Raw genomic sequence first — 72,089 nt, 5'->3', positions numbered from 1 at the left:
ACGCTGAAGAGCTCTGGAGGCAGTTGATAGACATAGGGTATAAGGAAAGTTAGTAACAGTTTAGCTTCATGAGCAGGCATAGACTTGATGGGCCAAGTGGCCTATATTGCAAGAAAAAAATCATTGTTCCCACTCCACCCCCCCCATTCCCCCCCCCCCCCCTCCCCCCCCCCCCCCCCCTCCCCCCTCCCCCCCTCACACCCCGCCCCCCCCTCCCCCTCCACCCCCCCCCCCCCCCCCCCTCCTCCCCCCACCCCTCCCTCTCCCCCAACCCTCACTCCCCCCCCCTCCCCCCCCCCCACCCTCACCCCCCCCCCCCTTGTGGAATTTTCTGTCCCAGAGGGCGGTGGGAGGCCAGTTCTCTGGATGCTTTCAAGAGAGAGCTAGATAGGGCTCTTAAAAATAGCAGTCAGGGGAAGGTTACACAAAAAAGCTGGAGAAACTCAGCGGGTGCAGCAGCATCTATGGAGCGAAGGAAATGGGCAACGTTTCGTGCCAAAACCCTGAAGGAAATAGGCAACGTTTCGGGTCGAAACCCTTCCGGGTTTCGGCCCGAAACGTTGCCTATTTCCTTCGCTCCATAGATGCTGCTGCACCCGCTGAGTTTCTCCAGCTTTATTGTGTACCTACGATTTTCCAGCATCTGCACAGTTCCTTCTTAAACGCAGAGTCAGGGGATATGGGGAGAAGGCAGGAACGGGGTACTGATTGGGGATGATCATCCATGTTCACATTGAATGGCGGTGCTGGCTCGAAGGGCCGAATGGCCTACACCTGCACCTATTGTCTATTGTCTCGGAGAAAACCCATGTTTTCTCGCATACAGACTCCGTACAGACAGCACCCCTAGTCAGGATCGAACCCAGGTCTCTGGCGCTGTAAGGCAGCAACTCTACCGCTGCACCACCAAGCCGTCATCTCTCCATTCCCTCCACGGATGCTGTTGACCAGCCGAGTACCTCCAGCAGTTTGTTTCTCACTCGATGTGGTTGCTTCAGTCGAATTGACAGCCTTAATTATGTGCCTATGTCCTATGTTGCATTCATTAATCAGGAAATCCGTCTGATTTAAATGGATCATAATACACCTATTTTGCAATAAAACATATGAATCACAATAATGTGACAAGTTCCTGGTAGCAATTAGTTTGAAGTAATGCTGAGACTGAACTCTGATAATATCACTTAAGTAAAAGACATCAGTAGATAGGTTTTGTAACATATCCAACAGTGAGATGCCAGTCTTTATCCAATGGTAGGCTTCTTGGCATATTCTGTTTGATATAAAGAACAAAATATATAAAATAAAATAAAAAATATCATGGATTAGGAGGGGACATTTCCGATGGGTCTCCTCCGCTCTCAGTCTTCCCAAAGACTCAAATGGGACAAGAGGACATGACTTCAGAATTAAGGGACAGAAGTTTAGGGGTAATATGAGGGGGAACTTCTTTACTCAGAGAGTGGTAGCGGTGTGGAATGAGCTTCCAGTGGAAGTGGTGGAGGCAGGTTCATTGGTATCATTTAAAAATAAATTGGATAGGCATATGGATGAGAAGGGAATGGAGGGTTATGGTATGAGTGCAGGCAGGTGGGACTAAGGGGAAAAAAAAGTTGTTCGGCACGGACCTGTCGGGCCGAGATGGCCTGTTTCCGTGCTGTAATTGTTATATGGTTATATGGATAACGGCGGCTGACTTTCCAACAAAGCATCGTGAGGCTGCACGGGTGTATGGTGACAGTGTGCTGGCTTACAGCGGTGGAGACACGGGTTCGATCCTGACTACGGGTGCTGTCTGTATGGAGTTTGTACATCCTCCCTGTGAACCAGGTGGGTTTTCTCCGGGTGCTCCGGTTTCCTTCCACATGCCAAAGACGTACAGTACAGGTTTGTAGGTTAATTGGCTTCTGTAAATTGTAAATTTTCCTTAGTGTGTAGTAGGATAGTGCTAGTGTACGGGATTGGTTGCTGGTCGGCGCGGACTAGATGGGCAGAAGGGCCTGTTTCCTCGCTGTACCTCTGAAGACTTATACCCCCGTCCCACTTAGGAAACCTGAACGGAAACCCCTGGAGACTTTGCGCCCCACCCAAGGTTTCTGTGCGGTTCCCGGAGGTTGCAGGTGGTTGGTGGAGGTTGCAGGTAGTGGAAGCAGGTAGGGAGACTGACAAAAACCTCCGGGAACCGCACGGAAACCTTGGGTGGGGCGCAAAGTCTCCAGAGGTTTCCGTTCAGGTTTCCAAAGTGGGACAGGGGCATAAAAATCGAAATAGTTGGGAATGTCAAGTCAAGTCAAGTTTATTTGTCACATACACATACGAGATGTGCAGTGAAATGAAAGTGGCAATGCTCGCGGACGTTTGTGCAAAAGACAAACAACAAAACAACCAAACAAATTATAAACACAATCATAACACACATATTCTTTTACATAATAAATAATGGAAGGAAAAACGTTCAGTAGAGTTAGTCCCTGGTGAGATAGGCGTTTACAGTGCGAATTGCCGCTGGGAAGAAACTCCTTCTCAACCTCTCCGTTCTCACCGCATGGCAACGGAGGCGTTTGCCTGATCGTAGCAGCTGGAAGAGTCCGTTGCAGGGGTGGAAGGGGTCTCCCATGCTGTTCTGCTGCTGTTCTGACCAACATCTGACCAAATGCTGTTCTGACCAACATCTATGGGGCGAAAAACAATAATGAAAGTTCAACATTCATCGTTTAGTCCAAATGACCGATCATAGTTAACGACGATGATGAAACTCCCAGTGAGGACTGGGTGGACTTGCCTCTGATCAATCACCATCTCCTGCCATGATATTGTCGGTAAGCGATCTCATTAAGGAAGAAGAGAGGGAATACCAGGCTGGAAGAGTCTTCGATGTTTCATAGCTGCTTTCAAGCTGTGCCCATTGTGTACAAGAACATGTGAAGCAGGCAAGGTATCTGAAACGTTACCTATTCCTTCTCTCCAGAGATTCTCCCTGACCCGCTGAGTTACCCCAGCCTTTTGTTCCTCTCTTCTATGAAGAAGATGAACAGCAGGGGGCAGTGTTACCGCTCCACCCGTCTCTCCGCGTACTAAATGGCACCATTCTTTGTAAGGTATGTCTTATTTCACATCCTCTACCCTCCGTGTGAATCTGTGACCGTTTAAAAAGAATTAAATCTAGTAGAAAGGACTGAGACACTTGTCACATTTAACACTGTCACCTGTTCACTGTTTTGAAATCATTGCCTTGGGCTGAGTTTGCTGACCTATCTTGCCAGTAATCTTCAAGTGAAGAATCTCAGCTTCATGGTGTATGCTTACAGAGAAGAATGACTTCTTTATTCAGGCACAGGTATGTCTAGTAATCAACACTAGTAAGGGAAAGTAGGTAAATATAGCACAAAGAGGCAAGCTGAGGCTTTGCGTAATCAGTGTTGATTTTTCCGTTTGTCAGATTGAGTGGGGACGAACTGTTTGTCATATTTCCTTGTTATATCGTTGCTAATTCTCCAGTCACCGGCCAAGCATCCCAACCAGTGAATGCATCCGTCAGAGTGTGAAATACCAGGAAACCAGGAAAATATATGTTCAGCAAAAATTCCAGGACTGGGAGTATTTGTTAATGTCTCACCTCTTATTTAATGCAAGTTACATGATACTGCAAAGAGTGATACAGCGTGGAAACAGGCCCTTCGGCTCAACATGTCCCAACTACACTAGTCCCACCTGCCCGCATTTGGTCCATATCCCTCCAAACCTGTTCTATCCATGTACCTGTCTAAAGCCCCCGTCCCACTTTCCTGAGTTACTTACGAATTCTCCCGAGTTTTTCCCTTGAATCATACTCGGGGAATGTCCATAGCGAGGCTGTAGCAAGTACGTAGATATTTCGTAACGGCTCGTAATGCCAGCCGTAGGTACTCGGGGCATCAGGTAAGTTGGGACGTTTTTTCAGCATGTTGCAAAAATGTCCACGAGTTTAAAAAAAATAGCCCCGAGTACCGACGGCTGGCGATTACTGTAATTCTCCGAGTTTGAATCAAGGGGAAAACTCGTGAATAACTCGGGAAAGTGGGACAGGGGCCTAACTGTTACTTAAATGTTGGGATAGTCCCTGCCTCAACTACCTCCTCTGGCAGCTCGTTCCATACACAAAGTTACCACTCAGATTCCTGTTGAATCTTAACCCCCTTCACCGTAAACCTATGTCCCCTAGTCCTCGATTCACCTACTCCGGGCAAGAGACTGTGTACCTTGTGACCATTGCGCTGAGTTAGAGGACAAAACTGGTGCATGCCAACCATTTGTCAACAGTGTGTTAATATATCTACCAAAAATCACAAGAACGAGTTCATTTGGAGTGGTATTGTGTGTAGCTTTGACCTCAGAAACTGGGGTTGCTTCGAGACCATGCAGTGTAAATTCACCAGAAAGAAACGTGGAATAACTAAGTTGGCCTGTGAAAAGCAACATTTTAGATTAACAAATACGCAGTGAAGTTTGGAGGAATATTTAATTCCTTTATAGGATGTTATCATTGCTGGCAAGGCCATTATTTATCCACCACTGGATGCGGTTGGATTGCAAAGCTTTAGACAATAGACAATAGGTGCAGGAGTAGAGGCCATCCGGCCCTTCGAACCAGCACCGCCATTCAATGTGATCATGGCTGATCATCCCCAATCAGTACCCCGTTCCTGCCTTCTCCCCATATCCTCTGACTCCGCTATCTTTAAGAGGCCTATCTAGCTCTCTCTTGAAAGTATCCAGAGAACCGGCCTCCACCGAGGCAGAGAATTACATAGACTCACAACTCTCTGTGAGAAAAAGTGTTCCCTCGTCTCCGTTTTAAATGGCTTACCCCTTACTCTTAAACTGTGGCCCCTGGTTCCGGACTCCCCCAACATCGGGAACATGTTTCCTGCCTCTAGCGTGTCCAAAACCTTAATAATCTGATATGTTTCAATAAGATCCCCTCTCATCTTTCTAAACTCCCGAGTGTCCAAGCCCAGCCGCTCCATTCTCTCAGCATATGCTGTGAGAAAGATAATGAGAGGTGCTCACATCGAGGCATGAACGATTTTATGAGGGATAGACAGAGTTGACGTGGAAAAGCTTTTCCCACTGAGAGTAGGGAAGATTCAAACAAGGGGACATGACATGAGAATTAAGGGACTGAAGTTTAGGGGTAACATGAGGGGGAACTTCTTTACTCAGAGAGTGGTAGCTGTGTGGAATGAGCTTCCAGTGAAGGTGGTGGAGGCAGATTCGTTTTTATCATTTAAAAATAAATTGGATAGTTATATGGATGGGAAGGGAATGGAGGGTTATGGTCTGAGCGCAGGTAGATGGGACTGGGGGAGATTATGTGTTTGGCACGGACTAGAAGGGTTGAGATGGCCTGTGTCCGTGCTGTAATTGTTATATGGTTATATGGTTATATGGTTTAAAAGGGTAGATGACAAGCCGTTGCTTCCTCTGGCTGAAGAAACTAAAGGACGGGCAGAGAGGAAAAGGGTTGGACATTTGATTAAGAGCAACTGAGGAGAAAACATTGAGAAGTTACTGGGCTAGGGAGAAATTACAGGAACTAGCATAAGGGCAAGGAAGCCTCTGTGTTTTAGTTTGTTGTGACTTATCTGCTCAGCTTTATCCCATCAGATGGGGAAGAATATGCTAATCCCTTGCCCTGAAGTCCCCATCAGTTTCCATATTGTAACGGGTCACTCCATGCTCTTGAGTCGGTTTTTCCACCAAGTAGTCCATTTATCTAAAGCGTTCATTAAGAGAGGAATAGATTGGGTGACACACAGAGTCTCTTGTCCAGAGTAGGGGAATGGAGGACCAGAAGACATGGGCGAAAGGGAAAAGATTTCATAGGAATCTGAGGGGTAACTTTTTCACAAGAAGGGTGGTGGGTGTATGGAACAAGATGTCAGATGAGGCAGGGACTATCCCAAAATTTAAGAAACAGTTAGACAGGTACACGGACAGGTCTGAAGAAGGGTTTCGGCCCGAAACGTTGCCTATTTCCTTCGCTCCATAGATGCTGCTGCACCCGCTGAATTTCTCCAGCTTTTTTGTGTACCTAAGGTACATGGATAAGACAGGGTTTGGAAGGATATGGATCAAGTGCAGGCAGGTGGGACATGTGGGCAAGTTGGGCCAAAGGGCCTGTTTCCACACTGCTGACTCTATGAAGCAGTGTTAACAAAAAAATTCTCAGAATTTCCATTGTGCAGGATGGTAAATATTTACACCTGACAGAAAAAATAGATTTCAACATCGAAAATAAATAGCCTTTCCAAAAAGGTCTCAGCAAACAGTAAAAATTCCAGGCAATGCACGGAGCTAAGCCGTCTTACTGCCAATAGATCGGATCAGAGCTTCCTCGGATCAGTCCAACTCCATCCAGTCGCAAATAGTGGAGGACATACTCAGCATAAACCATCTTCAATGATGGTGGGGCCAGCATGTGTGGTCAAGCCAAAACTGGAGCATTGCCATGTCTGGCCTTTGCTGAGCCATCCCAAGAGATCTCCCTACAGAGATCTCATCGCCACAGAAGCCGGTCTCCAGCCAGTTTGATTTACGTCGGGTGATGCAAGTTTAATTCCTGGCGGGACTGTCATATGCTGAGAGAATGGAGCAGCTGGGCTTGTACACTCTGGAGTTTAGAAGGCTGAGAGGGGATCTCATTGAAACATATAAGATTGTTAAGGGCTTGGACAAACTAGAGGCAGGAAACATGTTCCCGATGTTGGTGGAGTCCAGAACCAGGGGCCACACAGTTTAAGAATAAGGAGTAAGCCATTTAGGACGGAGACGAGGCAACACTTTTTCTCACAGAGAGTGGCGAGTCTGTGGAATTCTCTGCCTCAGAGGGCGGTGGAGGCAGGTTGTCTGGATGCTTTCAAGAGAGAGCTAGATAGCTCGTAAAAATAGCGGAGTCAGGGGATATGGGGAGAAGGCAGGAACGGGGTACTGATTGGGGATGATCAGCCATGATCACATTGAATGGCGGTGCTGGTTCGAAGGGCCAAATGGCCTACTCCTGCACCTATTTTCTATGCCCTCTAGTGTGGTTCAGTTCCCTACTCCGGGGAGAATGCAAGGATATCTGCAATCTCCCTGGGACTGACATCTACAGCTCACTCACCAATGCACAGGACATTGTAGCAAGTAGCCTCTGCAGATTCTCCAATGCGATCACATCCTTCCTGTAGCATTGATACAGTTGCATGATGGCTAACCTATTGGGTTAGTATTCTACCCCCTGGCCCACTGAATTAGAAGTACATTTAGAAACATAGAAACATAGAAAATAGGTGCAGGAGTAGGCCATTCGGCCCTGCACCGCCATTCGATATGATCATGGCCGATCATCCAACTCAGTATCCCATCCCTGCCTTCTCTCCATACCCCCTGATCCCTTTAGCCACAAGGGCCACATTCTTAACTCCCTCTTAAATATAGCCAATGAACTGTGGCCTCAACTACCTTCTGTGGCAGAGAATTCCACAGATTCACCATTCTCTGTGTAAAAAATTATTTTCTCATCTCGGTCCTAAAAGACTTCCCTCTTATCCTTAAACTGTGTGACCCCTAGTTCTGGACTTCCCCAACATCGGGAACAATCTTCCTGCATCTAGCCTGTCCAACCCCTTAAGAATTTTGTAAATTTCTTTAAGATCCCCCATAAATCTTCTAAATTCTAGCGTGTTCCAACCCTTCCATTTTGCTTCTGAGGCTGGGATAGAGTGGATGCGGAGAGGATGATTCCACTAGTGGGAGAGTCTCGGACTGGAGGTCATAGCCTCAGAATTAAAGGATGTCCATTTCAAAAGAGATGAGAAGGAATTTCTTCAGTCAGAGGGTGGGAATTTGTTGCTAGAGACGGCTGTGGAGGCCAAATCCATGGATATTTTTAAGGCAGAGATGGATAGATTCTTGATTAGTACGGGTGTCAGAGGTTATGGGGAGAAAGCAGGAGAATGGGGTTAGGAGGGAGAGATAGATCAGCCGTGATTGAATGCTGGAGTAGACTTGATGGGCCGAATGGCCTAATTCTACTCCTATAACATATGACCTTCTGACCCTGGCTAGAATTTGCAGCATTATTGCCGTCACTGGTGTGAGACTTCCGCAGTTACAGCTCTTGAAGTGTACACAGTGCTGGATGGGTGTACTTTATTGACTAGGACCAGTTCCATGGCCTCTTGTGCCAGGGATATCCCAGTTCCCACGCAGTGAACTGCAAGGGAACACCATGTTCTACTTCAAGTTGCTTTAGTAGTAGAGTGCTGTTGTATATTTAACCAGCAAAAGTACATAGGTCCGTTTTGAAATCGGAAACAAAAAGCCCAAAATGCTGGAAATACTCAATAGGTCAATAAGTACTCAATAAATACTCCCCTGAGCTTCAGTTACCAGTTGCCAGGACTGGATGAAGGGACTTTATCCTGCGATAGACACAAATAGCTGGAGTAACTCAGCGGGACAGGCAGCGTCTCTGGAGAGAAGGAATGGGTGACGTTTCGGGTCGAGACCCTTCTCAACCTGCAATGTTGGCTATGTCGCTGGTAGCCAATGCCATCTTCTTCGCTGCCATGTGCTGGGGCAGCAGGGCGAAGGCAGCGGACGCCAATAGGATCAACAAACTCATCAGGAAGGCTGCCTCACAGTGCTGGCAGCACCAGAGACCCGGGTTCGATCCCGACTGGGGGTGCTGTCTGTACGGAGTTTGTACGTTCTCCCCTGGGTTTCCTCCCACACTCCAAAGACGTGCAGGTTTGTAGGTGAATCAGCTTGCTATAAGTGCAAATTGTCCCTAGTGTGTGTAGGATAGCGGGGATCGCTGGGCGGTGAGGATTCAGTGGGGCCTGCTTCCGTGCTGTACCTCTAAACTACGAGATACATGGAACAGAGTGATTGGGATGAGTGCTCACATCATTCCTTCTAACCTGCTGGAAAAATCGAAGGTAGACAAAAATGCTGGAGAAACTCAGCGGGTGAGTTTCTCCAGCATGTTTGTCTACTGCCATTCCTTGTAACCTGATGTTTGCAGGGAGTGAATGAAGTTGGCTCGTCTCTCTACGTTGTCCTGTGGTGGAGAACATATAGTTTTCCAATTTAACCAAACAATCAATTACGCTGAATGAAGCTTGGCTTGGAGAAATGTTAATATAATATCAGATTACAAACTTTGAGGCAGCATTACATAACTTGTTTTTGAGGTTTGGGTGTGTGTGTGTGTGTGATGTTGACTCACATTACCCAACGCTGATAGCTGGCCCCTTATCTGACTGATTGGAGGCTGCAGGGGCAGTGATGTTATCCGAGTTGTGAAATCCCAGTGAGAGGTCAAGGTCGCCAGAGGCTGTGGCCAGGCTCGATGAGAGAGGACATACCTCCCGAACCAAGGCACGTTGAGCGGAGGCAGCTTTGAGCACAAGAACATAAGTGATAGGAGTAGAATTAGGCCACTCGGCCCATCTCCGCCATTCAATCGTGGCTGATTTGTCACACAAGGTCAGGTTTGCGAACAATTCCAGCGTTCCAAGGGAACGGCGCTGGTGTGCGGGGGAAGCTGAACGTGGCTTTAGAGATCCCACCAAACAAAGGTCCCAGAATGGAGGGAGTGTCTGAAGAAGGGTTCCGATCCGAGACATCACCCATCCTTTTCCCCCCAGAGATGCTGCCTGACCCGCTGAGTTACTCCAGCACTGTCTAAAGGTCTGAGGGTTGTCCTTTGTCTCTCCACAGCCACGACTGCATCTTGGCTGGGTGGTGTTTCCCAGAGAAATGGGAACACTCTTTGTCTCTGAAGCAGCGGTGGAATTGTTGCCTTGCAGCACTTGCAGCGCCAGAGACCTGGGTTCGATCCTGACTACGGGTGATGTCTGTACACAGTTTGTGACCATATGGGTTTTCTCCGAGATCTTCGATTTCCTCCCACACTCCAAAGACGTACAGGTTTGCAGATTAATTGGCTTGGTGTATGTATAAATTGTCCCCAGTGTGTGTAGGATAGTGTTAATGTACGGGGATCGTACATTAAGGTACAGTGAAATTCTTTGTTTTGCATATAGCCCAGTAAGATTCAGATTCAGATTCAGATTCAGATTCAGATTCCGATTCCGATTCAGATTCAATTTTAATTGTCATTGTCAGTGTACAGTACAGAGACAACGAAATGCATTTAGCATCTCCCTGGAAGAGCGACATAGCAAACGATTTGAATAAATAATAATAAGTGTCCGGGGGGGGGTGGAGGGTGGTGATTGGCAGTCACCGAGGTACGTTGTTGAGTAGAGTGACAGCCGCCGGAAAGAAGCTGTTCCTCGACCTGCTGGTTCGGCAACGGAGAGACCTGTAGCGCCTCCCGGATGGTAGGAGGGTAAACAGTCCATGGTTGGGGTGAGAGCAGTCCTTGGCGATGCTGAGCGCCCTCCGCAAACCATGTGTTGCCATGATTTGACGCTGACAGAGTTACAAAGGTTCACCGGACTTTCCTATCTACTGAAGGTAGATACAAAATGCTGGACCTACTGAGTTCAACCAGCACTTTGTGTTTCCAGTGGAACTCCCCAGGCCTGAATCACTTACAGGTGACAAACACTGGGCACAATGTTAGTTGAGTGATGGGCTTGTCCCACTTAGGCGATTTTTTTAAGGCGACTGCTAGCGACTAGGACAATGGAATTCACTGAATTCATCACTTGGCAACAACCAACGACAGCCCAAATTGTTGCCACTGTCGCTGAAACATTTTCCAGCATGTTGAAAATTTCCGGCAGTCGCCTGTAGTTGCCTAAAAAATCTCCCAAGTGGGACAAGCCCATGAGGATACAACTATCACTGATCAGTGGAAAAAAACCTGACAGTTCGGCAATAGATCTGAACCGTTCCATATCTAGTGCTGTGTTTGCAATCCACGCTTAAAGCAGTGTATAGTGGCTCGAAAGGGACAAGGTCACAAGTTTGATGAGCCGTTTGTAGGTATGTTACAAAACCTACCTGAATCGTCATTGGGAATCTGCCCTCAGCCATGGCCGCGATTTTGGCGCTGTTTGGAGGGGGCGGGTTTAAAACGCGATTTTTACTAGGCTGTACTAATCGCAGATGTTCAGCCTAGTAAATCATTAACGAAAAATCACTGCAAGACCCGGTCGCAAAAGGTATTATTAGTTTTATAGACCTCGATAATATAGTTCTAATAGTTTTTAAATTACTGTTTCATTCCGCAACCTCTCGCAGCCCCAGGGTTTTATAAAGCAAACAATAAAGGTATGTACCTTATTTTTACATTAAATGGGGCATATATATAACCCTGAATATCAAGTTATCTATAGCGAGTAGCTCATTTTGGGCTTTTTATATCCCGCAGTATTTTTCTTGGCATTTGAGGGCACTAATCCAGCGCTATGTCAACGTTCTAAACCAGCGCGTTCCATATGAACCCACTAGAAAGCCGATTTAAATGGGCATTTATTTACAGCAATTGAACACTAAATTCCTTCCATTTGGCCTATAAATTAATGTAAATTAGATATAAAAATCATGTTATATTGTGAATTATTTGTGAATAATCTTTGGACACTTAGGCTATTTAAAAATGTTAATCTTTCCTTAAGAAATGGGCTTTTGACTATCCAAGATCACAGCTTTTTTGTAATGTCCATTGAAAATCAATAGGGAACAAGATGCTAATTTCCGAGTATGAAAATGGTCATAACTTTTTTAATACTTGAGATATGAAAGTGAATTTGGTGTCAAATTAAACTTATTGTTATGCTTTATCTGATGGGATAAATTGCAGACTTGATTTTTTAAATCTCAAAATTTTGTAACATTGCTACCGTTTGCTGATGGCATCGGCCTGACTAAGTCAAACGTTGAAGGCTGGGGAATTGATGGAGCCATGGGCGGCACGGTGGTACAGCAGTAGAGTTGCAGTCCAACAGCGCCAGAGACCCCGGTTCGATCCTGACCACAGGTTCTGCCTGTACGCAGTTTGTACATTCTCCCTGTGACCTACGTGAGTTTGCTCCGGTTTTCTCCCACACTCCAAAGTCGTACAGGTTTGGATTTAATTGCTTTCCGTAAAATTGTAAATTGTCCCTACTGTGTGTAATGCCCCCTGTCCCACTTAGAAAACCTGAACGGAAACCTCTGGAGACTTTGCGCCCCACCCAAGGTTTCCGTGCGGTTCCCGGAGGTTGCAGGAGGTTGCAGGTTGCAGTAGTGGAAGCAGGTAGGGAGACTGACAAAAACCTCCGGGAACTGCACGGAAACCTTGTGTGGGGCGCAAAGTCTCCAGAGGTTTCCGTTCGGGTTTCCTAAGTGGGACAGGGGCATAAGATAGTGCTAGTGTCCTGGGTGATCGCTGGTCGGTGTGGACACAGTGGGCCGAAGAGCCTGTTTCCGCGCTGTATCTCTAAACTAAACTAAACTAATCAGTGCTTTGGATCTAGAGCAATGTTTTATGTTCCACAACATGGTTGGTTACTTTGGATTTTGTTACCGTTATCTGGATTTAACAAAGGATAAATAATTGACCAGATGCATTTGGTCTCCCTCTCGTTAATTCAAGAAATAGCACCTCATTTGAACAAGTTAGGGCTTTATTCTTTGGAGCGCAGAAGGTTAAGGGGGGACTTGATAGAGGTTTTTAAAATGATGAGAGGGATAGACAGAGTTGACGTGGAAAAGCTTTTCCCACTGAGAGTAGGGAAGATTCAAACAAGGGGACATGACTTGAGAATTAAGGGACTGAAGTTTAGGGGTAACATGAGGGGGAACTTCTTTACTCAGAGAGTGGTAGCTGTGTGGAATGAGCTTCCAGTGAAGGTGGTGGAGGCAGGTTCGTTTTTATCATTTAAAAATAAATTGGATAGTTATATGGATGGGAAGGGAAGGGAGGGTTATGGTCTGAGCGCAGGTATATGGGACTAGGGAAGATTATGTGTTCGGCACGGACTAGAAGGGTCGAGATGGCCTGTTTCCGTGCTGTAAATTGTTATATGTTATATGGTTATATTTCCCTTGGGCATCTTACAACTCTGCAGTGTGAATTTTGACTTCTCTAACTTCAAGTAAACCCTGCTTTCCCTCTCTCGACATCCCTCCCCCCACCCTAGTTCTCTGAGCAGTCTGACTGTCCTCCAGATTAAATTTTACATCGTCGACCTCGTTGTCACCTTCCCCTAGCTAACAATGATCTATTCTACATTTTCCTTGACCTTTGTCTCCTTTGATCTCTGGTTTTCACACCTTGACCTTCCACATCTCCCGTTTCCCTTTCCTCTGGCTCTCTGTCTGAAGAAGGGTCTCGACCCGAAACGTCACCCATTACTTTAGAAGGATGAGGGGCCACTTCATTGAAACGCCACTGGATGGTGAAAGGCTTGGATAGAGTGGATGTGGAGAAGATGTTTCCACAAATGAGAGAGTGTAGGACTGGAGGTCATAGCCTCAGAATTAAAGGACTTTCTTTTGCGAAGGAGATGAAAAGGTGGTGAACATTTGCCACATCTCGCATGTGTATGTGACAAATAAACTTGACTTGACTTGAGAAGGCTGTGTAGGTCAAGTCAGTGGATATTTTTAAAGCAGAGATAGATAGATTCCTGATTAGTACGGGTGTCAGGGGTTGTGGGGAGAAGGCAGGGGAATGGGGTTAGGAGGGAGAGCTAGACCAGCCGTGATTGAATGGGGCAGTAGACTTGATAGCCTAATACTATTCTGTCTTATCACTTATGACCTTGGGGATTGCTTTGTGATGAGCAAACACTGAGACTGCAGTTTCTCATGTTTATTCTGTATTTGTTATGCTCCTGAGCATGGTAGAACAGCATAATTTCCAAAGCAGTGCATAGTTGTGACAGGCATCAGGTATAACCACATTCAGATTCAGATTCAATTTTAATTGTCATTGTCAGTGTAGAGTACAGAGACAATGAAACACATACCTTGCTGAAAGGTGTAGGTAGAGCTTTCCTCATCTTCCACCCGGTGACACAGGGCTCAGAGCGTAAGGGGAAATCAGTAGTGGAGGAATGTGTAAAAAAAAAATCAGCTCCATTGTTACTTGAAAAACTGGTTGGATCCACTAATACTGGAATTCATAATTTCTTTTCACTATGTCCAGGTTATTCAATCCTCCCCAGCTGCAGAAGCAGAACATGCTTAAAATTCTATTCACCTTGTACATTGCTTAAATTACCAGCAATTGTGCTGGTGAGTGACTGTTTTAAAAAAAAATAGTTATCTATCAAATTAGGGATGCAAACATTTCTTGAGAAGGTCACCATTTGCCGTCCAGACTGATGAGGCAATGAAAAGCAGGACTGGGACCACAGGTTGTAACATAGAACAGTGATGGGCCTTTGGCTGAACATAATGCCAAATTTAAGGTGAAGGGGGAAAGATTTAATTGGAATCTGAAGGGTAACTTATTCACACAAAGGGCGGTGGGTGTAAGGAACAAGCTGCCAGAGGAGGTAGTTGAGGCAGGATATATCCCAACATTTAAGGAACAGTTAGACTGATACATGGATAGGACAGATTTGGAGGGATATGGACCAAAAGCAGGTAGTGTAGCTGGGACATGTTGGCGGGTGTGGGCAGGTTACGCCGAAGGGCCTGTTTTCACACTGTATCACTCTATGACTACATTATACCTCCGCCGTGTATGAATGCTTCAAAATCAAGTGGTTTGGAGGGATATGGCCCAAACGCGGGTAGGTGGGACTAGTAGGTGGGACAAGTTGGGCTGAAGGGCCTGTTTTCACACTGTATCACTTTATGACTGTGTCAAACCAATCTTCTCTGACTGCACGTGATCCATATCCCTCCATTCCGTGGATTTACACATGTCTTTCTCGAAGCCTCCTAAATGGCACTATTGTATCCAGTTCTATTACTACTCTTGACTATTTGTTCTAGTCACCCACCACTCTCTGTGTAAAAGATTAGCTCCGCACGTCTCCTTTAAACTTCCCCCCTACGACCACTTTGCACCCTGGAAAATAATTTGTGCCCACCCTATCTGTGCCTCTCATACTTCTATCAGCACTCCACTCAACCTTCAAGAAATGGTTTACTGTATTTTAACGTTGTGTTTTACCTGCTTTTAACTATTTAGACTGTTCCATCAGGGACTGGATTGTTTTTATTGTTATTATGTGTGAAATGTTTTAAATTTCATGTGCGATGCTCCGCTATTCCCTGGGAAACGTCTTTTCATTTTGCACTGTACAACTGTTGCTTGCAAGATGACAATAAAGGTAGATTGATTGAAAGCAATCCAAGTTTGTCCAATTTCTAATATCTAATCCAGGCAGTGTTCTGGTAAACATCTACTGCGCCCTTTCGGAAAGCTCCGAATAATGGGGGCATCCAGAAACATAGAAACATAGAAATTAGGTGCAGGAGTAGGCCATTCGGCCCTTCGAGCCTGCACCGCCATTCAATATGATCATGGCTGATCATCCAACTCAGTATCCCGTACCTGCCTTCTCTCCATACCCCCTGATCCCCTTAGCCACAAGGGCCACATCTACCTCCCTCTTAAATATAGCCAATGAACTGGCCTCAACTACCCTCTGTGGCAGAGAGTTCCAGAGATTCACCACTCTCTGTGTGAAAAAAGTTCTTCTCATCTCGGTTTTAAAGGATTTCCCCCTTATCCTTAAGCTGTGACCCCTTGTCCTGGACTTCCCCAACATCGGGAACAATCTTCCTGCATCTATCCTGTCCAACCCCTCAAGAATTTTGTAAGTTTCTATAAGATCCCCTCTCAATCTCCTAAATTCTAGAGAGTATAAACCAAGTCTATCCAGTCTTTCTTCATAACACAGTCCTGATATCCCAGGAATCAGTCTGGTGAACCGTCTCTGCACTCCCTCTATGGCAATAATGTCCTTCCTCAGATTTGGAGACCAAAACTGTACGCAATACTCCAGGTGTGGTCTCACCAAAACCCTGTACAGCCACATTAGCACCTCTCTGGTCCTATCCTCAAAACCTTTTGCAATGAAACCTAACCTAGCATTCTCTTTCTTTACTGCCTGCTGCACCTGCATGCCTACCTCTAAAGACTGGTGTACCATGACACCCAGGTCTCGCTGCATCCCCCCCTTTCCCAAAAGCCACCATTTAGATAATGGTATCCATGGAACTTCATGCAATACTCCAAATGATGTCTAACCAAAGTTTTATAAAGGCCAGGCCAGAAGAGCATGGCATATTTTATTTTATTTGTTATGAGACACTGTTACGCAAATGGGCATGCGGCATGGTGGTGCAACGGTAGAGCTGCTGCCTTACAGCACCAGACACCCGGGTTCGATCCCGACTACGGGTGCTATCTGTACAATACATTTTATGTAAAATTTAAGTGGGAAAAGGAATTGAGCATCAAAATCTCAGAAGAAGAATGGCATCATATGTGTGTAACACTACAGACATCCACTAATTCACAAAAATTGAGAGAATTTAATTGGAAAAGTTGGATTTGTTTCTTTATTATGCCTAACATAAAAAGCAAGCAAACATGCTGGAGGCAATATGGCCAAACAGACACAAATCATGCACATATCTTCTGGAGTTGCCCAAAAATAGAACCATTTTGCGACAGAGTGAATTCAGAATTAATGGAGGTATTAGTCACATTCAAGTCAAGTCACAGTTATTTATAAAGCACATTTAAAAATCAACTCTCGTTGGTCAAAGTGCTTTACATTTGTTATAAGAATAGTATAAACAAACAGACTACATACATATATACATGTAGCCCTCGCTCAGTGGACGTCAGGAAAGGCTTGGGAGTATAGATAAGTTTTTAGTCTTGACTTAAAGGAGTCGATGGAGGGGGCAGTTCTGATGGGAAGGGGGATGCTGCTGTTCCACAGTCTAGGAGCTGCAACCGCAAAGGCGCGGTCGGTCGCCCCTGAGCTTATGCCTAGACCGCGGGATATTCAGCAGCCCCAAGTCGGCCGATCTGAGGGACCTGGAGGTGGAGTGGTGGGTGAGAAGACTTTTAATGTAGGAGGGGGCAAGCCCATTGAGGGCATTGTAGACATAGAGGAGGGTCTTGAAGTGTATACGGAACCGCAGGATATACAGTCTCCAAGAAGTGTTCCATTTTATACCTGGGTAACATAAATATAATGGTGCTGAAGGAAGATCATTACTTGGTTAAAATCCTACTCACAGCTGGCGGAAAGGCTATTACAAGAAACTGGCTTGCAGCGGGCACACACAGACTTAGACAATGGTTAGAAACATAGAAACATAGACAATAGGTGCAGGAGTAGGCCATTCGGCCCTTCGAGCCTGCACCGCCATTCAATATGATCATGGCTGATCATCCAACTCAGTATCCTGTACCTGCCTTCTCCCCATATCCCCTGATCCCCTTAGCCACAAGGGCCACATCTAACTCCCTCTTAAATATAGTCAATGAACTGGCCTCAACTACCCTCTGTGGCAGAGAGTTCCAGTTAGACATAGTACAGGAAATATTTGTGACGGAGAAAATGACATATTCTCTAAGAGTGAAAGAAGACGAGTTTAACAGAAAATGGGAAAAATGGATTTAATTTTATTATAATTTTGGATTTTAATTATATATAAAAAATGGATTTTAATGATATATTAAAATTTTTATTGACAATAATGTAAGTTACTGGAAAATGTTTTAATAAGAAAATAGTTCTGTATACTGCATCATTAATTGTAAACTGATAATTAATGATGCACTGTTGCACGTTTCACTGCATTGTTGTTATATTTGTGTTTTAATTGTGTATGCATAAAAGCATAAAGACTCAAGTGAAAAAATTGAAGCACATGATAAAATAAGTCAGCATGGCTTTGTGAAGGGAATATCTTGCCTGGCAAGTCTGTTGGAATTTATGTGAGGAAGATAATAGCAGGATAGACAAAGGAGAGTCGATGGATTTTCAGAATGCCTTTGATAAGGTGCCCCACGCGAATCTGCTAAATAAGGTGAGACCCCATGGTATGAGAGGGAAGATACTAGCATAGAGAGCAGGTTGGCTGGACGGCAGAAGGCAAAGCGTGTGAATAAAGGGGGCCTTTTCTGGTTGGCTGCCAGTGACTAGCGGTGTACTGCAGGGGTCGATGTTAGGGTCGCTAGGGCCGGGAGATTTGGAGAGGGAATTGAAGGCTTAGTGGCCAAGTTTGCGGGTTGTATTTTAATAGATGTTGGGGCAGGTAGCATAGAGAAAGCAGAGACTCTGAAGAAGGACCTGGACAGTTTGGGAGAGTGGGCTAAGTATGTCTGAATCGACAAAGGTTTTGACTAAATTAAGAGAACCTGGACCAGGGCCAACCTCTGTCAAAACCATGAGGTGGGTGGTGGTGCAAAAGCCTCCAATGTTAGAAGAATCCACGCACAGGCATCTTCCACAGAACCGAACATGAAGTGGAGCAAATCATCCTTGACCTTGAAGTAGAAGAGTTACATTTGAGCTGGGCGCAGTGACCCATTGAGCTGGGCAAGGGGCAGTGTGCTTGATTCAGGCCCTCCAAAGATGACCAAGTTGCTGCCTGCCCCTTCTCCGAGGTTACGTCCGTGCCCGGGTGGGATTAGAAAGGGAATACGCCCTGTCTGTGGGCACCCTGAGGGAGTTCCGGGACCGCTGGGCTCCGCAGGGTGTTGAATGTATCCTCAATAAGGATTGTATCATAATTGTATAATAGTTTATTATGGATATATGTTTGTATTGTATATATGGTGGTGGGTTCTGGCTTGTTTTATTGTAGTGTAAATATTATTTTTTAATAATTGAATAAATTTTTTGATAAAAAAAAAAAAAAAAAAAAGATGACCAAGTTTGTAGGTTAATTGGCTTGGTGTGCTTAGGATAATGTTAATATGCGGGGATCGCTTGTCGGCGCGGACTCGGTGGGCCGAAGGGCCTGTTTCCGCGCTGTATCTCTAAACTAAACCATCTAGCGCCCGAGATAACTCTTCGCCCATTGGGCTGCCTGCCAGCTGGAGATTCCGCCAGGAACTGCTGGTTGCAGGCCACCACCAGCTTAGAATGGGCCAAAAGCTCAGGTTCATGAGCTGCAGGTCAGGCAATGGAACAACTGAGCTCTGAACTCATCAATGAGCTCTCTCTGCATGCCAGCAAGAGGTGCCTACAGGAAGTCATCGTGTTCCTTTAAGTGAAGTCACTGACCCAATGATGACCCAACCTGCACGTTAGTAAATCATTTTGCTCCTTCATACTTTATTGAAATATTATTTGTTAGTATTTGACAATTATGTCGTTGTGTCCTTGGGGCAAGACACTTCACCCACCTTTGCCTGTGTGTAAATGTAATGTAATTATGTGAAGCACTTTGGGGTCAATGCAAGTTGACTAAAAATGTGCTATATAAATAAGATTTAAAAAAAAATAAAAAAAAATCTTTTAATGAAATATAATTTTTAATATTTGAAATAATTTAAAATATTGTTCCAATAATATTTGTTAGTAGTTTACAATTATTTTAATTTTAATTTTTTAATACTTGAAATAATTTAAAATATTTAAATATTCTATATATGTTAGTGTTTTATAATTCTTTTAAATTTTTATTTTTTAATATTTCAAATCATTTAAAATATTTAAATATTTCTATATTTGTTAGTGCTTTATAATTCTTTATTCTAATTATATAACATTTCACATTTGTAATTACATAAAAACATAAATACTATGTTTGTTATTTTACAATAATTTGAATTGCATTCATTTTCTAATATTTCTAATTATAAAAATATAAATATTTTATACTTGTTTGTATTTTCCAATTCTTTAAATTAAATTATTTTTTCAATATTTATATTTACATAAAATACTGAAATATTTAAAATGATTTGGAATATTAAAAAAATTATGTTAATATAATAAATTCAATATTTTTAATATTTATTAGTATTCTACAAATCTTAGATTTTTTTTAATTGATTCGATTTTTAAATATTTCTAATTATACAAAATTAAATATTATATAACTATTATTTTATAATACTTTTAATTGGATGTAATTTCTAATATTTTTAATCATTTTTAATATTTTACATTTGTTTGTATTTCGCAAAGTAAATATTTCTAATCATTTAAAAATATGGAAATCTTGATTAATTTTTAAATACTGGAGATGTTTTAAAACAGTTAAAAAAAAATTGACAGCAGTTTACTGCTCTTGGAAGGACGTCTTAAACTGAAAATGGGGCAGAAGAGATTCCCCAAGATGCTAACAGGATTGAATTGTAAGGAGTAGCTGGATACTCACTCTCTTTCTTACTGGAGTGTAAGAAACATAGAAACATAGAAATTAGGTGCAGGAGTAGGCTATTCGGCCCTTCGAGCCTGCACCGCCATTCAATATGATCATGGCTGATCATCCAACTCAGTATCCCGTACCTGCCTTCTCTCCATACCGCCTGATCCCCTTTAGCCACAAGGGCCACATCTAACTCCCTCTTAAATATAGCCAATGAACTGGCCTGGACTACCCTCTGTGGCAGTGAGTTCCAGAGATTCACCACTCTGTGTGAAAAAAGGTTGAACAAGTTAGGGCTTTTAAAGGATTTCCCCAGAAGGTTATCCTTAAGCTGTGACCCCTTGTCCTGGACTTCCCCAACATCGGGAACAATCTTCCCACTGCATCTAGCCTGTCCAACCCTTACATGAATTTTGTAAGTTTCTATAAGATCCCCTCTCAATCTCCTTCTTTAATTCTAGAGAGTATAAACCAAGTCTATCCAGTCTTTCTTCATAAGGTGGTGGACAGTCATAAAGAAAATGAGGGGGGTGACCTTACAGAGGTATACAGAATAATGAGAAGCATAGATAAGGAGTAGGCAAGTCCAGTACGAGAGGGCATAGGTTTACGGAGAAAGGGGAAGGATATATAACTGATCCAAGGGGCAATCTCTTCATGCCAAAGGTATTGAGCAAATGGACCAGGCAACTAAAGGAAGCTGCAGAAGCTGAGATTGTGGCAACATTTTAAAGGCATTTTGACAAATGCATGATGAGGAAAGGTGTGCAGGGAAATCTTTAGCGTCAGTTAGCCTTTTGTTATTCTTTTGTTCAGTTATGGGCCAAATGCAGGGAAATGGGACCAGTTCAGTTGGGAATAGTTCAGATATGAAACCTGGTTGACATGGGCGAAGTGGGTAAAATGACCTCCTGGTGTGCTCTAGGACTGTATAACTATGAAATGTCGATACTTGGGGAACGGGGGCTCAGAGGGACATCCAGGCACTGTTGGGACCTGTTCCGCTTAGTGTGGGGGTAGTGTCAGCTTTTCCTACCCTGCACGTCTCGTAAGCAGAGAGTCAACTCCGCTCAATACCTTTCACTGAACACATAATTTGGCTCGAGACCCTTGTTCAGAAAGATCTGAAGATCAGAAGGTCTGAAGAAGGGTCTTGGCCCGAAACGTCACCCATTCCTTCTCTCCAGAGATGCTGCCTGTCCCGCAGAGTTACTCCAGCAATTTGCGTCTATCTTCGGTTTACACACCAGCATCTGCAGATCCTTCCTACGCCGGATTTCTAGGTGGACATTTGCAAGTAGATCAGTTTCTGGCCGCTCCCAAGTCCGGGAGAATCTGGATAAAAAACTGGACAGGAGGCTGACCCAGCAAAAAATGTCTTTGCTTTGTGGCAGACTTTGTCCTGGTGATGTGGGAGTGAAAGGGATAAATACAACTCAGCCTTGTGTCAAGGACAGCAGAGAGATAAAAAGGGGTTTGATCGAAAACAACTTTAAAAGGCAGCCGGGTGTATCTCTCCCAACTTTGGATTGAGAGAGCAGCGATGTCGGAGCAGAGCAACCTCTCGGTAGTGGCACATGGGCCAGGGGACCTGCGAATGGTAACCGCCTCTTCCTTCTACTCCTTGTTCTGAACCTGTTGCCCACTGGATGTTCGACATTGCCTTTGGTCGATTGGGAAAAGCCACATTGTTACATCGGCTCATTTCATTGCAAAAGGATTTGAGTATAGGAGCAGGGAGGTTCTACTGCAGTTGTACAGGGTCTTGGTGAGACCACACCTGGAGTATTGCGTACAGTTTTGGTCTCCAAATCTGAGGAAGGACATTATTGCCATAGAGGGAGTGCAGAGAAGGTTCACCAGACTGATTCCTGGGATGTCAGGACTGTCTTATGAAGAAAGACTGGATAGACTTGGTTTATACTCTCTAGAATTCAGGAGATTGAGAGGGGGTCTTATAGAAACTTACAACATTCTTAAGGGGTTGGACAGGCTAGATGCAGGAAGATTGTTCCCGATGTTAGGGAAGTCCAGGACAAGGGGTCACAGCTTAAGGATAAGGGGGAAATCCTTTAAAACCGAGATGAGAAGAACTTTTTTCACACAGAGAGTGGTGAATCTCTGGAACTCTCTGCCGCAGAGGGTAGTTGAGGCCACAGTTCATTGGCTATATTTAAGAGGGAGTTAGATGTGGCCCTTGTGGCTAAGGGGATCAGGGGGTATGGAGAGAAGGCAGGTACGGGATACTGAGTTGGATGATCAGCCATGATCATATTGAATGGCGGTGCAGGCTCGAAGGGCCGAATGGCCTACTCCTGCACCTAATTTCTATGTTTCTATGTTTCTAAACCCTTCAAGGTAACAAAATGGATTCAACTTTGAATCTGTGCAGTTTGACACCTCCTCCAGCCTCACCTATTGTATCCGCCGTTCCAGGTATGGACTCCTATCTATTGGCGAGACCAAGCGCAAACTCGGTAATCCTTTCGCTGAACACCTCCGCTCAGTCCGCCTAAACCTGCCTGATCTCCCGGTTGCTCAACACTTCAACTCCCCCTCCCATTCCCACACTGACCTTTCTATCCTGGGCCTCCTCCACTGTCAGAGTGAGGCCCAGCGCAAATTGGAGGAGCTGCACTTCATATTTCGCTTGGACAGCTTACACCCCAGGGGTATTGACTTCCCTAATCTCAAGTACCCCTTGCTTTTCTTCTCTCTCCATTCCTCCCCCTTCCCAGTTCTCTGACCAGTCTAACTGTCCCCTGATTACATTTTATCTCTGTTTAAGAAGGAACTGCAGATGCTGGAAAATCGAAGATAGACAAAAATGCTGGAGAAACTCAGAGGGTGCAGCAGCATCTATGGAGCGAAGGAAATAGGCAACGTTTCGGGCCGAAGCCCTATGGAGCGAAGGAAATAGGCAACATTTCGGGCCAAACCCCTTCTTTAGACTCTGGGTCTGAAGGGTCTGAAGAAGGGTTTTGTCCCGAAACGTTGCCTATTTCCTTCGTTCCATAGATGCTGCTGCACCCGCTGAGTTTCTCCAGCATTTTTGTGTACCTTACATTTTTATCTCTGTTTGCTTTGTTGTCAACTTCGCCAGCTAACAATGATCTATTCTACATTTTCCTTGATCTGCATCTCCTTTGATCCCTTACACTTCCTTATCGTTCTGAGCCTCAGTCCGACGAAGGGTCTCGACCCGAAACGTCACCCATTCCTTCTCTCCAGAGATGCTGCCTGTCCCGCTGAGTTACTCCAGCATTTTGTGTCCATCTTCAGTTTGCACCCTTGTTCCATTTCAAGGTTGCAGAGCGTGTTCTGAATAAAGTGCTTGGTTATTGCGTAAATAAATAGGTGTAATGAAGGAGTAGCAAGGCAAACATGTACAGTACACTCCTGCTACTGTTGTATGGGCCTCATTACCAGCTACACCCATGGCATTCAGTCACTGCATGTTTGTGATGCTCGCGTTGGGTACAGCCTTCGGGGGGTGGGGGCGGGGACGGAGAGTTTGGTGCAGAACTAACCTCAAGCAAGGTACACAAAAAAGCTGGAGAAACTCAGCGGGTGCAGCAGCATCTATGAAGCGAAGGAAATAGGCAACGTTTCGGGCCGAAACCCGGAAGGGTTTCGACCCGAAACGTTGCCTATTTCCTTCAGGGTTTCGACCCCGAAACGTCACCCATTCCTACGCTCCATAGATGCTGCTGCACCCGCTGAGTTTCTCCAGCTTTTTTGTGTACCTTCGATTCTCCAGCATCTGCAGTTCCTTCTTAAACACTTAACCTCGAGCAAGTCTGGGTGAAAGTGTCCAGTCACGGACATTTGGCTAGGAGTAGTTATTTGCGATATATCTGAGCAGTCTGCCCAGGGGTGTATAGTGCAGCGCACTTTGTGTAGGAAGGAACTGCAGATGCTGGTTTAAATCCCAAACCAGACACAAAAATCTGAAGTTACTCAGAGGGACAGACAGCATTTCTGGAGAGAAGGAATGGGTGACGTTTCTGGTCGAGAGAAAGTAGATTGGATGGGCCGAATAGCCTAATTCTGTTCCTATAACCTATGAACATGATAGCACAGATATTTTCCATATAGTGTCTGGAATGTACTGCCTAAATACATTGTGGAGGAGATGCAGTGTAAGCAACATTCAGACATGCTTGAAGGACCTAGGCCTAAATGTCTAAAGACTCAATGCTGGTAAATGTGATTAGTATAGTTATAGATATAATGGGCGGCATAGACATGATGGGCCAAAGGGTGTCTTTCTGTACTGTAAGGCCCCATGACTCTATTTATGATTCTCCCTCAGAAACCAGGGACTCACCGTCCGAACACATGCTCTTTGCTACTGCCGATGATATCATTCACCATCCCCCTCCTTGAGATCCCTCGAACAACATACCACCACCAGAGAGTAGCCTCCTGGCATGAACTATTATCTACCTCATTGGTGACCCCCGGACTATCCTCGATCGGACTTTGCTGGCTTTGCCTTGCACAAAACATTATTCCCTTGTCATGGTAGATGCTGCCTCACTCGCTGAGTTTCTCCAGCAATTTTGTCTACCTTCGATTTTTCCAGCATCTGCAGTTCTTTCTTAAACACGTTGACTCGGTTGGCCAAACTCATTTGCCTGCATTAGGCCCTCTCAATCCTTCTCATCCACATCTTTCAAAAGACATAATTATAGCTGTTTCGTCTGTTCGTTGTTTGTTTGTTTGTTTGTCTTTTTGCTCAAAGTCCGTGAGCATTGCCACTTTTCATTTCACATCTCGTATGTGTATGTGACAAATAAACTTGACTTGACTTGACTTTCCACTGGCAGCTCATTCCAGATATGGACTACCTTCTGAGTGGAAAAACCTGCTCCTTAGGTTCTTGTTAAATCTCTCCCCTCTCAGCTTAAAGGGCCTGCCCCACTTTGGCATAATTTGCGCGGGATCATTTACGTGACACGACGCGCGCATGGTGCGCGGTGACGTAGGCAGTCGCGCGCCACGTCCCAGGATTTTGGGATGCACAAAATCTTTGAACGCCATCTGCGTGACACGCAAATTACCCCCAAGTGGGACACGCCCTTAAGCCATTGGCCTCCAGTTTTCCAGGGGGGGAAAAAACTTGTTGAGCAAGGTTGGTTTTAACAATAGATATTTGTAATACTCAACTAATGTGGTTTGAGATGTGGTGAGAGATTGCGGTGTCACACCATGTCAATTAGCACCTGTGTTATCTATTGTGATCATATTAATAATGCCACCAGCAGTCTTTAGTGGTTGCATTTCACCTCGAGCTATTCTGGTATGTTGTTGCTTGATCTAATATTACACGCTGCAGGGCTGCTATCACTGCACGAGTCAAAGACTTCTGCGGAGAGGAAATGTTACACTGTGTTCTGCTGAAGGATGTTTGCATTGTAAGGTGGTGGGGCAGGAACGAGGTGCATTCCCATACTAGATTGGGAATTCTGCCAGAGGAGGTAGTTGAGGCTGAGTCTGCGAGGGGCGCTCAGCATCGCCAAGGACTGCTCTCACCCCAACCATGGACTGTTTACCCTCCTACCATCCGGGAGGCGCTACAGGTCTCTCTGTTGCCGGACCAGCAGGTCCAGGAACAGCTTGTTCCCTGCGGCTGTCACTCTACTCAACAATGTACCTCGGTGACTGCCAATCACCCCCCCCCCAACACTCCTCCCACAGGAAAAACACTATGACTGTATGCATGTAAATAGATTTATTTATTGAAATCATATTCTATGTTGCTCTTCCAGGGAGATGCTAACTGCATTTCGTTGTCTCTGCACTGTACACTGACAATGACAATTAAAGTTGAATCTGAATCTGACTATCCCAACATTTAAGAAACAGTTAGACAGGTACATGGTTGGGACAGGGTTGGAGGGATATGGACCAAGCGCAGGCAAGTGGGACCAGTGTGGCTGGGACATGTTGGCTGGTGTGGGCAAGTTGGGCCGAAGGGCTTGTTTCTACACGGTATCACTCTATGACTAGATTTTTATGGTGGTTTAAGGCACGGAAACATTCTGCGGGCCATCACGAGCAGCGGAATTGTCCTCAAACACGATCTACGAGCTCAAAACCCGTCAAATCTCCCGCTCTCCAAACTAGGCATCAAGACTTGTGCAGGAAGGAACTGCAGGTGCTGGTTTAAACTGAAGATAGACACAAAAATGCTAGTGGGTCAGACAGCATCTCTGGAGAAAAGGATTAGATGATATTTCGGGTCTGAAGAAGGGTCTTGACCCGAAACATCACCTATTCCCTTTCTCCATAGATGCTGTCTGACCCGCTGAGTTACTCCAGCTTTTTGTGTCCATCTTAGCCATCAACAATGGTCCATAGAGGAAGGCTGGGCCTGTACTCGCTGGAGTTTAGAAGGACGAGGGGAGGAACCTCATTGAAACTTAACGAACAGTGAAAGACAGAGTGAATGTGGAGAGGATGTTTCTACTAGTGAGAGAGTCTTGGACCAGGGGCCATAGCCTCAGAATAAAAGGACGCACCTTTGGAAAGGAGATGAGGAGGAATTTCTTCAGTCAGTGGGTGGCGAATCTGTGGAATTCATTGCCACCGATGGCTGTGAAAGCCAAATCATTTTTAAGGAGCAGATTGACAGATTCTTGATGAGTAAGGGTGTCCAGAGTTATGCGTCTACCTACCATTGCATCTACCTAGGATTGAAGCCAGCATCTGCAGTTCCCTCCTACACACTCGGACTATCCCGGACCGGACTTTCCAGGTCTTATCTCGCCCTTGTAATTACTCCCTTATCGCTGTAAATGGGCCCCGATAGTCATCGTGTATTGTCTCTCTGCTGACTGGTTAGCACGCAAGAAAAGCTTTTCACTGTACCTCGGACCAGCTGACAAGCAACTAAGCTGTAAAGTTCAAATAGAATTGGGAAATATTTACAAAAGCACAAAAGGTCAAAAATCAATGGACCTCTCCATTCTTGACAATCTTCACATCAAATAAAACGGCTGCACCTTCACTTTAAGGAATAGTCTAGAACATTTTTTTTCTTTACGCAATTCTCGTGTTTGCTTAAAAAAAAAAGTAAATGTCAAACCTCACCTCTCTTCAAACAATGAATTGGACATCTTGATCCAGAATATGGGTTTGAAGTAAAATACCGAGGCACAGAGGTGACGGTGGGTGAGACAGCTGACGAGGATGAGGTTAGACAAGGGTTCAGTTGCCCTTCGAGATAAAGGTTATCATTTTCTTTTACAATGATGTGATATTAAAAATAATTCAGGTTAGTTCATTGTCCTATCTGGGACACATGACAATACGCTCTCTTGAAGTCTACCGAGGTACAGTGAAAAGCTTTTGTTGCGTGCTATCCAGTCAGCGGAACGACAATACATGATTACAATCGGGCGATTTAGTGCATAGAGGCTTGGTGAGACCACACCTGGAGTATTGCGTACAGTTTTGGTCTCCAAATCTGAGGAAGGACATTATTGCCATAGAGGGAGTGCAGAGACGGTTCACCAGACTGATTCCTGGGATGTCAGGACTGTCTTATGAAGAAAGACTGGATAGACTTGGTTTATACTCTCTAGAATTTAGAAGATTGAGAGGGGATCTTATAGAAACTTACAAAATTCTTAAGGGGTTGGACAGGCTAGATGCAGGAAGATTGTTCCCGATGTTGGGGAAGTCCAGGACAAGGGGTCACAGCTTAAGGATAAAGGGGAAATCCTTTAAAACCGAGATGAGAAGAACCTTTTTCACACAGAGAGTGGTGAATCTCTGGAACTCTCTGCCACAGAGGATAGTTGAGGCCAGTTCATTGGCTATATTTAAGAGGGAGTTAGATGTGGTCCTTGTGTCTAAGGGGATCAGGGGGTATGGAGAGAAGGCAGGTACGGGATACTGAGTTGGATGATCAGCCATGATCATATTGAATGGCGGTGCAGGCTCGAAGGGCCGAATGGCCTACTCCTGCACCTAATTTCTATGTTTCTATGTTTCTATGATGAGGGGATCATTTTCAGTGCAAGGTAAAGCCAGCAAAGTCCGATCAAGGATAGTCTGAGGGTCACCTAGTCCCATCCACCTGCACTCAGACCATAACCCTCCATTCCTTTCCCGTCCATGTACCTATCCAATTTATTTTTAAATGATAAAAATGAACCTGCCTTCACCACTTGCTCTGGAAGCTCATTCCACACAGCTACCACTCTCTGAGTAAAGAAGTTCCCCCTCATGTTGCCCCTAAACTTTTGTCCCTTAATTCTCAAATTGCAAGGTAAAGCCAGCAAAGTCCAATCAAGGATAGTCCCAGGGTCACCAATGAGGTAGAGAGTAGTTCAGCACTGCTCTCTGGTTGTGGTAGGATGGTTCAGTTGCCTGATAACAGCTGGGAAGAAACTGTCCCAGAATCTGGAGGTGTGCGTTTTCACACTTCTGTACCTTTTGCCTGATGGGAGAGGGGGGAAGAGGGAGTGGCCAGGGTGCGACATGTCCGTGATTATGCTGCTGGCCTTGTCGAGATAGTGTGAGGTATAGATGGAGTCGATACAATGGAGTTTGGTTTGTGCGATGGTCTGGGCTGCGTCCACAATTCGCTGTAAAATCTTGTGGTCTTGGATGGAGCTGGCTCCCAAACCAAGCTGTGATGTATCGTGATTCAACAGAAGGTAGTTGAGGCCACAGTTCATTGGCTATATTTAAGAGGGAGTTAGATGTGGCCCTTGTGGCTAAAGGGATCAGGGGGTACGGAGAGAAGGCAGGGATGGGATACTGAGTTGGATGATCAGCCATGATCATATTGAATGGCAGTGCAGACATCGCCCACCGGGGGCTTTGACTCTGACATCGGGAGGAGAACGAGGATTGCAGGGGAGAGATAAGACTTTGCCTGAGGCGGAGATTCACTGTGATGGATGTTTGTGTAAATTGTGTTGTGTCTTGGTTCTTCTTCTTGTTTGTATGACTGCAGAAACCAAATTTCGTTTGAACCTCTGGGTTCAAATGACAACAAATAAATTGTATTGTATTGTATTGTATTGAATGGCCTACTCCTGCACCGATTTTCCATGTTTCTATGTTTCTATGTGATCAAATGCTTTCTGTTATGCAGCTGCAGAAGTGGGTGAGAGGTGTAGGGGACATGCCAAACTTCCTAAGTCTTCTAAGAAAGTAGAGGCGTTAGTGTGCTTCCTAGTCAGTTGCTTCAATATGGGTGGTCCGGGAGAAGTTGGGTGGTCCAAGTTTATTGGGCAACTTTTAGTCTTATTAGTGCATAGGCCATGAAGTTGACTGGCAAGCCCAGTGTTTAAAGTCCATCCCCAATACACACCTGTAGTGAATGTGTTGCCATGTCAATGTAACTCCAATCACGCTAATGGGGCTGAAGTCACGTAAAGACTAGCTTGGATAGTCTTCGATAAAGGCCATTTCTAAAGCAGCAACCAGGTCTTCCTATGGCAACGTTGCCCAGTTTGTTGTTTGATAACAGATTTGCTTACCACTGGCAAATGAGGTGTCAACGGGCGCAGCAGTAGAGTTGCTGCCGCTAGCCCCTGTCCCACTTAGGAAACCTGAACGGAAACCTCTAGAGACTTTGTGCCCCCACCCAAGGTTTCCGTGCGGTTCCCGGAGGTTGCAGGTGGTTGCCGGAGGTTGCAGATTCAGATTCAGATTCAGATTCAATTTTAATTGTCATTGTCAGTGTACAGTACAGAGACAACGAAATTGCAGGTAGCGGAAGCAGGTAGGGAGACTGACAAAAACCTCCGGGAACCGCACAGAAACCTTGGGTGGGGCACAAAGTCTCCAGAGGTTTCCGTTCAGGTTTCCTAAGTGGGACAGGGGCATAATAACAGTGCTTGCAGCGCCCGAGACCTGGGTTCGATCCCGACTACGGCTGCTGTCTGTGCTGAGTTTGTACGTTCTCCCCGTGACTACTTGGGTTTTCTCCGAGATCTTCAGTGTCTTCCACACTCCAAAGATGTGTAGGTTTGTAGAATCGGTATGAGTGTAAAATTGACCCTAGTGTGTGTAGGCCGGTGTTCTAATTCTGCTGGCAGCACTGGTCGGTGTGGACTCGGTGGGCCAAAGCGCCTGTTTCCGCACTGTATCTCTAAATTACGCTAAAACTAAACTCACATTACCAAATTAACAATCTACATTTGTGGATACTCTGCATGTAACTTACCATCAAGGTAATAAACAACTTATTCTACTTGCGGAATCCATTATCATACTTGTTCAATAAATATTGGGGGGTTTTTCCATCTATCCTATCAGTACTTAATATTTTAGAACTTCAATCAAGTGTTAATATTTTTTTAATATAAAGGACATTTTCCATCAAGCCTTGGGAATGTTGGTCATCTTGGAGGAACAATCCCTCATGCATGGATACATAAATCTGGAGTTACTCAGCGGGTCAGACAGCATCTCTGGATGAAAGGAATAGGTGACATTTCAGGTTGAGACCCATCTTCAGAGGTGGTTTAATCTGAATATAATGATTTTCATCCCAATTGTAAAGAGTCAGACCTTTCTCAAGTTCCTACCCATGTTCTCTTCACAGGAAAGGCTTCCAATCCCTGAGCCAGGCCCCAATGGTAAGTCTTTCTATGTTTCTTGTTCAAGAAGGAACTGCAGATGCTGGAAGATCGAAGGTGCACAAAAATGCTGGAGAAACACGGCGGGTGCAGCAGCATCTATGGAGCGAAGGAAATAGGCGACGTTTCGGGCCGAAACCCTTCTTCAGACTGATGGGGGGTGGGGGGGGGAGGAAGGAAAAAGGGAGGAGGAGGAGCCCGAGGGCGGGGGGGATGGGAGGAGGCAGCTCGAGGGTTAAGGAAGGGGAGGAGTCAGCAAGGGCTAGCAAAATTGGGAGAATTCAACGTTCATGCCATCCGGACGCAAGCAACCCTTGGATTGCTTGCGTCTTGGATTCTATGTTTCTTGTTTGGCGGTCTCCTGAATATTACTTTGCGTTAAGGTACTGAATTTGTTCTAAATTCTAAACTCTACTGCAAGGGCTGTTGGGCAACCAGCTGTTCAGAATATAAAGGCACACATCCTTTTGAGCATTTATAAAACACACAATTACAAATCAAATCAATTTGCAATTTGTAATTAACACATACATCATAAAAGGAGAGCTTGGTGCCTATGCTCGGTATTTGATGGAGTTGACCAATTTTTTTTAACTGTAATTCACTTCTCCGTGGATTGTCACCTTGTCGTGATGGAGAAGCTTGTGTGGTCCTATGATCCTGAGAGCGATGCCGTCTGGAGCTATGCTCCTGGTAGGGCCATCCATGGTGGTAACTTCGAGGGGAAGGTCTCTGACTAAGAGCAATCCAACAGGCGGAAACATAGAAACATAGAAACATAGAAAATAGGTGCAAGAGTAGGCCATTCAGCCCTTCGAGCCTGCACCGCCATTCAATATGATCATGGCTGATCATCCAACTCAGTATCCTGTACCTGCCTTCTCTCCATACCCCCTGATCCCTTTATCCACAAGGGCCACATCTAACTCCCTCTTAAATATAGCCAATGAACTGTGGCCTCAACTACCTTCTGTGGCAGAGAATTCCAGAGATTCCCCACTCTCTGTGTGAAAAATGTTTTCCTCATCTCGGTCCTAAAAGATTTTTTTCCCCTTATCCTTAAAGTGTGACCCCTTTCTGGACTCCTTAAACTCGTGTCTTCCCATAACCATATAACCATATAACCTGCACGGACTTCCCTCGAACATGGGCCGAACACATAATCTCTAGTCCTGCATCTAGCCTGTCCCTTCCAACCCTGCATCTAGCCTGTCCAAGAATTTTGTAAGTTTCTATAAGATCCCCCCTCAATCTTCCCCCTGAATTCTAGCGAGTAGACGATGGCACACCTTAGTGGAGCGTCACAACGGCTGGGAAGGCGGATGAAGGCTGCAGCAGGAAAGGGTCTCCGGTCGTCTTGGACTCCATGCCACTGGATCCTGACCCTGAACTGTCAAGGACCGTGTGTGGGGTGGCTGTCTGTGCACCAGTCTCCCCACGTTAAACAAAGTCACGCACAGGCGTCCTCCAACCCTGGAGACACCCATGGTCAGCCATAACAGAGGGGTGCCTAAGAATCCTTCAATAGATATCCCTTCTAAGGTAATGTTAATTAAAAATTGCAATTTAAATTCCTCTGTGCACAGTTTTGGTCTCCCCGATTACAGAAAAATGGAAGCTTTGGATATTTTTAAGGCAGAGATAGATAGATTCTTGATAAGTACGGATATCAGGGATTACGTGGAGAATTGAGTGATTGAATCAGTGCCAACAGTATCTACCTCTGCATCTAGTTCATAGTCTGTACATGGTCCTAAAAAGACACAGGCCATTAGTGAGCATGATTGGCGTACAGCTTCCAGCCTGTTCTTGCCTAATGATGCGACTTGCTACGTAATAAAGAAATATTCTTCCTGGTGGCACGGTGGTGCAGCGGAAGAGTTGTTACGTTACAGTGGCCCAGGTTTGATCGTGACTATTCTGACTGGTTCTACTTTCTCCCTGCGTGGGCTTTCTCCAGGATCTTTGGTTTCCTCCCACACTCCAAAGACGTACAGGTTTGTAGGTTAATTGGCTTGGTATAATTGTAAATTGTCCCCAGTGTGTGTGTGGGATAGTGTTAGTGTGCGGGGATGGCTGGTTGGCAAGGATCTGGTGGGCTGAAGGGCCTGTTTCTCTAAACTCTAAACTAAACTAAAGTACATTTGGAAAAAAAAACCCCCCCCGACTTTTGTCCTTGCTATGTTTCCAGAGGTCCTATTGCAGATGAATTCTGTCGGGATCTGCGGGTCTGATGTGCATTACTGGCAACATGGAAGACTGGGGAGTTTCCTCATGAAGAAACCAATGGTTCTGGGTCATGAGGGTTCTGGCACAGTGACCAAAGTGGGATTGGGAGTGAAGAATCTCCAAGTAGGTAAGAGAAGAGACATTCCAAATCCAAATAATTTCAACGTCTTCTTGTTGACTCATTGTCTCTAACTCGTTGTCACCAAAGATCCTACAGCGAGCAAGATGGCGCACTCAACTAAAAAGACGTAGTGCGGTCATGGGCAGATTTGTGGGTAATTTTCGGCCCCATTTCTGTAACCGGCTTCCGTCTCCGCACCAAAGATCCCGTAGCGGAGCAACGATAACTAGTGCGGAGACGGAAGCCGGTTACGGAAACATCCTCGTAAAAATAAAAGTAAAAATCTTCTCATTTTCAGAATTATAATTTATTAACACAAACTGTTCCCCCGCAACGTTGATTACACTGTGAGTCGGGTCGGGTCGGGTCGGGTCGGGTTACGAAATGGATGAAAAAAAGGCCCACGTTCCGCTCCGTTGCGTACTACACATCAGCCCATTGCATTTAGAAGGAGTGGTCTATCTTGCTCCACTATAGGATCTTTGGTTTACACCTAACCAACAGCCCCCTATCAGTCTGAAGAAGGGTTTCGGCCCGAAACGTCACCTATTTCCTTCGCTCCATAGATGCTGCTGCACCCGCTGAGTTTCTCCAGCATTTTTGTGTACCCACAGCTAACAATGTCCTGTTTCCTTTAGCATTGTTACACTTTTGCGTATCTTTCATTCATTTGGACTATATCTCTCTACATCACCATCTATATCTTGTTTCCCTTTCCCGTGACTCTCAGTCTGAAGAAGGGTCTCGACCCGAAATGTCTCCTATTCCTTTTCTCCAGAGATGCTGTCTGACCCGCTGAGTTACTCCGGCTTTTTGTGCGTCTATCTTCTCTTCAAAGTCAGATTCAATTTTAATTGTCATTGTCAGTGTACAGTACAGTGACAACGAAATGCATTGTCATATGTGTTCAGGGGACCGACATGCCCGTGCGTTCCTTTGCTCTCAACCCTATAGTAATAGTACAAGCTCACATGCGAGACTGAATAGATGTCACAAACCCCACACCCTCCTCCACACCCAGACCCTTTCAATTAACCATCTAGATCTTAATCTTGTCCGAGAAATGGTTCTTCCTCCAATCTTTCATCCTTTCAAAGGAGTGTTTGATGTTTTAACAATTATCATTCATAGGCTGACTTGACGGGGAAATCTATGGGATTATCAGCATTTTGAAACGATGATGAATGGGTTTTGTTCCAGTAATGGTCTGAGCATTCACATTTCCAAAGGGTCAATGTTTTTTCTCTGTGAATTTGCGGACAGCCACTGGGTCAGGTGATCATAGAAGGAAGCAGACAGTTCATTTAACCTGTTCTTAAACTTCCCCAATAGGCCCTTTGTTCCTCACAAAGCATTTTTTTTTAGTGCCAATTTTTGTTGATTTACTATGTGTTGTAAATGTTCTTGGAGACTTTGTTATCAGGCTTCTGAACTTGCCTGAGGCTTCCATTCAGGGTAGTTAGGGTACTGTCCAATTCACATCCGCTCCATTGTGGACATTGGAGATTGTCCATGGAGGTGATATAGATAGATAGCCTTTTATTGTCATTCAGACCGAAGTCTGAACGAAATTGCAGCAGTCATACATATAATACAATACAATAAAACACCAATAAACACATATTAACATCCACCACAGTGAGTCCACCCAGCATCTCCTCACTGTGATGGAGGCAAAAGTCTTAGATCCGCAGTCTCTTCCCTCCTCTTCTCCCTCTGCGCTGGGGCGATAACCCCCCCCGGACGATGTTAAGAACAGTCCCGCGGCTCAAACACCGCGGCCCGGGGTGGTCGAAGCTGCCGCCCACCAGTCCTGCAGACGTAGCCGCTGGCCCGCGGCCGAACCCCGGACTCAGGCCACCACCGCCAGAACACCGTCCCAGCCACCCTCACGTGAGTACTGCGCCGTCTTCAGCCTCGGGCTGGGCCGCCCCGACTTGGGCGCCGAACCTCCCTCGGCTGCCAGCGCCGCACCTTCCCGAACTCGGCCGCTCCGACGGGAGCCTCGTTCCACCCTCGGGTTGGCCGTCCTCACGGGAGCGTCCCAACCTCTTCCAGCCCTGAGCCGGACCACCCTCACGGGAGCGAGCTCAGGGCGAGTCCTGACGGTGCTCTGCCTCCGGAGCCTCGAGGTCGTCAGCTCCATTAGGCCTCATCGCAGACGGAGGCAGAGAAGGGGAATACGACAAAAATGTCGTATTCCCCCGCAGGGAGAGACTGCAAACCCCGTTTCAACCCCCCACCCCCAAAAAAAAAATGCTACGATCCTGTCAAAACATAAACAATTCCTCAAGGATTGGACAAGCTATGAAGAAAGACTGGATAGACTTGGTTTATACTCTCTAGAATTTAGGCGATTGAGAGGGGATCTTATAGAAACTTACACAATTCTTAAGGGGTTGGACAGGCTAGATGCAGGAAGATTGCTCCTGATGTTGGGGAAGTCCAGGACAAGGGGTCACAGCTTAAGGATAAGGGGGAAATCCTTTAAAACCGAGATGAGAAGAACTTTTTTCACACATAGAGAGTGGTGAATCTCTGGAACTCTCTGCCACAGAGGGTAGTTGAGGCCAGTTCATTGGCTATATTTAAGAGGGAGTTAGATGTGGCCCTTGTGGCCAAGGGGATCAGAGGGTATGGAGAGAAGGCAGGTACGGGATACTGAGTTGGATGATCAGCCATGATCATATTGAATGGCGGTGCAGGCTCGAAAGGCCGAATGGCCTACTCCTGCACCTAATTTCTATGTTTCTATGTTTCTATGCAGGTGGAGGCCATTCAGCCCTTCAAGCCAGCACCGCCATTCATTGTGATCATGGCTGATCGTCCCCTATCAATAACCCGCGCCTGCCTTCTCCCCATAACCCTTGACTCCACTCGCCCCTAGAGCTCTATCTAACTTTATTGCTTCTATCTCCAATAGTAAATAATCCATAATTTAAACAATCTCTTACTGACAGAATGTATATCTATAGGGAAAGATTAGGAATTAAAAGGATTGGAGACCTGTATGAAATGGGAATTATTTTATCAGTTCAACAATTACAATTAAAATACAACTTGAAAAATAACCAATACTACTCCACTAGCCCCTAGAGCTCTATCTAACTCTCTCTTAAATCCATCCAGTGACTTGGCCTCCACTGCCCTCTGTGGCAGCGAATTCCACAAATTCACAACTCTCTGGGTGAAAAAGTTTTTTCTCACTTCAGTCTTAAATGGCCTCCCCTTTATTCTAAGACTGTGTGGCCCCTGGTTCTGGACTCGCCCAACATTGGGAACATTTTTCCTGTATCTAGCTTGTCCAGTCCTTTTATAATGTTATATGTTTCTATAAGATCCCCCCTCATCCTTCTAAACTCCAGTGAACACAAGCCTAGTATTTTCAATCTTTCCTCATACGACAGTCCCGCCATCCCAGGGATCAATCTCGTGAACCTACGCTGCACTGCCTCAACCACAAGGATGTCCTTCCTCAAATTAGGAGACCAAATACTCTAGATGTGGTCTCACCAGAGTCCTATACAACTATAACCATATAACAATTACAGCACGGAAACAGGCCATCTCGACCCTTCTAGTCCGTGCCGAACACATATTCTCCCCTAGTCCCATATACCTGCGCTCAGACCATAACCCTCCATTCCCTTCCCATCCATATAACTTTCCAATTTATTTTTAAATGATAAAAACGGACCTGCCTCCACCACCTTCACTGGAAGCTCATTCCACACAGCCACCACTCTCTGAGTAAAGAAGTTCCCCCTCATGTTACCCCTAAACTTCAGTCCCTTAATTCTCAAATCATGTCCCCTTGTTTGAATCTTCCGTACTCTCAATGGGAAAAGCTTAAACACATCAACTCTGTCTATCCCTCTCATCATTTTAAAGACCTCTATCAAGTCCCCCCTTAACCTTCTGCGCTCCAAAGAATAAAGCTCTAACTTGTTCAACCTTTCTCTGTAACTTAGTTGCTGAAACCCAGGCAACATTCTAGTAAATCTCCTCTGTACTCTCTCTATTTTGTTGACTGCAGAAGAACTCCATGTTTCTTTAAGAACTGTAACTTTATTCCCTTTCTTTCAGGAGATAGAGTTGCCATTGAACCGGCTTACCCACTGAACAATGATGAGTTCTGCAAGTCTGGGCGCTACAACCTTTCTCCAGCCATGTTCTGCTCCGCCACCCCACCTCATCATGGGCAGTTGTCCCAGTTCTATGTCCACAGTGCAAACTACTGCTTCAAGTGAGTACGATGGGTGATGGTAGACGTCTGTTATCTATCTGCTGGGAGTTTCCTTCATCTGGGGTGCTCCTAAAGCAGGTTTCAACCGGACAATAATCTTAGAACTAGTTTGGGGTTTTTTGTAGACACACAGCTTGGAGATAGACACACCACTTGGCCCACTGAGTCCACACCGACCATCCATCACCATTCACACCCGTTCAATGTTATCCCACTTTGTCATTCACTTCCTACACTCGAGGGGGGAATTTCACAGAGACTTATCGACCAATAACCATATAACATATAACCATATAACCATATACAATTACAGCACGGAAACAGGCCATCTCGACCCTTCTAGTCCGTGCCGAACACATAATCTCCCCTAGTCCCATATACCTGCGCTCAGACCATAACCCTCCATTCCCTTCCCATCCATATAACTATCCAATTTATTTTTAAATGATAAAAACGAACCTGCCTCCACCACCTTCACTGGAAGCTCATTCCACACAGCTACCACTCTCTGAGTAAAGAAGTTCCCCCTCATGTTACCCCCTAAACTTCAGTCCCTTAATTCTCATGTCATGTCCCCTTGTTTGAATCTTCCCTACTCTCAGTGGGAAAAGCTTTTCCACGTCAACTCTGTCTATCCCTCTCATCATTTTAAACCTGTACCTTTTTTCGGGACATGGGAGAAAACCGGAGCAGCCGGAGGGGAGAACGCACTCAAGCGGAAACCGTGCAAAGTCTACACGTTCAGCGCCCAAGGTTAGGATCGAACGCGGGTCTGTGGCGCTGTGAGGCAGCACCTCCCTGGTGACAGCGCACTAGGTAGCTAATAACCTCTCCTGCGCTGGCAATCTTGTCACTTCCGAGGCGCCATCGCTCCGTGGCCTAGCGGTAGAATTGCTGCCTCACTTCGCCAGAGACCCGGGTTCGATCCCGACTCTGTACGGAATTTGTACGTTCTCCCCGTGACCTCGTGGGTTTCCTCCGAGATCTTCAGCTTCCCCCCACACTCCAAAGACGTACAGGCAGGTAGGTAAATTGGCTTGGTAAACGCAAACATTGTCGCTAGTGTGTGTGTGTGTGTGTGTAGGGTAGTGTTAATGTGCAGGGATCGCCGGTCTGCGCGGACCCAGTGGGCTGAAGGGCCGGTTTCCGCACTGTATCTCTAAATTAAACCAAACTAAGCTTCCCCTTAGCCCTGCAAATTATTCTCACTAATTATTCGTCCTTTCCTAGATGTTGATTGTTCCTGCTTCCGTCACCCCTGCAGCCAGGAATTCCAGAGCACTACGATTCTTTGCGTAAATTTTTTTTTTCCCGCAGTATATCTCCTTCATCCACTGCCAAAAAAAGTCTGTGTTCACTGGTCCTTGAAGGCTAATGTCAATAGCCACCCCTATCTCCCCGATCTAATCTAGACATGATCTTAAACATTCATTCTGTCAAGTTTTCTTCTTAGATTATACAGTTTATTCATTTTTGGAATATCGGAAGGTAACCCAGAATTAAATATGTTTCAAAAGAATTTACTTAATTATGGGCTAATAATCGGAAAAAAGCTTATACTTAAATTTTGGAAAAATGCTCCAATACCAACAACAAAAATGTGGATTTCAAACATGTTCGAAACATTACACTTGGAAGAGATGAGACTCCTCCTAGCAGGCAAAGCAGATCACTTCCAAAAGACGTGGTCTGCATTTATGGAACTATTACAAGCATAAGGTGCAATAATAAGTTATAACATAAAGGCTACCAAGACCTGGAAACGGGGGGGTATAAAATAAATTTTTAATAAAAACACGGTTGGTATATCCTTTTTTGCGGAGTTTTGTGTTACAATAGAGCGATTGATTTTCCTTTCTTCTTTTTTTTTCTTTTCTTTCTAGGGTCTTATTTCTTTTCTTTGCTTCCTTCTCTAATTCCTTCCCTAAGCGGTTCTCTTTTCCCAACACTTTCCTGCACCTTCACGATTCTTGCTTACTTTCCTTACTTCTATCTTTTTTAAAGCTCAAAAAATGAAGTGGTACAACATAATGTAATAAGATATATGCGATGTATTAATGTGATTTACTGTACTGCTAATAAAAATAAAATTTAAAAAAATAAATAAATAAATAAAAGATTATACAGCTGCAGCCTAACCCTGTAGCTGTGACCTTCATCCTTGGAACCATTCAACTAATCGTTTCGGCACCCTCTCAAGGGATCTCACATCCTCCCTTAAGATAGGTGACCAGAATCTGATGCATCACTGCATTCATTGCCCTTCATTGTTAAAAGTACAATGAACAATTAAGAACTAATCATTAATTAACAGTCAGTATACATCTTTTGTTGGCACAAATCCCACCAGGAAACAGATCCAGTTGTTGCCAATGAGTTGCAGGCAGTGTATAGGAGGGAACTGCAGAGGCTGGTTTACACCGAAGACAGACGCAAGATGCTGGAGTAAAGACCCTGTCCTACTGTGCGAGCTAATTCAAGAGTTCTCCCGAGTTTGCCCTGATTCGAACTCGGAGGTTTACGGTAATGGCCGCTCGTAGGTACTCGGGGCTCTCATAGAAACATAGACATAGAAATTAGGTGCAGGAGTAGGCCATTCGGCCCTTCGAGCCTGCACCGCCATTCAATATGATCATGGCTGATCATCCAACTCAGTATCCCGTACCTGCCTTCTCTCCATACCCCCCCGATCCCCTTAGCCACAAGGGCCACATCTAACTCCTTCTTAAATATAGCCAATGAACTGTGGCCTCGACTACCCTCTGTGGCAGAGAGTTCCAGAGATTCACCACTCTCTGTGTGAAAAAAGTTCTTCGCATCTCGGTTTTAAAGGATTTCCCCTTTATCCTTAAGCTGTGACCCCTTGTCCTGGACTTCCCTAACATCGGGAACAATCTTCCTGCATCTAGCCTGTCCAACCCCTTAAGAATTTTGTAAGTTTCTATAAGATCCCCTCTCAATCTTCTAAATTCTAGAGAGTATAAACCAAGTCTATCCAGTCTTTCTTCATAAGACAGTCCTGACATCCCAGGAATCAGTCTGGTGAACCGTCTCTGCACTCCCTCTATAGGCAATAATGTCCTTCCTCAGATTTGGAGACCAAAAACTGTACGCAATACTCCAGGTGTGGTCTCACCAAGACCCTGTACAACTGCAGTAGAACCTCTCTGCTCCTATACTCAAATCCTTTTGCAATGAAAGCTAACATACCATTCGCTTTCTTTACTGCCTGCTGCACCTGCATGCCTACCTTCAATGACTGGTGTACCATGACACCCAGGTCTCGCTGCATCTCCCCCTTTACCAATCGGCCACCATTTAGATAATAGTCTGCTTTCCTGTTTTTGCCACCAAAATGGATAACCTCACATTTATCCACATTATACTGCATCTGCCAAACATTTGCCCACTCACCCAGCCTATCCAAGTCACCCTGCAGTCTCCTAGCATCCTCCTCACAGCTAACACTGCCCCCCAGCTTAGTGTCATCCGCAAACTTGGAGATATTGCCTTCAATTCCCTCAATTCTCGTGGACATTTTCCAACATGTTGAAAAATCTTCACGAGTCTTCCCGAGCTTACCGCGTTTCCCGAGTACCCGCTGCGTACGTTCTACGCGCTTCCACGAGTTTGATTTTTTTTTTTAAACTCGGGAGAGCTCTTGAATGAACTCGTACAGTGGGACAGGCAGCATCTCTGGATGGAAGCAATGGGTGATGTTTCGAGTCGAGACCCTTCTTCAGACAGAGAATCAGGGGAGAGGGAGACAGAGAGATATGGAAGGGTAAATGTAGTATTAGATTATGTGCTCGGATTAAAGGAAAAGGCTTATTATGTTGCAAAAACCAATCGGTAACCATAAGGATTGGGAACATTTCAGAACTCATCAGAAGTGACCAAAACATAGATGAAAGGTACAGAAGTTTGGTAACACATACCTCCAGAAGGGTCTTGACCTGAAAGAACGCCCATTCCTTCTCTCCTTCTCTTCTTCTTGCGTATGGCGTGCACAGCCTAAAGTTGTAGGACAACTTGTTCTATTTGATCTTATTTGACTGTGCACGCCAGGTTGATTGCATTAGTCGAAACAGGGCGGACCACGTGAAGGTTGCAATCTTCCACCCCCCTTCTCTCCTGAGATGCTGCCTCACCCGCTGTGTTACTCCAGCATAAGTGGGAGGAAATATGCTTGAGATTGTTTAACTAGTAAAATGCAGAATTTGGGAATTAAATTAGGAGAGACAAATAATGCTGGAGTAACTCAGCGGAACAGGCATCATCTCTGGAGAGAAGGAATGGGTGACGTTTCGGGTCCAGTCTAGTCTGACGAGGGTCTCGACCCGAAACATTACTTATTCTGTCTCTCCCGAGATGCTGCCTATCCCGCTGAGTCACTCCAGCATTTTGTGTCTATCTTCGGTGTAAACCAGCATCTGCAGTTCCTTCCGATACACAGTATTAAGTCAGGATGTTAGGATGCCACATGTATTAGTATTGGGCCAAAGCATTTTAAAATCTATGAATGTTGCCTGGGTTTCAGCAACTAAGTTACAGAGAAAGGTTGAACAAGTTAGGGCTTTATTCTTTGGAGCGCAGAAGGTTAAGGGGGGACTTGATAGAGGTTTTTAAAATGATGAGAGGGATAGACAGAGTTGACGTGGAAAAGCTTTTCCCACTGAGAGTAGGGAAGATTCAAACAAGGGGACATGGCTTGAGAATTAAGGGACTGAAGTTTAGGGGTAACATGAGGGGGAACTTCTTTACTCAGAGAGTGGTAGCTGTGTGGAATGAGCTTCCAGCGAAGGTGGTGGAGGCAGGTTCGTTTTTATCATTTAAAAATAAATTGGATAGTTATATGGATGGGAAGGGAATGGAGGGTTATGGTCTGAGCGCAGGTATATGGGACTAGGGGAGATTATGTGTTCGGCACGGACTAGAAGGGTCGAGATGGCCTGTTTCCGTGCTGTAATTGTTATATGGATCAATGATCATAAAACATATCCAAAATTCTAATAATATAAAGCTGGGAGTAATCTGAGCTGTGAACGGGATGCAGGCATGCTCATTGGGGATGTAGACAGATTAACTGAAGGGGTGAGGACTGGGCACATGGAATACATGCCATAAAAATGAAGTCATTCACTTTCAACAGTTTTAAAAGGGACATGGGGTTTAAGTGGTTAAAAGAGAGATTACAGGGTCTGTGTTCAGAAAAATCTGGGTGACCTGATGTTAGAATTACTTCACATGAATGCATAAGAATAGGAAATAATTACAGAGGTACGATATGTTCTTCATTGCAAGGGGATTTGAACACAAAAGGTAAGGGTTTTAGTATAATTACACAGGAACCTTGCAGAGGCACAGCTGAAGTTATGTCTACAGGTCTGCCCCCCCCCCCCCCCCCCCCACTGAAGGAAGGATGTGCTTGCGACAGAGGTAATGGCTGACCTAGACAGACACATAGAAACATAGGTCCCTTCGAACCCGCACCGCCACTCATTGTGATCATGGCTGATCGTCCCCAATCAATAACCCGTGCCTGCCTTCGCCCCATATCCACTAGCCTCTATCTAACTCTCTCTTAAATCCATCCAGTGACTTGGCCTCCACTGCCCTCTGTGGCAGGGAATTCCACAAATTCACAACTCTCTGGGCAAAAAAGTGTTTTTTTTAATGACCTCCCCTTTATTCTAAGACTGTGTGGCCCCTGGTTCTGGACGTGCCCAACATTGGGAACATTTTTCCTGCATCTAGCTTGTCCAGTCCTTTTATAATTTTATATGTTTCTATAAGACCCCTCCTCATCCTTCTAAACTCCAGTGAATACAAGCCTAGTCTTTTCAATCTTTCCTCATATGACAGTCAGCGTATGACAAATGCTGGAGTCAGTCAGCTGGCCAGGCAGCATCTCTGGAGGAAAAGGATAGGCAACGTTTTGTGCCGGGACCCTTGTTCAGACTGCTTTCTCTCCAGAGATGCTGAGTTACTCCAGCCTTTTGTGTCGAAGGTGGGGAAACTCAGCGGGTGAGGCAGCATCTATGGAGCGAAGGAGTAGGTGACGTTTCTGGGCCGAGACTCTTCTTCAGTCAGAGAAGGAATGGAATTGAACCCGTAGCTCAGGATTGCTGACTCAATAAAGGACCCCGGATCGGGTCGGTGCTGTGAGATTGTTTTTGTGTTCCAGGCTTCCAGATTGCGTGAGCTCGGAAGAAGGTGCTTTTATCGAGCCTCTGTCTGTTGCCATTCATGCGTGTCGGCGGGCACGGGTAAAACTGGGCAGCAAAATCCTGATCTGTGGAGCAGGTAAGCATTGTCGCTCACATCATAAATAATAATAATAATAATAAACAAATAATAAAAACGTTATTGATCCCCCCCCAGGGAAATTCAGATGTCCAGAAGTCCCCAACCAACAAACCCACACATTCAAAACCAACGCAGACACGAAATACATAAAATACAATGTGGACGCTACCTGAGAGCAAGAAATACTTAAAAAGACCAATAATTAACAATTAAATCAGGACCTTTCTTCAGAATCCAGCCCACCTGAGGCAAGACATTCTTGCCATAGAGGGGGTACAGAGAAGGTTCACCAGACTGATTCCTGGGATGTCAGGACTTTCATATGAAGAAAGACTGGATAGACTCGGCTTGTACTCGCTAGAATTCAGAAGATTGAGGGGGGGAATCTTATAGAAACTTACAAAATTCTTAAGGGGTTGGACAGGCTAGATGCAGGAAGATTGTTCCCGTTGTTGGGGAAGTCCAGAACAAGGGGTCACACAGTTTAAGGATAAGGGGGAAGTCTTTTAGGGCCCAGATGAGAAAATCATTTTTCACACAGAGAGAGTGGTGAATCTGTGGAATTCTCTGCCACAGAAGGTAGTTGAGTCCACAGTTCATTGGCTATATTTAAGAGGGAGTTAGATGTGGCCCTTGTGGCTAAATGGATCAGGGGGTATGGAGAGAAGACAGGGATGGGATTCTGAGTTGGATGATCAGCCATGATCATATCGAATGGCGGTGCAGGCTCGAAGGGCCGAATGGCCGACTCCTGCACCTATTGTCTATGTTTCTATGCTATACCGGTATCTGATCATCATTAGTTGTTCATAAGTAAGTGAGATAACATTGTTATGTGCTATTAAATTTGCCAGGGGTGAACGGGACGAAAAAGGTTGGGCTCCCCGGAGTTAGAGTGCAGACGGATACAGATTATTCTTAGCCAGCACCCAATCTTCATGCCCCTGTCCCACTTAGGAAACCTGAACGGAAACCCCTGGAGACTTTGCGCCCCACCCAAGGTTTCCGTGCGGTTCCCGGAGGTTGCAGGTGGTTGCCGGAGGTTGCAGGTAGTGGAAGCAGGTAGGGAGACTGACAAAAACCTCCGGAAACCGCACGGAAACCTTGGGTGGGGCGCAAAGTCTCCAGAGGTTTCCGTTCAGGTTTCCTAAGTGGGACAGACGGGGGCATTATTTTCTTCTTGTTAATTTTATATCAATGTTATATTCCTCTCGTCAGATCATGACCAAAACCATTCTCATTTGTTTAGGTCCAATTGGACTTCTCAATCTGCTGGTTGCCAAGGCGATGGGGGCGGCCCAGGTGGTGATTTGTGGTAGGCCTCAGATATTTCTCTCTTTGTTTTTGTATCTTTTCTCTTCCTCTCCCTCTCACACCCCTCACTCTTTTCACCTTTCCCTGATCATTCTTGTCACATGTCCGATTTGCTTCCAACTTTGGAAGGCCCCCCTCGGTCATGACTGACCATGGGTGATGCATCCTGGTCAGATGCAAGCCTGGGCGATCGATGTCATATGGAGGACAGGCTGTTGCCCATGCAGCACATCTCCTCCCTCCCCACGTCGCTGACCGATCGAAAGGAACAGCAGGGCCGTTACAGTTTGGCACCAGCGCCATCGCAGGAGCTGCCAGAGCGAGGTTGTAGACACGAACAAACTGCTTTAGGGGGTCCGACTCCGGATTTTCATGGGATTCACTCCTCAGATTCAGATTCAGATTCAATTTTAATTGTCATTGTCAGTGTACAGTACAGAGACAACGAAATGCATTTAGCATCTCCCTGGAAGAGCGACATAGCAAACGATTTGAATAAATAATAATAAGTGTCCGGGGGGGGGGGGGGGTGATTGGCAGTCACCGAGGTACGTTGTTGAGTAGAGTGACAGCCGCCGGAAAGAAGCTGTTCCTCGACCTGCTGGTTCGGCAACGGAGAGACCTGTAGCGCCTCCCGGATGGTAGGAGGGTAAACAGTCCATGGTTGGGGTGAGAGCAGTCCTTGGCGATGCTGAGCGCCCTCCGCAGACAGCGCTTGCTTTGGACAGACTCAATGGAGGGGAGCGTGGAACCGGTGATGCGTTGGGCAATTTTCACCACCCTCTGCAATGCCTTCCGGTCGGAGACAGAGCAGTTCCCATACCATACTGTGATGCAGTTGGTAAGGATGTTCTCGATGGTGCATCGTTCCTGGAGCCTGTTCCATGACTGGATATGGCCACAAGGCAGTGGAGGTTTTAAAACAGGGTTTTCCCTCTCCTAGATGGACTGTATTCCCTGGCTGACGAGCCCCATCTTCCCGAGACTCGTGGGGGCGGGAGAGTCTACCTTCCCGTGCAGGTCTATAGCACCTGCCCACTTCACAAAACATATTCCAACACTTAGACATTTAATATTCTGGCATTGGGTCAACCTGAAATGTCCTTCCTACCCATTACTTCTAGCTCAATGTGGACATTGGACATTGTCAATGGAACTGATGTGCTACAATGCTGAGAACTATATTCTGCACTCTGTATCTTCCCCTTTGCTCTACCTGTTGTATTTGAGTTTGACTTGGTTGTACTTATGTATAATATCATGTGATCTGATTAGATAGCGTGCAAAAGCAACGTTTTTCACTGTACACGTAACGGGAATAAATGGCAATCTAAAATGAAAAATGACAAAAGCTTAATTTTGGATAGACAATACAATAATACAAAAGTACCAATGCCGAGTTGTTCAGCTGCTGATGTTCCAAGGAGCATCGTTGACCCATGTCAGTCAGCTGTCAGACCTGTTCTGAATCTGCCTCATCTAGAACAGAAATAGTGGAGAATTTCTGCATTGTGAAGACAGCACTATCTCCACAAATTCCATGCTGAGCTCAATTTTACCAGTGCTACCATAGATAGGTGTCTCGACTGGACTACTGCAACTCACTTCTCCTTGGCATCAGCTCCACCTACATCAACTGACTCCAACTGGTCCAGAACGCAGCCGCCCGACTCATCACCCACACCAAATCCTGGCATCACATCACTCCAGTCCTCAAACAACTTCACTGGCTTCCCATCTCCCACCGGATCAACTACAAAATCCTGATCCTCACCTACAAAGCCCTCCACCATCTGACCCCCCCCTGACCTCCTCTCCCCCTACCAACCCTCACGGTCCCTCAGATCCACATCAGCCGGTCTCCTCTCCATCCACAAGTCCAACCTCCGCAGTTTTGGGGACAGAGCCTTCTCCAGGGCAGCTCCCAGGCTCTGGAACTCCCTCCCCCAACTGATCCGCAATTCCGTGTCCCTCACCATCTTCCAGTCCCGCCTCAAGACCCATCTCTTCACCTCTGCCTATCCTTAGCCCCACGTCCCCCTCCCTTTTCATCTGTGCATTAATTGCCTCATATTGTGTTTTGTATTGAATTCTGTCTTTAATTTGTGTACTAGTCATGTCTCTACTATTTATTTCATTCCGCTTACATGTTTTTCCTCTACCTGCTAAATTTTTGTAAGGGGTCCTTGAGACTCTTGAAAGGCGCCCAGAAATAAAATTTATTATTATTATTATTATTATTATTATTATTATTATTATTATTATTATTATTATTATTATTATTATTATTATTATCTGCTGCAGCTAGATTGAGGAAGCACATTATTGCCATAGAGGGAGTGCAGAGACGGTTCACCAGACTGATTCCTGGGATGTCAGGACTGTCTTATGAACAAAGACTGGATAGACTTGGTTTATACTCTCTAGAATTTAGGAGATTGAGAGGGGAGCTTATAGAAACTTACAAAATTCTTAAGGGGTTGGACAGGCTAGATGCAGGAAGATTGTTCCCGATGTTGGGGAAGTCCAGGACAAGGGGTCACAGCTTAAGGATAAGGGGAAATCCTTTAAAACCGAGATGAGAAGAACTTTTTTCACACAGAGAGTGGTGAATCTCTGGAACTCTCTGCCACAGAGGGCAGTTGAGGCCACAGTTCATTGGCTATATTTAAGAGGGAGTTAGATGTGGCCCTTGTGGCTGAGGGGATCAGAGGGTATGGAGAGAAGGCAGGTACGGGATACTGAGTTGGATGATCAGCCATGATCATATTGAATGGCGGTGAAGGCTCGAAGGGCCGAATGGCCTACTCCTGCACCTAATTTCGATGTTTCTATGTTTCTATGATTGGTGAGGGCACATTTATCCCACTGTCAGGTTGACTACCTGTTGCAGAGCCAATTTGCCAATCATTCCAGGGCCTGTCCCAATTGGCCATCATTTGCGCCTCATTTACTCGTCATATGTAAAATAGGTCGATGCGTATTCTCCATTTCCCCCTTTCCCCATTTCTTGAGTTTTGCGCGTCTTCCTCTTTCACTCGTTCTGTCTCGTTCACCTCATCGTCTTTTTCCTTTTGTCTCTTATACCCATTCTCCTCCGTGCTCGGCGCTTGTCCCAAACTGTACGGGGTTTCCTTCCCCCAGCTCAATGTCACAGACGCCACAAAAACAAAATCACCTTACAAAATATCTCGAAACTTTTCTCCGCTTTGAGCTGGAGTATGGTCAGTGTATTGAGAGTTGGCCAAAGGATTAGTTCTGCTGCCAAATGCAATGCAGTCAACACAAAGGAATAGTAATTGTATCATAAATTAGATCTGTGCTGACTACACACAGAGGATATATTATTTCAGCATCACACCAGTGCCAAAAAGAGAATCTTATACAGAGAGTTTTCCCAACTTGTGTTCAAATTTTCCAGTTCAATTGGTGAATCTTCATCGTTGGGAATGCTAGGGACCTGGGAATAATATCGCCTCCAAACTCACCCTACTATCACAATAAGGAACTGCGTACATAGTCTTTGTCTTATCATTGCAGTGTCCAAATCCTGCTGCCCTCAACTCAAAGTGGGAGTGCCATCACTCGCAGGGCTGCGATTCAAGAAGACAGCTCATTGGCATGTTTTCAGGGACAATAAACCTTGACACACCCTGAGAATTAATTTTTAAGACGTTTATTACGGCCTGCTTACATGGTCTCACCCTTCCCTGTGAGATTCTCGTTGCTTTTCACTTTGTGCATTGTTCACTGTTTTTACAATAGCCAGCTTTAAAAAAATGTGTCAGTTCCCTTTGGTTCGTTACGTTTCATTTCGAGATACAGCGCAGAAAGAGGCCCTGCGGACAACCGAATCCGCACCGACCAGCGATGCCCGCACAATCAAGGGCCTGTCCCACTTTCACGACCTTTTTTACTGGTGGACATTTTTCATCATGTGAGAAAAAAACGCCCCGACCTACTTGATGCCACGAGTACTTATGGCTAGCATCACGACCGATCTACGACCTCGTGACGACCTCATGACAACCATGCTGCGAGTATGAGTCAAGGGCAACCACGGCAGAGGGACGTGAATTGGGTCGTCAATTAACCCACAAACTTGTACGTCTTTGGAGTGTGGGAGGAAACCGAAGATCTCGGAGAAACCCCACACAGGTCACGGGAAGAATGTACAAACTCCGTACAGACAGCACCCGTGGTCAGGATCGAACCCGGGTCTCTGGCGCTGTAAGGCAGTAGCTCTACTGCCGCGCCACCCTGGAACACAGGTTTTCACTCCTATATTCTGGATGTTATCTTGTCACGGAATCAGGCATTACCCGTGCTCTCACAAGAAAAATAATCCGTCCTTATTCATACCATTGGGTTACAAGCTGCCCAAGCGAAATATGAGGCACACCAGTGTATCACTGGCCAGTGAACTGGGCAGATCTCTCCTTCCATCACCACTGTGAGGTCTTCACTACCCAGAAAGGGTAGACAGAGAAGGTTATTGGCTGCAACCTTCCCTCCATTGATGAAATGTACACTACAAGGGCCAGGAAGCGAGCGGGCAAGATCATCTCTGACCCCTCTCACCCTGGCCCAAACTCTTTGAATCACTTCCCTCTGGAAGGCGACTCCGGACTGTCAAAGCTGCCACAGCCAGACATAAAAACATTTTTTATCCACGAGTAGTTGCTCTACTCAACAGCCAAAAATCTGTAGCCTCCCTTTGATCTGGTATTTTGTTGGTTCACCTGCTAGATCAATGGTGTTTTATCATTAATGTTTTATTATTATTAAAGTTTAGTGTTTTCTGAGTCATTCATAACTGTCACTGTATGTCATGTTGTTACTTGTGGGCGGAGCACCAAGGCAAATTCCTTGTATGTGAATACTTGGCCAATAAACTTACTTACTTACAATAAAAGCCATGGAAATTCTTTTATGTTCACCTGAGATGCTGTAGGTGGTTGGCCACCTTACACCCCAGCGGTATGAATATTGACATCTCTAACTTCAAGTAACACTTGCTTTCCCTCTCTCTCCATCCCTCCCCCTTCCTAGTTCTCCGACTAGTTTGACTGTCCTCCTGATTATATTTTATCTTTGTACCCCTGTGTCTCCCTCCCCTCTGGCTCTCAGTCTGAAGAAGGATCTCGCCCCGAAACGTCACCCATTCCTTCTCTCCAGAGATGCTGCCTGTCCCGCTGAGTTACTCCAGCGTTTTGTGTCTATCTTCGATTTCACGCCTCATCCATAAAATGGCTCCTCTAAGGGTGTGGCTTCCTTCCCGCCTTCACTCCAAATCTCCGGAGTGGAACTTTTGAACCTTCTGATGTTGAACGAGAATGCCATCTCTTGAGCTGATACAAAGTGCCCCCCCCCTTACGTATTGTTAAATCAGGTGAAATCCCAAAGGGTTATCGCTAAGTGCATTACAATAGACAATAGGTGCAGGAGTAGACCATTCGGCCCTTTGAGCCAGCACCGCCATTCAATGTGATCATGGCTGATCATCCCCAATCAGTACCCCATTCCTGCCTTCTCCCCATATCCCCTGATTCCACTATCTTTAAGGGCCCTATCTAGCTCTCTCTTGAAAGCATCCAGAGAACCTGCCTCCACCGCCCTCTGAGGCAGAGAATTCCACAGACTCGCCACTTTCTGTGAGAAAAAGTGTTTCCTCGTCTACGTTCTAAATGGCTTACTCCTTATTCTTAAACTGTGTGTGTGTGGCCCCTGGATCTGGACTCCCCCAACATCGGGAACATGTTTCCTGCCCCTAACGTGCCTTTAACCTCTTCTTCTTGAGTATGGCATGCACAGCCTAAAGTTGTGGGACATCTTGTTCTGTTTGATCTTATTTGATTGTGCACGCCAGGTTGATTGCATTCGTCGAAACAGGGCGGACCACGTGAAGGTTGAAATCTTCCACCGCCAAGCCCTTAACAGTCTTATATGTTTCAATGAGATTTCCTCTCATCCTTCGAATTTCTTTCCTTAGATTTATCAAGTGCCCGACTGGCCAAGGCGAAGGAGGTGGGGGCTGATTTTACCATCAAGGTGGAGAAGGAGACACCTGAGGACTTGGCACAGAAAGTGCAGGCGGCTCTTGGTTCAATGCCATTCACCACCATCGAGTGCACTGGGGCAGAGTTCTGTGTCCAGGCTGCAGTCTACGTGAGTATGAGCTCAGAGTCATAGAGTCTTACAGTGCGGAAACAGGCCCTTCTACACTAGTCCCACCAGCCTGCGTTTTGGTCCATATCCCTCGAGAACCTGTCATATCCACATACCTGTGTTTAAGAAGGAACTGCAGATGCTGGAAAATCGAAGGTAGGCAAAAGTGCTGGAGAAACTCAGCGGGTGCGGCAGCATCTATGGAGCGAAGGAAATAGGCAACGTTTCGTCCCGAAACCCTTCGGGTTTCGACCCGAAACGTTGCCTATTTCCTTTGGGTTTCGGCCCGAAACGTTGCCTATTTCCTTTGGGTTTCGACCCGAAACGTTGCCTATTTCCTTTGGGTTTCGACCCGAAACGTTGCCTATTTCCTTTGGGTTTCGACCCGAAACGTTGCCTATTTCCTTTGGGTTTCGACCCGAAACGTTGCCTATTTCCTTTGGGTTTCGGCCCGAAACGTTGCCTATTTCCTTTGAGTTTCGGCCCGAAACGTTGCTGCACCCGCTGAGTTTCGCCACCACTTTTGTCTACCAACATAGATCAGTGTTCGGAGGCTTTGGGCCTGGATCTCAGTTTCCCTCCCCCCCCCCGGACTCACAGTCTCAAAAAGGATTTGGACCCGAAGGATGGAAATAATAGAAGATTGATAAGACAGAGGTGTAGTCTCTAGTGCTGAATCTGTTCAAATTTAATGTATTTTATCTGAATGTCCCATTTGTGAGTCACGCAGGTAGCGTGCGAAGATTTTGTGAATCCCAAAATCCTGGGGCGCCGCGCGCCGCCCTTCCTGCGCCACCACGTCTCACCACGCGCCATGCACGGGTCGCGACTCGTGTAAATAGCGCCCAAGTGGGACAGGCCCTTAAGATGTGATTTCTCTCGTTCCCAGTCGACTCAATCCGGAGGGACTGTGCTCCTGGTGGGACACGGCCCAGATTTAGTGAGTGTGCCTCTTCTAAACGCTGCCATCCGGGAGGTGGACATCCGCGGCATGTTCCGATACTGCAACACGTAAGTCCTTCTACTTGCCCGTTGCCCACGGTTGCTTAACTTTGACCCTTAACATCAGTTAAAGCAGTGGGCGGCACAGACACACAGAATCTGAAGTCAACTTTGTCGTCATATGTAAATACATAGACAATAGGCGCAGAAGGAGGCCATTCGGCCCTTCGAGCCAGCACTGCCATTCAATGTGATCCTGGCTGATCATCCACAGTCAGTACCCCGTTCCTGCCTTCTCCCCATATCCCTTGATTCCGTTAGCCCTTAGAGCTCGATCTAACTCTCTTTTGAATACATCCAGTGAATCTGCCTCCACTGCCTTATAGAAACACAGAAATTGGGTGCAGGAGTAGGCCATTCGGCCCTTCGAGCCTGCACCGCCATTCAATATGATCATGGCTGATCATCCAACTCAGTATCCCGTACCTGCCTTCTCTCCATACCCCCTGATCCCCTTAGCCACAAGGGCCACATCTAACTCCCTCTTAAATATAGCCAATGAACTGGCCGAGAATTCCACAGGTTCACAAAAGCTTTTCCTCATCTCAGTTCTAAAATGGCCTACCCCTTATTCTTAAACTGTGGCCCTGGTTCTGGACACCCCCTCCCCTCCAACATCGGGAACATGTTTCCTGCCGCTAGCCTGTCCAACCACTTAATAATTTTATATGTTTCTATAAAATGCCTCTCATCCTCAAATTCCAGTGAATATTCAATTCAATTCAATTCATTTCAAAGCACTTTATTCGTCCCCGAGGGGCAATTTAAAAGGGCGCATTACAGTAGCTTTTTAAAAAGGGACACAATCAACAAACATAAGCAGCACGCATACTGCACAATCAACCAGCACACGCATTTCACAGACATAGAAACATAGAAATTAGGTGCAGGAGTAGGCCATTCGGCCCTTCGAGCCTGCACCGCCATTCAATATGATCATGGCTGATCATCCAACTCAGTATCCCGTACCTGCCTTCTCTCCATACCCTCTGATCCCCTTGGCCACAAGGGCCACATCTAACTCCCTCTTAAATATAGCCAATGAACTGGCCTCAACTACCCTCTGTGGCAGAGAGTTCCAGAGATTCACCACTCTCTGTGGGAAAAAAGTTCTCCTCATCTCGGTTTTAAAGGATTTCCCCCTTATCCTTAAGCTGTGACCCCTTGTCCTGGACTTCCCCAACATCGGGAACAATCTTCCTGCATCTAGCCTGTCCAACCCCTTAAGAATTTTGTAAGTTTCTATGAGATCCCCTCTCAATCTCCTAAATTCTAGAGAGTATAAACCAAGTCTATCCAGTCTTTCTTCATAAGACAGTCCTGACATCCCAGGAATCAGTCTGGTGAACCTTCTCTGCACTCCCTCTATGGCAATAATGTCCTTCCTCAGATTTGGAGGAACACTGCACAATCACACAACACACACCGCACATCAACATTCAACACATAGCAATAGTTTTTAAAGTGCTTCCTAAGTGCCTCAATTAAAAAGTGCATATAGAAGGTTATTTCATTTCATATGTTCATAAGTCAGTGATCAGCATTAAAAATCTGGACAGCCCTGGGGATGAAGGTTGCCTTCCTCCTCTGTGTCCGGCAACCCGCCCAGTCGCTCCATTCTTTCACCATATGACAGTCCCACCATCCTGGGATTAACCTTGTAAGCCTACGCTGCACTCCCTGAATAGCAAGGAGGTCCTTCCTCAAATTAGGAGATCAAAACTGCACCTAATACTCCAGGTGTGGTCTCACCAGGGCCCTGTACAACTGCAGAAGAACCTTTTTGCTCCTATACTCAACTCCTCTCGTTATGAAGGCCAACAGGACATTAGCTTTCTTCACTGCCTGCATGCTGTACCTGCATGCTTACTTTCAGTCCAGTTTGTTGTGGTTTGATATGGCTAAAGGAAGAGCCGATCCTGGACTGACTCTGGACTCTGGTCCTGTCCATGGGGGGGAAACATAGAAACATAGAAACACAGAAATTGGGTGCAGGAGTAGGCCATTCGGCCCTTCGAGCCTGCACCGCCATTCAATATGATCATGGCTGATCATCCAACTCAGTATCCCGTACCTGCCTTCTCTCCATACCCCCTGATCCCCTTAGCCACAAGGGCCACATCTAACTCCCTCTTAAATATAGCCAATGAACTGGCCTCAACTACCCTCTGTGGCAGAGAGTTCCAGAGATTCACCACTCTCTGTGTGAAAAAAAAGTTTCTTCTCATCTCGGTTTTTTAAAGAATTTCCCCTTTATCCTTAAGCTGTGACCCCTTGTCCTGGACTTCCCTAACATCGGGAACAATCTTCCTGCATCTAGCCTGTCCAACCCCTTAAGAATTTTGTAAGTTTCTATAAGATCCCCTCTCAATCTTCTAAATTCTAGAGAGTATAAACCAAGTCTATCCAGTCTTTCTTCATAAGACAGTCCTGACATCCCAGGAATCAGTCTGGTGAACCGTCTCTGCACTCCCTTTATGGCAATAAATGGGGGGAGGACTGGCCAAATGTTGTGCCTTCCACCACAGTGATGAATGCTGTGGTGGATGTTTGTGTTACAGTTTTATTGTGGTTGTGTGCTCTTTATTATTGTACTGCTGCTGACAACCCAAGTTCCCACCGACCCTGGTTGTGTGGCAATACATTACATCTAATCTAATCTAATCTAATCTAATCTAAAACATCAGGTTTCATCTGCTTGAAACAGCTTCCGAATTTGGTAGTTAATGTGTTGAACTCATTGCCACAGAGTGCTGTCGAGGCCAAGTCAGTGGATATATTTTAAGGCACAGATAGACAAGTTCTTGATTGGAACAGCTGTCACGGGTTATGGGGAGAAGGCAGGAGAATGGGATTAGGTGGCAGCGATCAGCCATGATAGAATGGCGGAGTAGACTCGATGGGCCGAATGGCCTAATTCTACCCCTATAACGTGAATTATCATAGGACCCCCTAGAATGTCATAGAGTCATAGAACACGGAACAGACCCTTCGGCCCACCTTGTCCATGCCGACCGTTGGCATTCTGGGCTAGCCCCATTTGGACCATAGCCCTCTAAACTCTTCCTATCAATATATCTGTCCAAATGTGTTTGCAAAGTCGTAGTTGTATCTGCAGTTTGGGCAGGTCACTGTGAGGGAGTGTTTATAGTGTGAACATTGCCAGCTGTCTGTCTCGATGGTGTGAGTGCGTTCATCCACTCAGCGTTGCAGGTTGTGTGCTATACATATAAGTTGATTAGGGTAGACAAAAGTGCTGGAGAAACTCAGCGGGTGCAGCAGCATCTATGGAGCGAAGGAAATAGGCAACGTTTCCGCCCAAAACCTTTCTTCAAGGTATAACTTGATTAGTACGGGTGTCAGGGGTTACATAGACATACAAACATAGACAATAGTTGCAGGAGTAGGCCATTCGGCCCTTCGAACCTGCACCGCCATTCAATATGATCATGGCTGATCATCCAACTCAGTATCCCATCCCTGCCTTCTCTCCATACCCCCTGATCCCTTTAGCCACAAGGGCCACATCTAACTCCCTCTTAAATATAGCCAATGAACTGGCCTCAACTACCTTCTGTGGCAGAGAATTCCCACAGATTCACCACTCTCTCTGTGTGAAAAATGTGTTTTTCTCATCTGGGTCCTAAAAGACTTCCCCCTTATCCTTAAACTGTGACCCCTAGTTCTGGACTTCCCCAACATCGGGAACAATTTTCCTGCATCTAGCCTGTCCAACCCCTTAAGAATTTTATACGTTTCTATAAGATCCCCCCTCAATCTTCTAAATTCTAGTGAGTACAAGCCGAGTCTATCCAGTTTTCCCAAGAATTAGTCTGGTGAACCTCTCTGTATATGAAAGTCCTGACATCCTAAGAATCAGTCTGGTGAACCTTCTCTGTACTCCCTCTATGGCAAGAATGTCTTTCCTCAGATTTGGAGACCAAAACTGTACACAATACTCCAGGTGTGGTCTCACCAATACCCTGTACAACTGCAGTAGAACCTTCCTGCTCCTATACTCAAATCCTTTTGCAATGAAAGCTAACATACCATTTGCTTTCTTTACTGCCTGCTGCACCTGCATGCCTACCTTCAATGACTGGTGTACCATGACACCCAGGTCTCGCTGCATCTCCCCCTTTCCCAATCGGCCACCATTTAGATAATAGTCGGCTTTCCTGTTTTTGCCACCAAAATGGAAAACCTCACATTTATCCACATTATACTGCATCTGCCAAACATTTGCCCACTCACCCAGCCTATCCAAGTCACCTTGCAGTCTCCTAGCATCCTCCTCACAGCTAACACTGCCCCCCAGCTTAGTGTCATCCGCAACACTGCCCCCCAGCTTAGTGTCATCACCTATTCTTTCGTTCCATAGATGCTGCCTCACCCGCTGAGTTTCTCCAGCATTTTTATCTACCTTCCTTATGACCTTGATAACTTTCAGTGATTTCATTTCCAGACAAAATTTACCCATAGAATTTCAATCCAAATGTGTCAAAAGCAAGGAGCATGCTATTCTAATCTTCTTTGGCAACTTTTGTGTAATCACTTCTGGCTGAGTAAATAGCCGACCAGGAAGAAGGAAGTCTTAGGACAGAAAATATGAAACAATGCGCTTGTTTTGAATCGCCCCAATAAAAGCCATATCATTTACAGCGGTTTCCCAATAGCCTTGAAAAATGGCCTTCGATTTTCCTCACACTCCCTGAAACTCAACGCTTGTCAAACATAAACATAACCACTGGCTTGTTCAAGGGCAGGACTTTTTGTATGTGACGGCTGGTGGGGTGAAAGGTGAGGACTAGGGGGACTCGGCCCTTGTTGCGAGTGCGGGGATGGGGAGAGAGAGCAGTGTTGCGGGGTATGGAAGAGACCCTGGTGCGAGCCTCATTTATGGTGGAGGAGGGGAACCCCCGTTCCCTGAATAATGAGGACATTTCAGATGTCCTGGTGTGGAACGCCTCATCCGTGGAGCAGATGCGGCGTAGACGGAGGAATTGGGAGTAGGGGATGGAGTCCTTACAGGAAGCAGGGTGGGAAGAAGTGTAGTCCAGATAGCCATGGGAGTCAGTGGGTTTATAGTGTATGTCGGTCAGAAGTCTATCACCTGCAATGGAGATAGTGAGGTCAAGGAATGGTAGGGAAGTGTCGGAAATGGTCCAGGTGTATTTGAGTGCCGGATGGAAGTTAGTGGTGAAGTGGATGAAGTCAGTCAGTTGTGTGCGGGTGCAGGAGGTGGCACCAAAGCAGTCGTCGATGTAGCGGAGGTAGAGGTTGGGGATGGGGCCCTGGTATGTATTGAACAAGGATTGCTCGACGTAACCTACAAATAGGCAGGCATAGCTGGGGCCCATGCGTGTGCCCATAGCTACGCCTTGTATTTGGAGGAAATGGGAGGAGTCGAACGTGAAGTTATTGAGGGGTTGTTCACTGGCTTGTTCCACTGGCTTGTTCACCTTGGTTTTCGCTAATTCTTTCACCTTCCAAGCTCGGTATCTGAACGTCACAGAGTGACACCGCGTGGAAACAGGCCCTTCGGCCCAACTTGCCCATACCGGCCAACATGCCCCAGCTACACGTCCCACCTGCCTGCGTTTGGCCCATGTCCCTCCAAACCCGTCCTGTCCATGTACCTGTCTAAGGTAGACAAAAGTGCTGGAGAAACTCAGCGGAAATAGACAACGTTTCGGGCCGAAACCCTGAAGGAAATAGGCAACGTTTCGGGTCTATTTCCTTCGCTCCATAGATGCTGCTGCAACTGTTGAGTTTCTCCAGCACTTTTGTCTCCCTTCGATTTTCCAGCATCCGCAGTTCCTTCTTAAACACATGTACCTGTCTAACTGTTTCTTAAACGTTGAGATTAGTCCCTGCCTCAACCACCTCCTCTGGCAGCTTGTTCCAACAAAGCTTGTTTCACACCCTTTGTGTGAAAAGGTTACCCCTCAGATTCCTATTAAATCTTTCCCCTTCACCTTAAACGGGCAGTGGATCGGTGCTTATTCAGACCTTTGAGGCAAATTCTTGATTCGAACTTGATTCGTAGGCAGGAAAATGGGATAAGGGGCAGAGATAGGCCATGATTGAATGGCGGAGTAGACTCGACGGGCCGATCGGCCTAATTCTACCCCTATAACTTGTGAACTTGTGATTCGGTGAAATCAATTTGCTAGTGCATTGGTCACAGCAGCGTGCCTGAATGTAGGGACCAGCTTTGCTGTCAGGGGGTGACAATAACGAGAGGGGAAGAGATAAGGTAAATGCACAGTCTTTTACCCAGAGGAGGGGAATCAAGATCCACAGGACATGGGCTTAAGGCGAGAGGGGAAACATAGAAACATAGAAATTAGGTGCAGGAGTAGGCCATTCGGCCCTTCGAGCCTGCACCGCCATTCAATATGATCATGGCTGATCATCCAACTCAGTATCCCGTACCTGCCTTCTCTCCATACCCTCTGATCTCCTTAGCCACAAGGGCCACATCTAACTCCCTCTTAAATATAGCCAATGAACTGTGGCCTCAACTACCCTCTGCGGCAGAGAGTTCCAGAGATTCACCACTCTCTGTGTGAAAAAAGTTCTTCGGTTTTAAAGGATTTCCCCCTTATCCTTAAGCTGTGACCCCTTGTCCTGGACTTCCCCAACATCGGGAACAATCTTCCTGCATCTAGCCTGTCCAACCTCTTAAGAATTTCGTAAGTTTCTATAAGATCCCCTCTCAATCTCCTAAATTCTAGAGAGTATAAACCAAGTCTATCCAGTCTTTCTTCATAAGACAGTCCTGACATCCCAGGAATCAGTCTGGCGAACCTTCTCTGCACTCCCTCTATGGCAATAATGTCCTTCCTCAGATTCGGAGACCAAAACTGTATGCAATACTCCAGGTGTGGTCTCACCAAGACCCTGTACAACTGCAGTAGAACCTCCCTGCTCCTATACTCAAATCCTTTTGCTCTGAAAGCCAACATACCATTCGCTTTCTTCACTGCCTGCTGCACCTGCATGCCTACCTTCAATGACTGGTGTACCATGACACCCAGGTCTCGCTGCATCTCCCGCTTTCCCAATCGGCCACCATTTAGATAATAGTCTGCTTTCCCGTTTTTGCCACCAAAATGGATTTAGTAGGAACTTGAGAGGCAACTGTTTAACTCAGGATATATGGAGTGAACTGCCAGCAGTTGCAGTTGAGGCAACATTTAATAGACAGATGCATGGATAGGAAAGATTTAGAGGGGATATAGACTAAATGCGGGCCAATGGGACTATCTTAGAAGGGACATCTTGGTCAACATGGATGATTTGGGCCGAGTGGCCTGTGTCTGTTTTGTATGACTCCCTGACTTTAAATTTTTAATTGCATTTTATTATCTTGTATATTTTGAAATATTCACCTGATGATTCACAAATATAAAACATGTTTTGATAACCAGGTTGTTTGCTAAACTGAGACATAATATGCAGTAAAACCTCACCTATAGCTTGAGCAATGACATACATGTTTTCAGCGCTTTCATAGGTGTGAAACAGCTTTGATTTAATTAAATTGCAGTGCCTAACTAGATCACTGATAAAACTACATAGCAGAAAACAAATAAAACATACTACGTTAACTGATGGAAGATAAATTGGATAGACATATGGATGAGAAGGGAGTGGAGGGTTATGGTATGAGTGCAGGCAGGTGGGACTAAGGGGGAAAAAAAAATTGTTCGGCACGGACTTGTAGGGCCGAGGTGGCCTGTTTCCGTGCTGTAATTGTTATATGGTTATATGGTTATTCCACAGGGAGATTATTCAAAGGGAGTGTCTCTCTTTTCTAAATCTGAATCATGCAGTCAGGTTCGTGCAATGGTGGCAGTGAAGGCTGATTCATTAGCTGAAGAAACCCAGTATCACGCAAGCACACGTGTGTGCGTTCAGTCCTGATGTGCCAAGCAGTTGGTTCAACTTTTGCACACACACAGAGTTGTGAGTCTGTGGAATTCCCTGCCTCAGAGGGCGGTGGAGGCCAGTTCTCTGGATACTTTCAAGAGAGAGCTAGATGGGGCTCTTAAAGATAGCGGAGTCAGGCGATATGGGGAGAGAAGGCAGGAACGGGGTACTGATTGGGGATGATCAGCCATTGAATGGCGGTGCAGGCTCGAAGGGCCGAATGGCCTACTCCTGCACCTATTGTCTATTGTCTATTGTCTATTGTCTATTGTCTATTAACTTGGCCCTTCATGAAGTTCCTACTATTACAGAAGCCAAGTCTTCAGCCAACTTTTTCCGCTCTTTGCGATATCAGAAAATGACGGATAACACCGGAAATGGCAAAGATGATATGACAAAGATTACGTTCCAGATATACTAACGAAGACCTGTGCTCCAGAATTAGCTAGAACCCTACCCAAGCTCTGTCAGTAGAATGACAACTTAACAATCTATCTAACATAGAAACATAGAAACATAGAAATTAGGTGCAGGAGTAGGCCATTCGGCCCTTCGAGCCTGCACCACCATTCAATATGATCATGGCTGATCATCCAACTCAGTATCCCGTACCTGCCTTCTCTCCATACCCTCTGATCCCCTTAGCCACAAGGGCCACATCTAACTCCCTCTTAAATATAGCCCATGAACTGGCCTCGACTACCCTCTGTGGCAGAGAATTCCAGAGATTCACCACTCTCTCTGTGTGAAAAAAGTTCTTCTCATCTTAGTTTTAAAGGATTTCCCCCTTATCCTTAAGCTGTGACCCCTTGTCCTGGACTTCCCCAACATCGGGAGCAATCTTCCTGCATCTAGCCTGTCCAACCCCTTAAGAATTTTGTAAGTTTCTATAAGATCCCCTCTCAGTCTCCTAAATTCTAGAGAGTATAAACCAAGTCTATCCAGTCTAACAATGAAAAACATTGCCCATTCACAAAATAAACAGGATAAATCTAATCCGACTAATTCCCGCGCAACCAGTCAGCTTTTAGTCATCTGTAAAGTGATGGAACTCTAGTTCAGTTTCGTTTATTGCCACATGTACCGAGGTATAATGAAAAGCCTTTGTTGTGTGCTATCCAGTCAGAGGAAAGACAATATATGATTATGATCGAGGTGTGTGCAGTGTATAGATAGATACATGATAAGGGAAGACACAAAATGCTGGAGTAACTCAGCGGGCCAGGCAGCATCTCTGGAGAGAAGGAATGGGTGACGTTTCGGGTCGAGACCCTTCTTCAGACTGAGAGTCGGGGGAGTGGGCGGGACAAAGATAGAATGTAGTCAGAGACAGACAGGTCGGGGAACTGGGAAGGGGGAGGGGATGGAGAGAGACGGAAAGCAAGGGCTATTAGAAGTTAGAGAAGTCAATGTTCATACCGCTGGGGTGTAAGCGGCCCAAGCGAAAGATGAGGTGCCGTTCCTCCAATTTGCACTTGGCCTCACTCTGACAGTGGAGGATTGGGAATGGGAAGGGGGAGTTGAATTGCTGAGCAGCCGGGAGATCAGGTGGGTTAAGGCGGAACTGAGCGGAGGTGTTGAGCAAAATGATCGCCGCGCCTGCCCTTGGTATCGCCGATGTAGAGACGTTGACACCTGGAACAGCGGGAACAGTAGATGAGATTGGAGGAGGTGGGGAGGGGGTTGGTTTGGGTGGGGAGGGACGGGGTTACCAGGGAGTTTCAGAGGGAACAGTAGAAATGGGTGGAGATGGGAAGATATGGCCAGTAGTGGGATTACATTGGAGGTGGCGGAAATGTTGAAGGATTATATGCTGTTATAATATAATACCATTTTGCCGAACACCTCCACTTGCAGCACCGGACACCCACGTTCCATCCTCCAGCATTTTAAGGCAGCAACTTCACCGCTGCCCTTTACATAATTTCATGCAAATGCATGTGTGATTTGTTTATTTAAGCTTAGAATAATGTTCGGAGCAATGTAGCAACAACAGGAAATATAACGCAATCTCTGTGCATCGTTCCGTTTCTTTGCCTTTTCCTTTTGTAGACTTAGTTAATATTTATGAGGCAAAAATCTTTCAGTGGTTTCTCACCAACTGTAACCAAAGAATTCCCCTTTTAAGCCTTTTGTTAGTCGGTTCGATCTGCCAAAAAGTGCATTAGCACTACTTAGAAACATAGAAATTAGGTGCAGGAGTAGGTCATTCGGCCCTTCGAGCCTGCACCGCCATTCAATATGATCATGGCTGATCATCCAACTCAGTATCCCGTACCTGCCTTCTCTCCATACCCCCTGATCCCCTTAGCCACAAGGGCCACATCTAACTCCCTCTTAAATATAGCCAATGAACTGTGGCCTCAACTACCCTCTGTGGCAGAGAGTTCCAGAGATTCACCACTCTCTGGGTGTGAAAAAAGTTCTTCTCATCTCATACTTGTAACATTACTTTTAAGTAACGCACATAAACACAAGGGTCGTCCAAAAGGCAGCTGCTCCCATTCCACATTGGACCAGAGGTCACCGCCTCAGAATTAAAGGACGTTCCTTTAAGAAGGAGATGAGGAGGAATTTCTTTAGTCAGAGGGTGGTGAATCTGTGCAATTCTTTGCCACAGAAGGTTGTGGAGGCCAAGTCAATGGATATTTTAAGGCAGAGATAGATAGATTCTTGATTAGTATGGGTGTCAGGGGTTATGGGGAGAAGGCAGGAGAATGGGGTTAGGCAGGAGAGATAGAAACATAGAAAATAGGTGGAGTAGGCCTTCGAGCCTGCACCGCCATTCAATATGACCATGGCTGATCATCCAACTCAGTATCCTGTACCTGCCTTCTCTGCATACCCCCTGATCCCTTTAGCCACAAGGGCCACATCTAACTCCCTCTTAAATATAGCCAATGAACTGTGGCCTCAACTACCCTCTGTGGCAGAGAGTTCCACAGATTCACCACTCTCTGTGTGAAAAAATAGATAGATCAGCCATGAGCGAATGGCGGAGTAGACTTAGGTCATAAGGTCATCAGCCATGATCACGTTGAATGGCGGTGCTGGCTTGAAGAGCCAAATGGCCGACTCCAGCACCTATTGTCTATTGTCTATTGTAATAGGAGCAGATTTAGGTCATTCGGCCCATCAAGTCTTAGGTTTAAGGTAAGGTGGGGCAACGTTTAAAGGGGATGTACAGGACACTTCTTTCTACGCAGAGAGTGGTGGGTGTGTGGAACATGGCGCCAGGGATGGTGGTGGAGGCAGTGACAATAGGCTTTTACTTAGCACAGGGATGTGCATGGAATGGAGGGATATGGATCAGGTGAAGGCAGAAGGGGTTAGTATAACTTGGCATTGCGTTTGGAGCTGCACTGTGTACTAAAGGTCCTGTTCTGTCTTCCATCTTCTTGTGTATTGATACAAGTTGCTGACGTGTTGTTGTTTCAACCCATTGACATTTGGCGAAATGCAGACTCCCTTTACATCTCCATCGGAATCAAGGGGCGTGGGGAGAAAGCAGGAACGGGATACTGATTCTGGATGATCAGCCATGATCACATGGAATGGTGGTGCTGGCTCGAAGGGCCGAATGGCCTCCTCCTGCGCCTGTATTCCATTTTTCTACGTTTCTGTCTCCACACCAGGTATCCCATGGCAATTGCGATGCTGGCGTCGAAGAGAGTGAACGTGAAGCCTCTGATCACTCATCACTTCCCGTTGAGCCAGGCCATTGAAGCATTTGAAACGACAAAGAAACAGCTGGGGATTAAAGTGATGTTGAAGTGTGATTAAACCGGCATCTGCAGTTCCTTCCTACACAAGTGTGAATGGTTGTCAGGTATGTGTGTGTGAGCTTGGGCAACTTAACTCTTCAAGACAGACCTCCAACACTCAAGCAAGGAACTAGCTCTTTTCTCCCCAAAGCACGTCTCCGCCAAGCATCATTAAAGTATTTTCTTTTTTATCGATGTTGTATTCAACTTTGCTTTTAGTTACACAAAAAAGCTGGAGAAACTCAGCGGGTGCAGCAGCATCTATGGAGGGAAGGAAATAGGCAACGTTTCGGGCCGAAACCCTTCTTCAGTCTGAAGCATCTATGGAGTGAAGGAATGGGTGACGTTTCGGGGTCGAAATCCTGAAGGAAATAGGCAACGTTTCGGGTCGAAACCCGGAAGGGTTTCGGCCCGAAACGTTGCCTATTTCCTTCCCTCCATAGATGCTGCTGCACCCGCTGAGTTTCTCCAGCTTTTTTGTGTACCTTTGCTTTTAGTGATACAGCGCGGAAACAGGCCCTTCGGCCCACCGGGCCCGCGCCGACCAGCGATCCCCGCACATTAACACACTAGGGACGATTTTACACGCACACCAAGCCAATTCACCTGCAAACCTGGTATGTCTTTGGAGTGTGGGAGGAAACCGAAGATCTCGGAGAAAACCCACACAGGTCACGGGGAGAACTTACAGACAGCACCCGTAGTTGGGATCGAACCCGGGTCTCCGGCGCTACAGGCGCTGTAAGGCAGCGACTTTACCGCTGCGCCACCATGGCCGTCCCAATAATAGAAACAAATGTTGTTCCATTTAAGCCGAGGATCTAGGTGTGGAACAATGGGCAATGGGCCACGCCCAAACCTTTGTGTCAGTAGACTATGGAATGGAGCCAATACCAGGTGCGTGCTCCATTATAGTGCCGAACCACTGATTTTTTTTCTCCAATAAAAATTTGATTTTCAGAAATGAAGCCTTAACAAAAATACTGAATTTCTCAGCAGGAACCTGTGTGCAATGATTGCCAGCTCGATATCCTCCACTGTACCAAAGACACACCTAAAATTAACTGAAGAAGGGTTTCGACCCGAAACGTTGCCTATTTCCTTCGCTCCATAGATGCTGCTGCACTCGCTGAGTTTCTCCAGCATTTTTGTCCACCTTCGATTTTCCAGCATCTGCAGTTCCTTCTTAAACCTAAAATTAACTTAATTAGTTCTAAGATGCACATGGAGCATTAAGAGTGCATTATAAATATAAGTCATTTCTTTTTTTGAATTCATAGCTGGTGCCCAACAGATTTTAACATTGCTGAGGAATTAGGGGTCGGCCATTTAGGACTGAGGTGAGGCAAAATTTCACCCAGAGAGTTGTGAATCTGTGGAATTCTCTGCCACAAAAGACAGTTCTGTCACTGGATGTTTTCAAGAGAGAGTCAAGGGCCTGTCCCACTGTACGAGGTAATTCAAGAGTTCTCCCGATTTTCCCCTGATTCGAACTCGGAGAATTACGGTAATAGCCGTCCGTAGGTACTCGGGGCTCTCGTGGACATTTTTCACAGTGTTGAAAAAACTTGACGAGTTACAGCGTTTCCCATTAGCCGTTAGCGTTGCGAGCTGCTACGGGACATCCACGAGCTCCGACGTACCCGCTACGTACATTCTACGTACTTACCACGAGTTTGATTTTTTTTAAACCTCAGGAGAGCTCTTGAATTACCTCGTACAGTGGTGGGACAGGCCCTTTAGATTTAGCTCTTCGGACTAAAGGAATCAAGGGATATTGGAAGAAAGCAGGAACGGGGTACTGATTTTGGATGATCAGCCATGATCATATTGAATGGTGGTGATGGCTCGACTGCACTGCTTTTCTATATTTCTATAAACGCTGCTAAGGACACCAGGGAGATCTTCCATCCTCCTTCATGTAGGGATATCCCTTTTCTGGTTCTTTTCTCTTTTTATTTTCTCTTTCTTCCTTCTTTTTTCCTGAAGATTTAAGACTTGCCCCAACATTGACCACTTTTAAAACAAGACTGAAAACTTTTATGTTTACTTTAGTTTTCAGCTAAATCTTAACTACATTGCACTTTTAACTTTTGCACTTTGTACAATGCATTTTTAATTTTGCTTTTCTTTTCTTTTAATTCTTCTATTTTATTTCATTTTATTATTTCATTTTATTGTATGACATGTTTGTATGTGAAGCGCTTTGAGTCTGTCTCGTGTATGAAATGTGCTATATAAATAAAGTTGCCTTGCCTTGCCTTCTTTTTTTTTTTACAGTTCTATGAGTTTTTCTCTTTACCTTTCTACACGCTACACTTGTTAACCCCGGGAGTGGTACTCCAGGGATGTACACATCACCATTTCATTCACTTTTTTTTTCTTGTGTTACCTTTCTCTTGCTAAATCTAAAATAGAAGTTGTACACGAAATGTATTATGTCTTATGCCAAGTTTTATACGACTGTACACTGCTTCTAATTGCACAATGCTTTACTGACCATCCCTGCTGAAAGACCAGATGAATATCTGTGTCTTGAGGCATTCAACATCATACTGACATCCAGCGCATGTTCGCTCAGCAGTTTCATCCGCGGAACCCGGTGGAGTGGGTAAATGATGGTGGAATTGGTGGAGGTCACAGCGGTGCAGCGGGTAGAGCTGCTGCCTCGCATGCGCCAGGGACCCGGGTTCGATCTTGACCCCGGGTGCTGTCTGTGTGGAGCTTGCACGTTCTCCCTGTGACCGTGTTGGGTTTCAGTCCGGGTGCTCCGGTTTCCTCCCTCATCCCAAAGACGTGCATGTTTGTGGGTTAATTAGCCTCTGCAAATTGCCCGTAGCGCGTAGGGAGTGTGTTAACCAAGAACTAGTGCAAGCGGGTGATCAGTGGTCAGTACGGACTTGGTGGGCCGAAGGGCCTGTGTCCACACTGTATCTCTAAACTTAAGTTAACCTCAACCTCGAATTTTAATTCCTTTTGCCAAAACAAAGTCGAAGTATCCTTTATTGTCATTCAGACCTTTTCATCTGAACGAAATGTCGTGCCTTGCAGTCATACATATAATAAAATAACAAAAACACACAATAAACATCCACCACAGTGAGTTCATAGAAACATAGACAATAGGCGCAGGAGTAGGCCATTCGGCCCTTCGAGTCTGCACCACCATTCAATATGATCATGGCTGATCATCCAACTCAGTATCCCATCCCTGCTTTCTCTCCATACCCCCTGATCCCTTTAGCCACAAGGGCCACATCTAACTCCCTCTTAAATATAGCCAATGAACTGGCCTCAACTATCCTCTATGGCAGAGAATTCCACAGATTCACCACTCTCTGTGTAAAAAATGATTTTCTCATCTCGGTCTCTGCTGCTGACCTTCTACCGCTCGTCCATCGAGAGCCTGCTGACATATTGCATTACAGCATGGTACGGCAGCTGCACCATGGCAGACAGGGAGAGGCTTCAGAGGGTAACTAGGACAGCACAGAAGATCATTGGTTGCCCTCTCCCCTCCCTGATGGATATTTACACCTCCCGCTGCCTTAGCAGGGCAAAGAAGATCATCAAGGACAGCTCCCATCCTGCGTTTGGACTGTTTGACCTGCTGCCCTCTGGAAGGCGCTATAGGTGCATCAAATCTAGGACAAATAGACTCAGGAATAGTTGTTTTCCGAAAGTCATAACTACTCTTAATTCACACATGCACTGACTTCACAGCCCAACACCCGGACTTCCATCTATTATATCCACGTAATGAAATTTGGAACTGTAATGTGTATTGTAACTGTAATTTTTAACATTTAAAAAAAAAACATTTTTAATATTTAATATAATCTTTAAACATCTCCTTCACCATTTTGCCTTTATATATATGTATATAGTGCCGCAGAATTGTGCACCTATCCCCCCCCCTTCTCCCTTTTGTTTTTGTTTTCTGTTTCTTGTTTTTTGTACTAAATTATATGTATGCACTGAGTACGAGCAGCTTTTAATTTCATTGTACATGTATAGTGACAATAAATGGCATATCTATCTATCTATATCTAAAAGACTTCCCCCTTATCCTTAAACTGTGACCCCTAGTTCTGGACTTCCCCAACATCGGGAATAATCTTCCTGCATCTAGCCTGTCCAATCCCTTAAGAATTTTGTACGTTTCTATAAGATCCCCCCTCAATCTTCCAAATTCTAGCGAGTACAAGCCGAGTCTATCCGAGGAGGTTCTACAGGCACCTCCTCACTGTGATGGAAGGCAAATGTCTTGAGACATTGAGGAAAGACTTTATGAAAGAAATGGCCATTCGACACAAAGATACCGATCTACATCACAATATTTTATTTCTTTTCTTTTACATTTCATTTATAAATGCGCACAGATTTACATAATTTACCAATGGTGTCCATTGACATGTCATGAAACCATCTCCATTCAACCGCTGTCCCACAGCGCCAGAGACCCGGGTTCGATCCCGACTACGGGTGCTGTCTGTACGGAGTTTGCACGTTCTCCCCGTGACCTGCGTGGGCTTTTCTCCGAGATCTTCGGTTTCCTCCATCACTCCAAAGACGTACAGGTTTGTCGGTAAATTGGCTCGGTGTAAATGTAAAAATTGTCCCTAGTCTGTGCGGGAGTCGCTGGTCGGCACGGACCCGTTGGGCCGAAGGGCCTGGTTCTAGTGTCTCTAAACTAATTTAAACCAAAATACCATAATTTAAAATGCACCCACAACATTAGGTTGAACCAATGACTGAGAAGGTGAGAAAAACAAAATCTGTTGCAGAAAATAGCTGCAAAATGGGGAAAAAAAAGTCAATCGATTTTAACAAGCGATGTTGATGTCTCTCTTCATATTGTTGACTCCGGGCACGGACTTGTGGCTCAGAAATTCTCGTAATGGTGCACAAAGTGAGCTAGGTCTTGTTTGTTGATTTGTTGGCAGGCTTTCTCCACGTTTTTGGTCAATCCTGGGGGCCCGCAGCTGAAAACTCCGATTTTTCCCACCTGCGAAGAAAGGGGTGGAGTCATAGAGAATGGTACAGAGCAGTAACGGGCCCTTCGGCCCAACAGTACCATGCTGGGGCTTTCATGTTCAGCACGCTGGCACTGCTGGTACAGCTGTTGCCAGAGTCCCGGGTTCATTCATTTTTCACACACAGAGAGTGGTGAATCTGTGGAATTCTCTGCCACAGAAGGTAGTTGAGGCCACGGTTCATTGGCTATATTTAAGAGGGAGTTAGATGTGGCTAAAGGGATCAGGGGGTATGGAGAGAAGGCAGGTATGGGATACTGAGTTGGATGATCAGCCATGATCGTATTGAATGGCGAATGGTGCAGGCTCGAAGGGCCGAATGGCCTACTCCTGCACCTATTGTCTATGGTTCTATTCCTGACCCCTGCTGCTGTCCGTGTGGTGTTTCCATGTTCCCCCAGGGACCGCGTGGGTTTCCTCCGGGTGCTCCGGTTTCCTCCCCCCTCCCCCCCTGGAAAATCGAAGGTAGACAAAAATGCTGGAGAACCTCAGCGGGTGAGGAAGGGGCAGAGAGAGAGAGGGGGAGAGGGAGAGGGGGAGAGAGAGAGAGGGAGAGAGAGAGAGAGAGAGAGAGAGAGGGGGGGGGGGGGAGAGAGAGAGGAGGGGAGAGAGAGAGAGAGAGGGGGGGGGGGGGGGGGAGAGAGGGAAGAGAGAGACACAGAGGCAGAGAGAGGGGGGAGGGAGAGAGAGAGGGAGAGAGGGAGATTGGAGACAGAGACAGAGAGAGAGAGAGAGAGAGGGGGGGGGAGAGGGAGAGAGAGGGAGAGAGGAGGGGGAAGAGAGACTCTATGACTCTACATGGATAGGACACGTTTAGAGGGATATGGGGCAAACACAGGCATGTGGGACCAGTGTAGACGGGGCATGCTGTTCGGTGCGGGCAAGTTGGGCCGAAGGGCCTGTTTCCATGCCGTACCACTCTACGACCCTGTGCCCTAGATAGAGTGAAAGTTGAGATGAAGATTCAGGACTCACCTCGGGGTGAACCTCCTGCAGCGAGTTGAAGAACGGAACAAACTGGGGCCTCCCGAAGTGGGTAATGGATCGGAGACCAGTGAAGAGGCTTCGGTTGGACACTTTCTGAAAGTGACGCTCACAGATGTACTGAGGAGAAAGAGACACATTTTAATATTAATACCCGCAATAGCATCCTATGTAACACCAGAAGCTGAAACACATGGCCCTGCTACACAGAGACCTGGAAGATGGACACTAAAGGCTGGAGTAACTCAGGCATCATCTCTGGAGAGGACGAACGGGTAACGTTTCAGGTCGAGACCCTTCTTCAGACTGAGAGTCAAGGGAGATGGGGGACACAGAGATATGGAAGGGTAAGGTGTGAAAATGAGACATCAAAGGGGAAGAAGCTCAAGGAAAATGTAGAATAGATCATAGCCTGCTGGGGGCAACCAGGCATGTAAAGATAAAATGTTTTAAGAAGGAACTGCAGATGCTGGAAAATCGAAGGTTAGACAAAAATGCTGGAGAAACTCAGCGGGTGCAGCAGCATCTATGGAGCGAAGGAAATAGGCAACGTTTCGGGACGAAACCCAAAGGAAATAGGCAACGTTTCGGGTCGAAACCCGAAGGGTTTCGGGACGAAACGTTGCCTATTTCCTTCGCTCCATAGATGCTGCTGCACCCGCTGAGTTTCTCCGGTGTATTGTCTCAGCTTCCCTGGGCACTGGGAAAGCAAGCGGAGGAACTCACGAGCATGGTGGTCCTGAGGTCAAACTTTTCGGCCAGCTGGGTGATGTAGATGTGGACGGACACAAGGTCATTCCTGTCGTTCTCCTCCACTTCGCGGATGATGTCCGCCATCCACTCAAACTGTCGCTGTGTCCGCGTCACCCATATGAAGTACACCTGGTGGGGTGAGATTCACATGCTTTATTACCCGGACAACCCTAGCAAAAGGGAATACAACAGGAAATGCTCTCGCCAAAGAGCCTGTTTCCACACTGTACAACTATGATTAGTACGGGCATCAGGGGTTAAGGGGGGAAGGCAGGAGAACGGGGTTAGGAGGGAGAGATAGATCAGCCATGATTGTATTGTATATCTTTATTGTCATTTCCTGAGTATTCACATCCCCAGAGGAAACAAAAAAACGTTGCTCAACCAGTGTCCATTCAGTGTGCATTAAAAATAAATAGAAATAAAAATACATGTATCATGAACAAATTTAACACTCTACTAAACATTCAACAGGCGTTCCGATCGGCAGCGGCACGACAGTGGCTCTGCTGCAGTGTGTCCAGGTTGGTGGTTGGTACGCGATACTTTGGCAGGGGGCAAAGTCCGTTTAGCAGTCTTATAGCCTGTGGGAAGAAGCTGAGGAGCATCCTGCTGGTTTTGCAGCTAATGCTCCTGTACCTCTTCCCAGATGGCAGGACGGAGAATTGAAAGGCGGAGTAGACTTAGTTTAGTTTTGTTTAGAGATACAGCGCGGAAACAGGCCCTTCGGCCCACCGCGTCCGTGCCGACCAGCGACCCCCCGCACATTAACACTCTCCTACGCCCACTAGGGACAATTTTTACATTTACACCAAGCCAATTAACCTACAAACCTGTACGTCTTTGGAGTGCGGGAGGAAACCGAAGGTCTCGGAGAAAACCCATGGGGAGAACGTGCAAACTCCGTACAGACAGCACCCGTAGTCGGGATTGAACCCGGGTCTCCGGCGCTGCATTCGCTGTAAGGCAGCAACTCTACCGCTGCGCCACCGTGTCCGCCCACGCCACCTTGACGGGCCGAATGGCCTAATTCTACTCCTATTCCTTATGACCTTACGAGAATAGGGGTTAGGAGGGAGAGATAGATCAGCCGCGATTGAATGGCAGAGTAGACTTGATGGGCCGAATGGCCTAATTCTGCTCCTATCACTTGTGACCTGATGACTCTATAACACTACTGAATATACAGAGTGATTCTGGGGAGTAAGTTTATTGGTCTCTGAAGGTACCAATGTAAGTAGATGGAGCAGTAGAACAGGTGCATGATATGCTTGCCTTCATTAGTTGGAGCTTTGAGTGAAATGGACAGGAAGCCACATTGCA

The 72,089-nt window shown here is 45.9% G+C and overlaps 2 protein-coding genes across 3 annotated transcripts in view; one reads left to right on the top strand and one right to left on the bottom strand.

Annotated features, from left to right (window-relative positions):
- Positions 1-20,958: 20,958 nt before the first annotated feature.
- LOC129713470 (sorbitol dehydrogenase-like) lies at positions 20,959-64,157 on the top strand. Of its 2 annotated transcripts, XM_055662519.1 has the most exons (9): positions 20,959-21,895; positions 30,869-30,902; positions 33,094-33,258; positions 37,339-37,498; positions 43,686-43,804; positions 45,057-45,122; positions 51,114-51,289; positions 52,179-52,300; positions 63,865-64,157. In XM_055662519.1, the coding sequence occupies exons 1-9, from the start codon at positions 21,839-21,841 to the stop codon at positions 64,010-64,012; spliced, it is 1,047 nt and encodes a 348-aa protein (XP_055518494.1). In that variant the 5' UTR covers positions 20,959-21,838; the 3' UTR covers positions 64,013-64,157. The 2 variants fall into 2 exon arrangements, with proteins under 2 accessions (XP_055518494.1, XP_055518495.1); XM_055662520.1 differs by lacking the exon at positions 52,179-52,300 and having other exon boundaries at positions 63,865-64,092.
- A 4,155-nt stretch (positions 64,158-68,312) lies between these two features.
- duox (dual oxidase) overlaps positions 68,313-72,089 on the bottom strand; it is a 79,518-nt gene continuing 75,741 nt past the window's right edge. Inside the window, exons 32-34 of the mRNA XM_055662506.1 lie at positions 70,740-70,895; positions 70,005-70,133; positions 68,313-69,001 (exon numbers count right to left, since the gene is read on the bottom strand). Coding sequence (XP_055518481.1) covers positions 68,879-69,001; positions 70,005-70,133; positions 70,740-70,895 — 408 coding nt within the window. The 3' untranslated portion in view covers positions 68,313-68,878. The remainder of the gene's footprint in view (positions 69,002-70,004; positions 70,134-70,739; positions 70,896-72,089) is intronic.

The sequence above is a fragment of the Leucoraja erinacea genome, chromosome 36, assembly GCF_028641065.1.
Source record: "Leucoraja erinacea ecotype New England chromosome 36, Leri_hhj_1, whole genome shotgun sequence".
Classification (NCBI taxonomy): Eukaryota; Metazoa; Chordata; class Chondrichthyes; order Rajiformes; family Rajidae; genus Leucoraja; species Leucoraja erinaceus.
The sequence above is the reverse complement of the archived record's forward strand: the minus strand, read 5'-3'. Positions and strand labels throughout refer to the sequence as shown.

Excerpts from the sequence above, each read along its gene's own strand:
- LOC129713470 (XM_055662519.1), top strand. The coding sequence starts at position 21,839 with ATGTCGGAGCAGAGCAACCTCTCGGTAGTGGCACATGGGCCAGGGGAC. Across the intron at positions 30,903-33,093 it reads CCCTGAGCCAGGCCCCAATG|AGGTCCTATTGCAGATGAAT; the intron begins GTAAGTCTTTCT and ends CTATGTTTCCAG. Across the intron at positions 45,123-51,113 it reads GGCCCAGGTGGTGATTTGTG|ATTTATCAAGTGCCCGACTG; the intron begins GTAGGCCTCAGA and ends TTCTTTCCTTAG.